This window comes from Onychostruthus taczanowskii, unplaced genomic scaffold (genome assembly GCF_017590055.1).
Source record: "Onychostruthus taczanowskii isolate IOZ18803 unplaced genomic scaffold, ASM1759005v1 scaffold39, whole genome shotgun sequence".
NCBI lineage: Eukaryota > Metazoa > Chordata > Aves > Passeriformes > Passeridae > Onychostruthus > Onychostruthus taczanowskii.
In genome coordinates, this window is record NW_024501348.1 from 3,680,181 (window position 1) to 3,738,308 (window position 58,128).

Here is a 58,128-nt window from a genome sequence, read left to right on the forward strand (position 1 = left end):
TTGGAGTTACTGGTTTAATTTTCCTTTCAAGTTAGCAGTAAATAAAGTCAGTTTTTTCAGAGGAAGTAGCTCATATTCTGTCTTCAACAACATGAAGATTCAGGTGAAGCCTCAACGGCCCTAAGTCCATTAAAAGACGTACATTTTACAATGGGATACACGTCTGAAATGTGTACCAGTTGAAAAAGATGCCGTACAGAGGATGAAAAAATGTAGAAAGCCTAATGAAAAGGGACAGCCTGATTTTACAGTCTGGCAGGAGGATAGCACCGAGATTAGGGGATTAAGCAAAAAGCCGGCGTGCAGAGTTGCGGGTTTTTATATAATGGCTTTAGCAAGTATCCTTTAGGACCCAGTGGCGATGTGCAGCGAGGCAAACTTGGTGAGTAATGGCCAATCATTAAGCGGTGATGAGGGAGAGCGCTGAGTGCGAAGCTGCCCAGAGCCTGTCGGATGCATCGCGCCGGGATCGCAGCGTTCCTGCCGCTGCCCGCTGACCAAGGCAGCGCGCCAGAATCAGAGCTGATTCAATGTTTAAGCCCACTGGAGTGCAGAGTGCCCGGCTCCCATTTCCAGCAAGATGCCTTATTTCACAAAACTCCTTTTATTAATCTTCTGCTTAGTTCTTCTCGTGGAAAGCAGAAAGCACAGGAGGAGGAGGTGGTCAACGCACGTGGATGTGCAGAGGGCAAGGTAAGGGTTGCTAAATCACGTCTGTGTCTTTTCCTGCAGTGTTACAAATACATTACTACAGGGATGTAAAAACATACTCTGTCAATGTCTTCATGTATATTGTGTGTGCAAACAGCTTTACATAATGTTTTTATAACAGTCTCTGCTAGTACAATTAGTTTTATGGGTAAGTGGACAATTCTATGGCTAACCTTGGTTAACTGTGAGTGAGGCAGGTTTTGCAGAGAAGTTGACCGCTTTGGCAAAATTATTCTTAACCATACATGCAAATTTCTGAGGGAATTCAGAGGAGTTGCAGTTAACAGAGATGGCCAAATGTGCATGCTGTTTAATGTTTCAGCACTGCTTCGGGGCAGGTTATCCACCTGCTTGCTGCAATGTCCGTGTTACTTATGTTCACTTGGAATTGCCCATTATCCTCTGACAATTCGAGATGGGGATGTTGGTTAGCACACACTGTGGTAATTGATAACAAACCCTAGAAGTTAGCCAGAGATTGTAAAATTTAAAGTAATTTTAAATAAATACATGGAAGCGTAACAAAATGTATTTTAAGTGAAAGCACCAGCATGAGTTAAAGGTCTTAGTAAAAGTTTATTAGATTTACCGCTGCTGAGATTTGTCTAGAGGTTTACATTAGAAAAGATAATCTTCCAAACCTGCCAGACAGTCCAAAGTATGTTATCCTTTTTTGTGGTTATGTCATCCAGTGGCAGTTATATCTTACAAGACTATTCATTGTTTGAAGGGCTCAAAAATAAAATTGGGTTAATCCATCTTATTAAATGGTTTCACTATGGCTGTAAACTTCCAAATTTTCATTTATTTTTGTGGACTTTTTGGTTTGTCACTCAACACTCTTATAGGGAGTGTTGTTACTTGAATGTTTTGAAAAGAAACATGATAAATTGGAAGCAAAGAAAACATAATATGCTATCAGATTTACACTACTTATTGAAAAAATACAGTGGCATATGCTTTTAGTGACGTAAATGTTAAAAAGCTGAAACAGCCAGGGCCTGATCCTGAAATCGTATAGTCAACTGAAGTTTTACCACTGAAGTTCACAGAATCTCAGTTATTGAATGAGATCTTTCATTGAACTCTGAAAATATTCCAATGTCTATATTCTGAGGAATGTGGGGGATTGAACAGTAGCACTTCCTTGCAAACCTTTCTGTGTAGTAAAGATCACATATTTTGAAGTAATAAAATAGTGTAAATCCTTCTTTAAATATCAATTTGCCCTGAAGTAAAAGTTTCCCTGCTTTAAAAGATTTGTGCTTTATTTGAACTTGGAGAAAAGTTCTACAGTGCCGATATTTTCGTGAGTTGTAACAGAGTCTAAGTCAAAGCACTGCTAAAATTATTTTTATAAATACACTACAAAGAATAACAATACTATTTAGTATTCTGTGGTGTAATGATTTAAATGAACAATTTTCCATCTAGATAGGATCTGAGGTTCTATAGGCCATATATATATACACATACATACATATGATTCCTATGCCATGTAGTTATTAAAAATTGTATGAAATCAGGTTTTAAGGATTGTCAAATGAGAATGACATTTTAAATACAAAGAATTATGCAAGTTGCAACAAAAAGAAGTGTATGGAGTGCCAATATTTTAATTTTCTATTCAATTATATTTCAATCTTTATATTTCAATATTCTTAATAAATTAAGCAGAAAAAAATTTAGTTGTCCCTAAAACAACAATGCATAGTGGACTATTCTAGTAAAAGGAAACTAAAACTAGTTCCTAGGCTGGTTTCCTAATAATGTAAGAGAAATTAAAAGAATTGTCTTTTAAATTATTTCATCACATTTTCTGCTTAGTATTTCTCTTGATGACTTACCATAAGAAACAGAGTAAATTTTACAATGAACTTTTCTTATTAAAGAAAATATTTCCCATACTGGGGAGTCTGCAGTTGCTAAGTTTGATATTTTGTGTCCACTAAGGTGATAAATCAGCCTGATCTGAAGATCTTTATTTGGACTTCAAGAATATCTCTAGGGTTGTGCAGGTGCAGAACTCCTTCAGCGCTGCAGTTTCTCACTCGGACATTGCACAGAGGTTCCGGGGTGCAGAGGTCCTTCCCCACGGAGCTCTGGGCACTTGGGGGGGCTGATCCTGCAGGCTCTGGGACAGCTCTCTGCCACCATTCTGTGGAGAAGCTATTGATCCTATGCCTAAGTGGGGAAGGAACATGGGGAAAGTCAGGTTAGGAAGCCAAATTAAGAGCTGCCAGGTTAAATTGCCTGTGCATCCTTAATTACTCCGGGGTGTTTGTTTTAATACATTGTAATGCATTATTTTTTTCCATGAGTGGTGCCTTGCTCAGCATGCTGAATGGATAATCCTTGCTTGATTAGAAACTGCCTTGCATTTAATTTTCTCTTACTCCTGCATCCCCCCTCACTGATAACCCATCTCTGCTCCTACAGATTGAGGTATAACAAAGAAACAACTGCCTGTGTGCATCACTGCCCTGACTGCTGCCCAAAACTGCCTCATGGTATGCTCTGGAGGGCCCAGGCTTTGCGTAGGAAATTGGTGTGTGACCATCAAGTAGCAGCTCCTCCTTTTATACTTCGATAGTAGTTTTTCACATTTTCCATGGTGTCCAGTCTCTTTATATTGAGAAACTGAAGGATATCAGTGGTACTGGTTTTTATGAAGTTGAGGGTGTTCTTGCTGATGTGCAAGATGTATGAATGGTGCATGAAACTGAGGGCTCCAGAACAGCATTGTTGGTTAAAAAATTTTGCACTTCATTTTGTTTGGAGAATTCAAGTGGTGAATGAATTGCAAAGCAAAATGTTTTGTTGGAGTCGCCTGGGTGACTGCTGGGCAGGGCATGTTTGCTCCAGCCTTATCTGCACACCAGAGAATAAATTTACAGAGAGGAAGAACAGCCTGGTGCTGAAGGAAGCAGTGTAAATGTGGAAAGGTGCAGGTGTGTGCGTCACAGGGTCTGTGTTGCTGTGTTGATAGCTGGAATTTTCCAGAGAGCAGTGTACACAGTTTGGGCTCGTGCTGCCAGGGCATGTCAGACTTGCTGAGGGTAGTACTGGCTGTACTGTGTATTTAGCTGTGCTTGCATCTTCCTCAGAGCATCAGCCTCACCCCGAGTGCCAAGCAAGTGCTGCTGGCATGTCCAGCGCTGAGTTTTTGAAATGGTTTTGGGTACACTTCAGTAGCTCAGCAGTGGCTGCCTCTAAGAAATGGTAAACAAATGCTGGCAATCCTGCTAGATTATCCAGCTGGACAGAATTTCCAAAAGACAAAAAGAAACTCTGAAAATTAGTGATTTTTTTAAAACATTTACTGCTCTATAAAAAATGCTGGTAATGCTTCTGGTAATGTTTATTGCTCTGCATAAATTGAGAACTCACGAGACATTTACCATCTCTGTTGTGCCAGTGAATGCCATGTTTCCAGTGACCTGTGCCCACCCTACTCTGAGTCTGCCTGTTCCTCTCTCCTACCAGCCATGTGAAGCCTCGTGCTTCAACAGCAGAAAATCTGCCTTTGATATAGAAGTGTTTTTGGCCTGTTCTTAGCTAAAGACTTCTTGCCAAGGTTTTTGGAAGTGGTCAATCCTTTGGAGAATCTCATTAGAGATGCCATTTTCAGGGCATGCTACATGCCAGCCTTAGGTTGGGACCCAGAAGCAGAAGGCAATCAGCAGGACACAGCAGCACAAGGCTCAGCACACAAACTTTTTCCAAACAGCATTCCACTGGAGCAAGCAGTCTGGTGATCCCTGCTGAAACTGCTGCTGCCGGCAGCGACTTCCCTCTGTTGCCTTGTGGAGCTGCATTTTTTTCCCATTTTTCAGCTGGATACTGCAGACACATCCTCTAGTCTGTGGTACCTCCCAGCCCTCACAGATCCTCTTTGCACTATGAGCGGTCTCTCAAAAAATTTGGGGTTTGTTAGTGCTTCAGTGATTGAAATGTGATGACCATTTTTTTATAGGTGTATGTCTAGCCTGGAGCTCAAGCCCAGGGCACTGCTGGTGCAGGAGTTGATGTCTATGGAAGCTTTTTTTCCCAACACTGCATCAGCCAGGGCCAAAGAACAATGTGGAAAAAAAAACAGGGAGACAATGTGTAAGACAGCAGTGATTGTGCACACCCTTTGTGTTTGTGTCCATCCTTTTCCAGAATCAGATTTAGTTTTTCTAGAAATCTGACAAGGAAAGTCACGTTCCTTTCCTTCCTGCTCCCAGCATAACCCCACAGATGAGTAAGTGTGAAGCATGTTACATCCGGAGGTAGGGCAACAGAGAACCTCTTTCCTGAGACTCTGGAAGCAATAGAGACTGGGGTGGCCACCCAGCTCAGGCCAGGCCTTCCTTCCTGGGCAGGTGGGGCTCGTAAAGCCCCACTTGAATTGGTGGCCCTGACAGGCACTGGAAAGAGACTTCACCAAAATCAAGGATCATGATGTTCCCAGTTTGTCATAAATTTCTCAACCATATCTGATCCCATATGATCCATGCATATTATGATTAAAGACTCACACATAACACAGTGGGGATAATCAATTTGGAATTCTCATCTAGGAGTGAGCTAATCATTATGGCAGTCATAAACTGTTCTTGCACCTTCTCTTTTCAGTTTAGCTTCTAGGGTTTTGTGTTGCAGCAGTCACACACTTTGTTGGTTAAAAAAACAGGAGGCCTTGTCCTTCCTTGGTGCTGGTGCTGGGTGTGCATCTCCTCAAGCTTGCTGTGGCCACTACACAAAGTGAATGATGCCTTCACCTAATGCATTTTGGGATTTTTTTCCCCCCCAGAGAATGTGTTGAAGAGTTGTAACACTTTCACTTAATATGTAGAAATACTTCTCTGCATCTCAATATGTAATTGGAACCAAGTCCCCATGACCATGGGACCATCTTGTGACTAAAATCCATTCTGAATTCTCCAGGGGAAGGTGCAGAAACTTGCCAGACTCTGGCTGCCAACAGCTGTGCCATGCTCAGGATGGAGACCACGTTCATTTCAGGCTCACCACTTAGCCATTGCCTCATGCCCTACAGCACGAGGACTGTTTCCAACCTGAAAGTTCTTCATTTTGCTCTGGAAAGGTCTGAATGTCTGCATAGACACCTGCTCTTTTTAAATCCTGCTGAGCTGTTATCTGTAATTTCTCATGCCATCAAGAATTAATTCTCTTTGATATATTGGGCAATAGAAAAAGCGTCTATTTTATGCAATTGAGACAATTCTGAGTAAAAGTGACTGAAAAGGAAAATAGATTTTAAAAAAATAGGGCAATAATACAGAGGCCTTTACAGAAGCTCAATGAGCTATCTGTCACCCCTTCTCTTCTCTTTAAACAGAAACAACTCTTCACAGAAGTCAGATTTATCAAATTCATGCCCCTTGAATGAAATATAAGCAGCAATAAAATTATATATGAAAATCATGGCAAAAAAAGACAAAGGGAGATGGGTGGATTTAAATGAATAGTGGTGAATTGCAGAGAATACATAAAGCTGAAAGAAACCCTGACAAATCTATAATCAGAAATGCTAAAGACCATAAGTACATCAGGGAGGATTTATGAGATACTGGTGATCAGATTGTCAGTAAAGGCACCCTGTGGGCAGCAGTGTTCAGAGCACCCTGCAGCTCCACAAGAGCACTGGCAGCTGGTGGCACTTTAGCTGCAGGTAATGAGGTGCTCCCTATGCCAAACAGCAGTGGGGCTGGCATGGGAAACTGCCAGAGAGGCACAGAAGATACAGCACAGCTGATGTATTATAAAGAATTATTTTTTTTTCAAACACACTTGGTCTTGAATTGGATTAAACAGACAAAAGTAGTAATAAATTTTAAAGGCTGTATAGGCTTCCTGTCATTAAAAATATTTCAATACAAAAACATTGTAAATGGATTGAATTGATTTAAAAGGGACTGTCAGAGCTCTTTCTGTAAAATCTGAATTGGCTGTCATAATACCTGAAGGATTGGGCACGAACTGATTATTAAATGATGGCTATTAAATGCAGCCCCTGGCTCAGGATGTGCCTGAAAACCTCTTTTCTTCCTAAGACAGTATCCATGTCCCCAGCCAGCCCTCTAAACCTCTGCAACCACAGACTGCTTGCAGCAGCTCTCCTGTGTGCTCTTTGCTGTTTGATGATTTTTAAATAATTGATCAAAATGTAGCATTTCAGTGAGGCTGAGCCATTGATTTACAAGATAATACTGCCAAGGTTTTCCATACTAATTCCTGGTACAACGCAATCCAATGTTTTATTGGATTTTTGATTAGACTTTTTTACCCCCTTTTTGAGGAGAGAGACTTGATTGAACATTCCCTGGTACTTTGGCTTTTCCCTGATAATTAAAGTCAAGCAGACACAGGAAGATCCCTTTTCCACACTTCCAGCTTTTCAGGCACAGAGGCCGTGCAGCGGATGGTGAAGTGGAACTCTTTGGCAGCAGCCCTAACTTTGCAGCAAAACAAAGCTTCCCCCCCTGCAGCAAGCAGTTAAAAGCCAAGCTTTTGCCTCCAACCATTCCCATTAATGGCTGTGCTTGGTTTTACACCCCTGCTTTTAGGGAACCATAATGCAGCCTTGTCAGGAGGGCGCTTGCTCCGGCCGGCTCCTTCTCACAGCCAGCAGGGAGAGAAGCTCTGGCATCCTAAGTGAAACAGGAGCCCAAAATAACCTGAGGGAGATCCAACTTCCTATGTAGCATGTGCCCCGGGGTACACGGGGTTATATGCCTTCAAAACAGCTATTTGATACAAGTATTTTTAAATTCTGTTTCTTCCTTTTTACCTCCTTATTGTAAGGAAATGGGTTATTGATGTTAGGAGCAGCTCTCAACACCCTTTAGGTTTCATAATTTCTTTATTGAACTGAGTGCTCTGACAGGAAATGATACTTCTGATTTCTGATTTGTGATTTATGCTCTCTTTAGCTCATACTTATTTCTAGATTCATACTTATGAATCTAGAACATCCCTTTCTATACCCACATTTATGAATGGGGTGATTGTTTTGTGGGTTCTGAATTCTTGATGAAAAATTTAAGACTAAGTAGTCTCTATTTTTCCTCCAAGATTTTTTGTTCTTTATTTTCAGTCATATTTTTTCCATACAGGAAAAGGAACCTAAACCTTTTATATAAAGTTCTTTCTATTTATCATAATTATTTTTAGTAAGTTACTGGAAACCAGAAACTAATTGCAGCGGTACTTACAACATCGTCAGCTCTTATGTCCAGAGCAAAGGAATTGAGGAACCTTAATGTTCCAAATCTTCCACTCACACCACTGCAGAACAGTCAGGGATGCTGATCTGGATTTTCTTCCAGAAGTGCATTAAATTTGTTTGTCTGCTGCTTAGTTATCCCCTTATGGGATTTTAGTGACTACCTTGCGCCTTTCTCAGGGGTTTGTTGTCATCCTTGTTCCACTGTTATCATACAATATCTCAAATAAAAAGTTAGAATTTTTCCTACCTTAATGTTCAGAAAAGTGAGGGACTGAAGGCTTCATTAGATAGAACTCCTCTCTTCCTGCTGTTGTGGGGAGGAAGGGGTGGTTTTGTTATTGCTGAAAGCCAGAAGACCCTCTGTCCACACAAACTGCTGGCACCAAATTGGTGAAGTTAATGGGGCAGTTTCCAAGTAGTGTATGACATTGCGTGACCAGCATTGAAAAGATCTTTCTCATGACAATGTTGCCTTGGTACCTGGCCAAATCCTGGCCAGGTAACGTGGGGCATCCAGCTGCTTCCACTGCTGCGGCCGTGGAATGAATGCTGCAGCATTCACTGTACCCAGCTCCCCTGAGAGACGCTGTGCTCTGTGCCTCCCTGGGAGCCGGCGTGTCTGGAGCACAGGGACAACCATGTCCTTGCAGGGGGCAGAGGAGGCAGGGCTGCCTGTGGGGCACAAAGGTCTGAGTTGATGCTGTGGAAAGGCAGCTCTGTGTCTACGTTGTGGTGCTGGCAGTCTCCCCACAGTCCCTGGGATTGTGCCTGCAAAGCTGCTGCTCCAGTGGCTCTGAAATTGGGCTGGCAGTTGTGGCACTTGGGCACAGAGACATTGGAGCAATGCTGTTGCTGTCTTTTGCAGTCACATCTTGAAGAGGAATCGCGACTTGACCAAAGCCTGGAAGGGAAAGACGGATCAGCTTCTCAGAGTCGACGAACACGACTTCACCATGCGGCCGGCCTTTGGAGGTGAGGAAAAAATTGTTTTCTTGATTCCGTGCTAATCTAATTAAGATCAATCTAATTATCCAATTAACAATCTAATTAAAAACCAAGCAAACAAACCTCTGTCCAGATGCATCAGTGTGAAGGGAAAAGACTTGGTGCCAACTCTGAGAGGCCTCGTGTTCGTCCTCCTTGCCCTCTGTGTTCCGTACATTTCCTACATTCCTTCTTGCTGCTATGGTTGGCTCTGTTTTTGGCTGGCATTCCCCAGAGTTCAGGATGGACCCTCCCAGTAAGTGTTTCACTCTGTTGAGAAGAGAAACAAGCTGCAGGTTTTAATGTTCACCTATGGTTGTGAAGTTGCAATGAGCTTTTCAGCTGATGTGATTAAATTGAAAGTAAAGAACTCATTGGGTGCATCACAGCCTACCATTACTAGGAGAAAGCGGAATACTTTTGTCCAGAAAAAAATCTTGTCTCAAACTCTTATAAGCAAATAAAAGAGTGGGAGGGGAGACCTCTGCCAATTTCACTTCTGCCTTTGGTCACACCCAGTTACAGGAATGTGCTTGCCTGACCTTTCTAGACTCACTGCTGCAGAGATAAGAGGGTAGCTGAATAAAACCTGCTGGAATACCAGTATGGCAATCCCTCTTCTGATTACATCAAGAACCAAATCCTTCCAGAGCTAAGGGCAGAGTTTTCTGTAGTTTTCACTGAATGACTAACGCTGCATCCTTTGTCAGTTTGCCATCCAGGGTGAACGGCTACCTCTGCCTGCCCAGTGGGACACAGTGTTGTGCCCTTTGCACCTGGTCCATGGAACAGAGCTTCTCGGACCTGTCTGTTCCTGGTGTGGCTCAAAAGATGTTTCTTGCCCCTCAGTGCAGGTGTGCTGTTCTGAGAGCACAGTGCTGACCTCTGCTCATAATTTATATGTATATATTTTCAAGCTCCAGAGTTCAAATCCTGTCATAACCAGTGTTTCCTGCCCCTGCAATGTTATTTACCAGCAAGTTGTAATCCAACCTAAATATTGGAGTTAACCTTTTTCCTAATCAGCATTGACTTGGTCTGCTACTTCTAGGGTTGAAGAGTTTGCCTTAAATTGCCCTCTGGGTGGAGCATAGGTAGATCTCCCTGGGGCTGGTGGGAACACACTGAGCCCTGGGTGCAGCTGAGGCTCAAGGATGAGGTCTGGGAGCTGGCTGTGGAGGAATTAGGCTTCCTTATGAAACAGCTGTAAAAGCGTGAATTGACCAAAGTGCACATGCCTCCTAAATGCCAGGTATGCCCTCCCCTGCTATAAGGTCAGAGGATGCTGTCTTAGGTTTTCTCATCCCTTTTTTTTATTTTTTAATTTTTTTTTTATTTTTTAGCCAACCTCAATTTTTGGAGCTTGGCTGTTGACTTTTGAGTGCCTGATACAGACAAACTGAACATTCTGATCTGTGCTCTGCAGCTGATCTGTCCTCTGGACAAAAGACCTGCTGGTCTGATGAGTGGGATGATAGAGCTTCTCTGGGAGGATATTTGGACTCCCTACCTTGACTCAGTTGGAGGCAGCTTGGGAACCATGGTGATTTTTTAACTTTTTTCCCCCTAACTGGATGTATGTCCGGGCATCATGCCTGTTTTGGGGGAAAGCTGCAGGGTTTTGTTCTGTTGTGCTCATGGTTTGGCACCCAGTGGAACCACTGCACTGTATTTCTGGAATACAGAATATTTCTGGAAACAGATCTGAATTAAACTATTTTCATCAGTGTTGCAGAGTCCTTGAAGAACACATTTGAGCACAGGTTACACCAAACAGACACATGTAATTACACAGACACTCTTCTAGTGTTAATGGGAACTGCATTTTAGTCTCCCTTTTGCCTTGTTTTCCCATGCTACCTCCTATCATGGCATCAAGATTCTTCTAGAGCCAAAATTTGGAATAACATTTATAAAACTGAGAAATACCCTAAGTGCCTTTGCTGAGAAGATTCCTTTTTTTATAAAGGAGAAACATTATGCATTTTTAAAATTTTTGCTTAAGACCTCCTTAACTTGCAGAGATTCTTGGGACAAAGGTGTGGTATTAGCAAACTGAAATTGCATGTGATGAGGAACAAAGCATGGAAACAGCTTTGTTGAGGCTGCAGCCTTGGAAAGCCCTGAGATAGAGCACAGAGAAAGCAGGTGCTACAGGTTCCTGCTCAGCTGCAGAATTGCACGGTGTGTTTTTAGTGACAGATGATAAGCCTAGTGGAAGAAAACATAAAGGAAAGGGAACAAAAGTTTGGCAAGAGGCAATCCTCATAGTTTTGTCTGTAATGGTATTTGTCAGGCAGTCGCAGTGATTTGCTACGCACCATGAGTCCTTCCAGCTTCTGGCTGTGGCAGTGCCAGTCCAGCTGATGTGGTCTGACCTGGGGAGGATAAAAAGGCTTTTGTACTGCTGAAGTGGAGAGGAGGAGCCTGTGGGATACATGTGGCTGTAACTTGTCACTGCCCTAAGACCCTCTCTGGTCTAATTGAGATTCCAGCTCTATGGCATTGCATTGGGCCTGTGATGTTACCTTGCAGGTGGGAAAGGCACCTCACTTCTGGAAAATTAAAACAATACCATAAGTAAATGGTGAGTGGCCCTAAGACTAAAAGAAACCCAATACTGTTGATGGTTCCCAAATTTGGTGGGCCAGCCTACAATTCCACCTTTAGCTAAAAAGGGGATGGGGTATGAGCTGTTTTATGGTGGCCACAGTGACACTTGGTGGTCTGCAGAGGACAGCCAGCAAGCTGCCAGCACAACACAGCTGTGACCACTGGGCAGAGCAGGCTGGGGTTATGCAAGGTGAAATGGAAAAAATCCCAGTATTAGAGAAAGGTGAAGGGTTTTTCAAGAAAAAGTATCTTTGTAAAGAGCAAGTGAGCAAACAAATGTTGTGTAAGTTGTGTTATTAACAGCCCAATAAGCATGGCTCTCTTGCCTGCCCTCAGCCCATTAGAGACAGGCAATAGGGTACAGAGGCAATGACAGAGTTTTTGCTTTGATGATGGTCAAAGAGCATCCATAAGCTAAAAGAGACTGCGGGGTTTTTGACCCTTAGGGAGTTAGCTCTGTGTCAGTGACCTTGTTCTAGGTAGCAGATGTTCAGGTATTATTTACTATTATTAATATTTAAAGATTATGTAAATGTTTGTTTTGCTGCCTTCCTTAAACACCCATTTTAAGCATTTCATTTATGACATCTCATATTTTACAGGGAGCCTGTGAATAAGCAGCTTTAGTTGATACTTAAAATAGCTGTATCTTCTTTATTGAGGACCAGCCTAATGCTTTACTTCTATTATATTTGCTCACAGCCGAGTAGCCTAACGTCAGCTGGTCCTTGCTGCCCTTTCTGGGCAGTGCTTTTGCCAGAGTGGATGAACTCTGGGATGAATAGAGCACCAGCAGTCACCGAGTGTTAGTGACAAGGGCTGCAATAGAGCTTGCTTCTCTGCTGATGGGCAGCCGTCCCTGAGATGCAGAGGGACGAAGCCCTGCAGTCATGAGGAGGGTGATGAGCATGTCCTGGTGCTGCCTGCCTGGGAGCTGCCCACACCTCAGAGGTCCCACAGTGGTTTGCAGTCTCTCTGGGTGTGCATGAGATAGCTGTCAGTAAAGAAATCTCAAACCCGCTCGTTTCTCGTGTGCATGTTTTTATCTCGAGGCCTTCATCTGCCTCCCTCCTCCAAAGACAGGTGAGTGGACACTGTCTCAGAGAGAAACAGCAAGCCTTTGAAAGCACTGCCAAAGAGAAACATTAAAGAGATGTCACAAAGCTTTAGTCTCAGAGGTGGAGTGGGAAGCTGACTCCAGGCATCTTCATGGCAGCACGCTCTTCCCTCTCTTCCAAAGTCTGCTCCAGCGTTCAGAAATAAAAAACACGTTTGTGCCCAGTTCTGACTGGGGATGACTGACTCACACTTTGAAGATTTCATGCTGCTCACTGGTTGGTGGTTTTTGGTGTGGAGACACACTGGGATGTAACAGGCTTTAATGTTGGACTCCTTCTGAAGTCATTCCTGCACGGACTCGTGGAAGCCTCCTGGGCTCCCTGGAGAGGTTAATCCAAGGCCAGACATCCCATTCAATCTGGGGCAGAGTTTGATACTCAAACTGGAGTTTTTGCAAAATGAAACAAGCCACAAAGTCCTCTTTGTGTCAGAAACAACCCAAAATTCCATTAATTTGGCTGATACTTTTCAGAGACTGTAAAGTGTGATCTGAAAAACTCTGCTGGATTGCAGGCTCTGAGCAAAGTAGCACTGCTTCCTTTTATCAGCCATATCCCCAGCTTTCACATGGATCCATTTAGCTTCCTGTCCAGCATCCTAGAGAGGAGCCTGAGCTTTGAGATCTCTCCAGTGTTAATGTGTTCAAGTCTTTTGTTGCTTATAATTCTCTAGGATGGTCCTTCTATATTTTCTCTTTCTGAAGAAAATGTGAATATTGATAAAACATTGTTTATGACAAAGAAAGCCTGGTTGATGGGGTCTTTTTTGCATCTAATGCTGTAACCAAAGTTAATTGTTCTGTCTACCAGTTCAGTTTGTCATTTACCATCTGAGCTGTTCTTGTTCCCTCACATTCACACCCTCATCATACTCTGCTCCCTCTCAGTACAGAGGGGTTTTTTTTCTTTTTGCTCATCCCTAGTGGCATTTGATGAGGAATGTGGCAAAACACCCTGAGCCTCTGTGGTTCAACTGTTCAGTTGCCAGAGGGACAGGGTTAAAAAGCTAGCAGTTCCTAATTGACTCCATGGGTTAGTGAGATCAAAGCTCTCCTGACATTTCTCTCTGGGTGATCAACAGCCATTTAACTCAATGGCATGTGCTGCAGCCAACATGACCTTCAAGGAAACCCAGGGTTTGTTTCTGTGGTTTAAAGAGGTCATTTCTAGACAGGGCTTCTGCTTTGCTTCAGAAGCTGCATGCACTTCAGTGTTGTTTGCATCAAGTACCTCTACAAAACTGCATCTTAACTTGATGTTTTGTAGAGTGATGGGCAGAGTGAATTTACAATTATCATTGTCACTTATGCTCATTGCCAAGAGCAGCACTTGGTGATCATTGGATTCCTGTTGTTAACTCACAAGCAACTTTTGCACTGTCCTTTCACTCACCCTTCCCTGCTTAGTCCGGCTTCTTGTCTAAACATCCTCCAAAGTGTCTTTGTGTCTCAAAGAATCCTCATTCGCTTTTCTGTGTGCTCTCTCATTGCCTCAGCCCCAGGTGATGATTGAGGAGCAGGGAGAAGGAAAAAGCAGTGATTACTCCTGCTGATTGTGGTAGGAGTTTGCCCAAAAAAGGCAGAGTAAATATTTCTGCTGATAAATTGGTTTTACAGACTCATATTTACATTCTGTATTAAGCAATAAACATTTGAGTCCAGTGTTCAAATAATTTCTCCCTCTTTCTGTTACAATCACTGTTTTATCATCCCAGAAATTTGTGAATAACTGGAGAAAAGACATCCAGCCTTGGACCTCTTCTCTCAAGAACTTTCCAGACCATAGAGCTTAACGTGGAACACCCTTTATTTTGGATTTAATAAGGCTTTGTGTCAGCTCCAGACTGAACCTTAGGCTTTGTCCTTGCAATGAGATAACTGCTGGTTATTCAGTGTTTGATGCAGGAACATGAACAAAGAAAATAACATGGTATTTTATTTTCAAGGGCAGATAGGGAAGGAATAGGAGAGCGGGACAGATATCAGCTTGCCAGTGCTCTTATGTTTATGGGTTTGGTTTTTAGTTGTTTGTTGTTGTTTTTTGGGGGTTTTTAATCTGTGATTAGTGTTCAGAGAAGCATAGAAATCACACTAAATAGACTTTGTGTGGGTGTTGATTTCCTGAATCAAGGCTAAATTAAGAATTCATACACAGAGAGTCTCTCTTGCAGTCTGGAAGTTGTGGGGGGCTGCCCAGCATGTGTTGGGCACACAGCCCTCAGCTTGAGCTGCTTCTCTGTTGATTGTACTGCACATCAAAGTGTCTCTTGTCACCACAGATACAGTGCTTTTTGCTACCTTGTTAAGTACCCAACAAACCCAACAAATGTTTTATTGAGCAACAGAAATTCACAGAAAAATTCTTTCTCTCCGTTGCAAATGATTGCTGGCAATTTTTTTGAAGTGTGCAGTGTGTCTGAAAGTGACATGTAGGTGTTTGTAAGATCTGGGAGTTGCCTCAAAGTGCTGGGTTAGCCATGTTTGATCTTCCTTGCTGGGGGCAACAGCCACTTAAACTGGAATTGGTGGTTCTGAGGAGCCTGGTCCTGCTCCACAGGGCTTGTTCAAGGTTCCTGCTCCCTGCACTGCTGCTGACAAACACCGTGGGCAGAACAAGCTGGATCTGTGCGTGTGGGAAGGGGACAGGACCACCATCAGTGTGCTCTGCTGTAACCAGGTGAGGCTGGCTTATCAGAGCCCTGGCAAACCTGCACTGGGGCTGGTCACAGCTTATCTCATGGGCATGGGCATCAGCCTTTCCCTGCTGAGGCTGAGCTGGTGCCTCTTTCTCCTCCAGCAGAGGCAAACATAAGCTGTGTTCAAAAGCCCTGAAGGTGTGTGGGAGTGTGTACATGCTGCTGCAGGTACAGGAGCACGATGGATGGCAGCTTGCAAAATGTGCTGCTCTCTGGTTAGACTTGTGGTGTTTTCAGAGCTTTGATGTGGTCTCAAGAAAGATGCTACTCCAGCTAAATGTATGTAAACAGGTCCTGCTGTTTGTGGCACTGCGAATATGGGTCTGAGTCCACAAAGGGATTGTGCTGCACCTTACATATTATCTGGCTGCTGATCAGGTTCGAAATCTAGGAGCTGAAGGTCTTTGCAAATCTTCATGAGGGTCACTGTGGTCCTTAGAAAATTAAATTCTGCTGGAAAAGTCTCAGGCATGTCTGCAGAGCTTCTGCTTCCTTTGGCATGGTCTGTCTCACTGACAGTGCCCGGGCTGGAGGCACAGGGTCATCAGTGTGAGCCCTGCGAGTCCCACTGCCACACACCGGGAGCACCAGGCAGCACTGGATCCACCTGGACTGCTCCTCAGCAGTTCCTGCTGAGCTAGCCTGCTGGGTCATGCTTGCTGTGCTTGTCTCAGTAGGCACTTATCACCAGAATTTGGGAAAAGCTGCATGAGGGCATGCTATCAAGATCCCCATCTTGAGCAGGTCCTGGTCTTGAGCAGCAGTCTACAGTGAAGTTTTGATACAGGGTTTCTAGTCATAGAGGAGTGTACATTTATTATAGGATGTTTTCTGCTTATTTGCTCTTTGTGAACTCTCTGATTGCTGGTTTTAAAACTACTGTGGAAAACTAGCAATATCACCGGTGAGTAATATGAATCAAGATGGTGATGGGCTCATGAGAGAGCCCATCAATTAATCATCATTAATCTCATCATTAATCTCTTGAGAGATTAATGTGGTTGATAAAAAAGGAGAAACCTCCCAGGAAAAGCTCATTGCTTGCCATGTCTTCATCTCAGTCCCCTGTCCTTGGGGCTAAATTTGTTCATAAAGGCCCACAATTTAAGATGGGATGGCTCAGTTTTTAAAAACATAGGCAAATGTTTCATCCAAGCTCTGGACTAACTGGCAAAGTGTCAACATTGCAGCATACGCCAAGGGGAAGGTAATTCAGTGTTTCAAAAGGGCCCTTACATGGTTATTCACTAACTCATCCCCCAGCCCCTTCCTGAAGAACCACTGACAGAAATGTACAACATAAGCTCAGAAATGTTTGCATGTCACCTTAGGAGGGCTAATTCAATGCAGATGATATGAAAGAACATTTATTTACATATCTAAATCTCATTCTCTTTCAGGCCCTGCCATTCCTGTTGGGGTGGATGTGCAAGTTGAAAGCTTGGACAGTATTTCTGAGGTTGACATGGTACGTAATCCTCTTCTAAGCTTCAGTTAATTCTAGTCATAAATGGACCTTCTGACTTGAAACCTGTGGGCTTGTAATCATTGGTCAGATGAAAGAAATGGCAGCATCTCCAAAATTCAAAAAGGATGATAATCCGAACCAAAGACTTGATAAAACCAGATGATCAAAGTCTTGCCTCTCTACCTCCACATAAATATTAAAAGCATGAAGAGAAAAAGGACCTTGAATGGGAGAGTAATCAGTGCTGTGAAAGATCTATCACAACTAAAAATATAAGCAGCTGCATATGAAGGATTGAAGCTATATGGTAAAATTCACATAGGCTGTGCTTGCTGCAGGAGTTTTCTTCCTTAGGGAACCATTCAATTCACATGAATGTCACACACGTTTTACTGTTTGGTTTGGGGTTGTTTCATGGGTTTTTTTTTTTTTTTTATTTTTAATTGCAGGAAATGGAATGAAAACACTTGAAAGAGAAGTGGAAAGGGGAACACAGAGGAAAAGAGGAAGCTTCTGGGGTCCTTCCTCTTTCTGCCTTTTCCTCCCTGTTCTTGTGCACCTTTTGTGGTCTAGACAAAACATAAAGACAAAGGAAGAGTTTTAGGTTAAGTGTTTTTTAGTATGGTGCAATTACATCGTCATGCCATTTTGGAGGTGGTGGTTTAGATGACCTTTAAAGGTCTTTTCCAACCCAAAATATTCTATGTTCTATGATTAAAACCACGCAGCTTGCCTGCCTGGATATTGAAAGAGAGGGTTTGGGGCTGTGCATGCAGTGAGGTGTGTGGGAGGGGAGCACGGGGAATGGCTGCCAGGAGAAGAACTGGGGCTCTAATATGTCAGGATAATGTTAAGAGCAGTAAAGAGGCCTAATTAGTGCAAGTAAACAACTCACAGTGCTTTCTGTCAGGATTCAATTAAAATCTTTCCTGTCAGAAGTCTTGGAGGTCAGTTCTCTCCCTTGGCTGTCTATAGTTCCTATTTTCCCAGCTCATGACAAGTACTTTCTACAGCAGTTGCTGACATATATTTGGAGTGGAAGAATGTTCTCCCAGTTGAGCCTTGAGTTATGTTGGTTCTTCCAGCCTGTCCCAGCATGGGTGTTTGCAGGGAGGGGAGTGGGCAGCAAGCTCTCTGCATGGCCAGGGGACTGGGGCTGGCTGTGCCTGCAGCAGGGTGCCCTCCTTGTCTCCTCATTGCAGGCAGGGCTTGTTTCAAACTGCTCTGAAAATCAGGTACCCTGGGCTGGGCAGGCCTTACCTGTCACTGCTTGAGCAGGCACCTGGTGCCCCAAAGACAGACCAGACTGAAGCATCACCAGCCTCAAAACACTGTATCTGCAAGGCTGTGCATGACAGTGAGAGCAGCCAGAGGCTGTCTAAAGGCATGTGGGTTTAAAACCAGTGCCTGTCTGGTTGATGTGGATGGGCTGCTGCTGTGTGCAATGGCAGGACATGCTCTTGAGGCTGCCTGGAGCTTGGAACAAACATGAAATAGGCTGCCAAAATTGAGGTACTTGTGTAGACTCATTGGCTGTGACTCTGGCAGGTACTATCATTCTCCCAGTTTGCTGTAAAACCTTGTTTTCCAAGGGACTTTCCTCTTTGTTGGTGCTGAAATAAACCCCTTTTCTTGCTTGTAAATAGTGTGTGTGCTGGTCAGAAAGGAACAAGCGGTCAGCACACTGCCTCTTTTGAATCATGCCATGACAAAGCCTCCTTAAGTTGGATTTTATACTTAGAAGCTGTTGTCAGCTGCCACTTTGTGTTGGCAGCATTTGGTGCACCATGTTGGCTGCTGGAGAGAGAGGAGAATTGGCCATTGCAGGGGCCACTGTGTTGGCTCTTTGGAGAGAGAAAGGGGCTGAAGGTGAAAGATGAGAAGCTCCAGTCTGGCAGGACAAGGAGAGGGGTGGCCTGGAAAGCAGTGAGTTCCCTCGTGTGCTGTGCCTTCAGACAGTCTCTTCCCCCTCCTCTACAGTGGCTGTAAGCAATGCTGAGGGTGCCTGCCTGGTCCCCATTCCCCTATGCTCTGATGATGGAACTGCCCAGAGGCATTTTGCAGCCACAGCCTTAGGCTGTTCTGGTTTTGCCTGGATAGAGCTAATTTTCTTCTTAGTAGCTGGTACAATGCTGTGTTTTGGATTTAGTATGAGAATGATACTGATAACACAGTGCTTTAGTTGTGGCTCAGCAGTGCTTACCCTGAGTCAAGGACTTTTCAGAGTCTTGTGCTCTGCTCCTGAGGAGGGGCACAAGAAGCCAGGAGGGAGCACGGCCAGGACAGCTGACCTGAACTGGCCAAAGGGATATTCCACACTACAGAACATCATGCCCAGTATATAAACTGGAAGAAGTTGGCTGGGAGGGGCTGATCGCTGCTGGAGGATGTGTTGGGTATCTGTCAGCAACTGTATTGTGCATCACTTGTTTCTCTGGAGTTTTGCCTCTCTATATCTTTTCATTTTCCTTTTCATTATTCTTCTTATTACTATTTATTTCTATTTCTAAACTGTTTTTATCTCAACACAGCTTCTTCTAAGTCTATTCCCCATAAGATTGGCTGGAGGTGGTGGGAGAGAGGAGTGAGCAAGTGTCTGTGTTGTACTGAGCTGCTGGCTGGAGTTAAACCATGAGAATGGTCCTCCTCTCCTGCAGCCCCATGTCCCTCTATCTCATATCATGGCCAGGCAACTGGCAACCCTGAATTGCCAGGTTCTTTTTCACTCCTTTTTTTGACTTCTATGACTTGCACTGACTCCTAAGAAAGCAATTGTGCCTCTTCCTTCGTTCCCTTTTTCCCAGCTCTGGTCGAACTGATGAGCTGGATGTCTGGCCCCTGAGGCTAACTCTCCAAGCGGGGATGCAACCTAAGCTCTGCCAGTGGCAGTGGTTCTTGGAAGTGTTTCTTTGGGACTGTAGATGTAAGGGGAAGGTGGCCAGTGTCCAGTGTCCAGTAGGGAACTGGCAGCATCCCTGGGATGAGCAGTGAGGGAGCCTGGGACCAGTCTGATAAGGTGGGGACTGGCAGGTGGGTGAGCAGAAGTGTCCCCTGGCCATTCTCTGCCATGGTCAGAAAGGTCTGGCCAGCTCTGTACTGTGCTGGGCAGCAAGGTGAGGACTGGCACCAGAGCCTTCTCTGACAAATTAATGAAAAACCTACTGGCAATGCATGGCTGTTGTGAGACAGCCCTTTGAAGCAGAGAGTCAGGGTAACTGATTATCACTGTGTTCTGGTTTAGTCCTTTTGGGGATAAATTCCTTAGTGTTTAGCCTGATCATTAAGCTAACTTTCAGTTTTTCCTCTTGATCATCCTACTGCTACCATAGTCCTGTAAGATAATTTTGCCAGAATTGAAGAATCATTTCTGCATGGCGTTGCTTCTCTTGGGGCATATTTATATCCTGTTTGGGACTGAACATTACTGGGTACTGTAATAAATTCCTTAGTTGGCTATGCTTTTTTTGGCTGAAATTATTTTGTCAGGAAAATCTACTGACAGAGAGCATTGACCTAGGAAATAATCAGGAGTTGAGAGTGGAGAGATCTCATCTATCCAGTGGGAGTGTGTTTTCTTTCTGGTGTGCCCTAGTTGTAGAGTGCAGCACTGACAGAACTCTCTTCCTTTATTGGTTCTCTTCCCTATTTTGAAGGATTTCACTATGACCTTGTACTTAAGGCACTACTGGAAGGATGAGCGTCTCTCGTTTCCCAGCACCAACAACAAGAGCATGACCTTTGATGGCAGGCTGGTGAAGAAGATCTGGGTCCCTGATGTCTTTTTCGTGCATTCCAAGAGGTCCTTCATTCATGATACCACCACAGACAACATCATGCTGCGAGTGTTCCCCGATGGGCATGTCCTCTACAGCATGAGGTAACAGAGCAGCCCTGCTTCCCCTGAGCATCCCTGGGGCTTTGCTGCCAGTTTTGCTCTAGGCTTGACTTTGGTGATCATCAGGATTGCTACTGCCAATCCTGCTACTCTTGCTGCTGATGCAGAGCCCCATTTCCAGAATAAAAGGGGAAAAAATGTGTGTCCAGTACAAAATGCTTTGCAGAAAACTCTGAGAAACCATGCTGTGGGCAGTAACAGGGTAATTCCTTCTGGGGAAGCATGCCCCAAACTCTTTTCAGTCAGTGGAGGGCTTAGTCAAGCAGGAATGTTCATCCCAGGGTCAGTGTGTGATTAAACTGGAAGCTGCTGATATACCAGATGGTGACCTCTATAATTATCCTATTTTCCTTCTTGTTTGTCTAGAATTTTTTTTTTCAGTTGTTCTGCTTTCCTGTTGATGTAAATGTTTAGGTTTACTGAAGCTGAAATGGCAGTATTAAAGACATCCTGGTTTTCTAGATTTGTTGGCTGGAAGAATCCTGAGCAATGCCTCTCATGACCTGGAGGGTTATCTATCTTGCGGGTGTACACGGATCATGACTGTGGGTTTGCAGGATTCTGTAATACACAAGGACATGGAGGCTTAATCCTCTAAACTTCTCTACCTTTTTACAGATTATCAAAAATACCACAAAAATCACCTCTAGCAAGTAAACTACCGCAAAATCACCACTGGCAACTATACCCATGATTAATAAAGTGACTGTATATCCATATCACTCTATTGCAAATTGCTGTCAGCAATCAATAATTTAGCATCTATCAATCATGTGTCAACAGCCAATTATGAACCAGGGTATTTCCTGTTACAGGTTACTTTATATTGGTGGAGCAATTCATCCACAATATGCCCTCAGGTACACTTGGGACAGGTTGCTTGTGTGGGTGCACAGTAGTGGTATCCAGGGATACCACCATCAAGCGATCCAAATCATCCAGCAGATGGAAGGACAAACTGAAACAGCCTCCAAAGTGGGCTCAGAGGGGACCAGTGAGACAACAGTGTTTCATTTCAGAGATGCTCTGAGTCACAGGGTGTGGAGTCAGCCAGGAGTCCTTGGTGGGTGTCCAAGAGCTGGTAGAAAGTTCATGCACTGAATTCAACCTTCTAAGGAGCAGAAAAGTGTGTGCAGCATGGAAAGGTCTCTGAGGAAGGCTTCATTTTGGATACAAATTATGGCATCCTTATATCCAGAGAGTTAAGAGGGTGCAGGATGCTACCACTTTGAATAGGCAATAGATGATGGTAATTTTTATTTTTCACCTGTAACGGCCAAAAGATAATGATGTTTTCTGTTCTCTCAGACCCTTTCTTCTTTCAAGATAATTTCCTACCTTTTCTTACAATAAAATGCCTGTTAAAGCACTTTTTTTTTGGCAGTTATTGATGGTATTTCAGGATGTCTCCAGTTTCTGGGTACCCTATCTGCATGTCAAAGAGGCCAGCTGTGCTTCTCAAGGATTTGTCTTGTTCCCAGGCTGGCAAGCCTTTCTCTGTCCTTATTTTTCATCTGACAGTTTTTTGCTCAGTAGCTTCTCCTTCTAACCAGCCTACCTTTATGACTGCTCACATCAGAATCCCAGCAGATTTAATTTCCTTCAGAAGAATGAAAAAAGAGAAGCAAAGAAAAACACACTGCTAGAGGAGAAAAGTTCAAGAGCCCAAAAAAAAATGGATATTTCCCCAGGACAGAAAACATGCTCAGAGTGTACAGTGACCTTTGAATATTTTGTAGCCAAGGATTTCTGTTCTAGGATCTTTCTGGAACTTATTCACTTTAGCTATGGTAGAATGATTTTCAAAAACTTGGAAAGGTTTTCTGTTAAGTTTGCTTCTGTGGTCTGTTGAGGAGGTGATGTGACTTTCTAATGTTATCCACAAGAGAGAAGTCTGTGAGTTAACCACAGCTGGTTGCACAATTGTTAAATTCATAATTTGATACGTAAAATCCAAGGAGAAAGAAAATCTCCATGGCATTTGGGCCTGGTGGTGTTTAGAACACTCAGAGCAGTATCCAGCTGAAAAAGCATGGGTGTCCAGTGGTGCTGGGAATGCCCTCAGATATCTTGAAATGTCTGCGTGGGATTGGCAGTGGACTGGGGAACATTTCATTCGTGTTTTGAGCCTTGGGCTTTCAAAGCCACCTGAACACTGCACTCTAATTGAGGAATATCATGCTGATGAGCCAAGGTTCTGTTCTGCCCCTGACTAACAAACTGTTATTGACCACAGGCTGTGCCACAGTTCAGGTGATGCTGGAGAAAGAAAATAACACATTTTAATGAGACTGAGCTATACAATGCTTAAATGCTACACACAGTTAGGGGAGGCCATCGTGGCAGGATACCTTCTGGAGCACATCCCCAAAAACATTCTTTAAATTTAGCTCAAATGGCGAGATTTTGCTGTAGTTTATAGTCAAAATGAACAGCATGTACCTTTCAGGGATGATGAGTGCGTAGGTCAGGGTAGGATTTGGACCACAATCCCTGGAACAAGAGAGAAAAAGTCCTTTACCACCATCTGCAATGCATCTAGAAAATGGTCACAACCAACGTAAGTTGGCCTCTGAAACGATGAGTCACAGCTGATTTGCCCCCCTAAATCGGGAGCTCCACGGCAAATCCATCTGCAAGGGAATGTTCACTGACCCACTGGAAAATTTCTTACGTAACGTTGTACACAACTGGACTAGTTTAAAAACTGGAGCCATGATTGCTGAAGCTTTTTAGCTAAGACAAAAACTTATCAGAAGCAAATCTCACTTGTTGAAAACCAGCTGCACGCATTTTACAGCCCCTGCCCCAGAAAAACACCCCTCAGATTAAAAGGGTTTATTGAGAGATGTAAGAAACTGCTTTTGCCTTAATAATACATGCACTGAAGGAATTTTTTGGCTTGCAACAAGGATGGTCATATTCCTCAGGCTTGGGTCATTCTGGGGGTGACTATGGAGGGAACTGAGCAGTGAGGAAAATGTGGAAACTTTAATTAAACTGCATGTAAGGGAATATCCAAATGTAAATCTTGAAGTTACTTTACATTGTAGTCTTGTAGACAAATAGTTGGATATAAAACACAGTGATAATATCTGTACTGACATTAGTATTACAGTAGCATCCAAAATAATGCTTTAGTTCCTTGATATTGAAATTGCATTTTTGGAGTTTCTGTGTATAATCCATCTAGCTTGAACATGGAGAATTAGTAGGCATTTTCCTGTGGATTTTTTGCAAACATGATGCAATATTTCTGGCTTAAAAGCTGCAGAATAATTACCTGTGATAATATTCTCTCTTGATTGCTCCTCATAGAAACCAGCTTTTCTCATTTTTGATTTCTAGGGTCACAGTGACAGCAATGTGCAACATGGACTTCAGCCACTTCCCCCTGGACTCTCAGACATGTTCTCTGGAGCTGGAAAGCTGTACGTTGGATCCGTGTTTCTAGCTAGATGTTCTCCATGGCTGGCTGCACAAACATTTCACTGAACACGTTACTGTCTATTAATACTGTCAGAATACTGTCTATTTTAGAGCCTGAAAAAATAATTTATCAGAGTTACCAGGAGTTCTGTTGACTCAACATTATTGCATATCTCATCCTTGTGCTGCAGGACAAACATCCTATGACATAATACTGATCCTGCAAACATTCAGCTTCTTTGGTGGAGAAAGCAATGTGAACAGTAGAATTTTTTGTAGACTTTCTCCAGTGTATGGCAGGACTAACATGTGGCTGTTTTGAGGTCCTCTCAGCTATTTAACTGAATTTTCCTCTGCAAAAAACAGAATCAGAGGATAATTTTCACTGACATTGAGGTCAGCTGCTCCAATACCCTGCTGAGAGCAGGGAGTTCTTCATGATGGGCTGCTTGGGGCTGTGTCCATTTGGGTTTTGAGCAAGGCAATTCAGGCTCCACAACATTTCTCTGCAACATGGTCAAATATTTGACAGCCCTGATCCTGAAAATGTTTCCTTTTATCTGCTTGGGAACAATCCTTTGCTGAGACTTGCAGCCTTTGCCTCTTGTCCTTTCATTCTCCATTTTGTCAAACCATCTGGGAAAAGGCTGCTGCCACCTTCTCCATGAGGGTCAGCAGTGCAGCAGCTGGACCCCACCACAGACTGCTCTTCTCCCAGATGAACAAGCCCTGTTTCCCAAGCTCTTGTCCCTGAGCCATGTGCTCCCGTCCCTGATGATCTTGATAACCCTCTTCTCATTTCCCGTTCCTGTTACTTAGTGAACAATATGTTCTTCCTTTATAATTTTAACATATTTCTTTTGCTTCTCACCTGTCCCTTTTGCTTTTATCATTCTAAGATAAATTGAAGTGTCCACACTTCCTCCTTCCTCTAAATTAAGGTGTTTTACCCATGATTATTTCCTGAGCTATTATCTCTTTCTAGTCTGTGATGCTCAGAAGAGTGCCATTCTAACTGTCATTTCAATGTGAAGTAAAAAGAGGATTTGTTTTTTTGAATCTCGGATCCAGACTTTTGTTGTTGTCACGGTATATTATATGACAAGATCTTTTGAACTCCTTTGTTATTGGCAAACTTATTTGTGGCATTAGTTCGTGCCAAAGACTGGAGGCATTAACTTTTGTTGAACCTCTAAGCTAAAGTCTCATCACATTGTATTTCTTCTTTCCCTAAGATGCTTACACTGATGAAGATCTGATGCTGTATTGGAAAAATGGAAATGAATCTCTGAAAACTGATGAAAAAATTTCTTTGTCTCAGTTTTTGATACAAAAATTCCACACCACATCAAGACTGGCTTTCTACAGTAGCACAGGTATTAACCTTTTCTGATGTCATACATGTATGTTAATGCAGTTAATACTGTATTAACTGCTTTTGAGAGGGGCCTTGGCATGATGTCACTGAAGTGTAGTCTCCACAGTCTGTTTGAAAACTCATTTTCTTGTTTTACTAGTCTTAGAAATAAAAGAACCAAAGAAAGGTCTCTCTGTACCTGCGGTCCAGGCTGTTCTCACTGATTCTGGCTTTCCCCCTCTCTCAAAGGCTGGTACAATCGCCTCTATATAAACTTCACATTACGCAGACACATCTTCTTCTTCCTGCTCCAAACCTACTTCCCTGCCACTCTCATGGTCATGCTGTCCTGGGTGTCCTTCTGGATCGACCGACGAGCTGTTCCTGCCAGGGTCTCTTTGGGTGAGCCACTGCAACAAGCCATGGCTGTGTGAAAAGCATTGAATGTGAAGGCTTTGGCAGGAAAGGGGACTGTTCATTTTGATGGTTGAAGACATTGTGCAAGCAAATGGTGGTTTTATCTGATTATTAATACAATGTATAACTTGCATATAACTTTGTCTTAAGTCCTTCATCATTTAGCAGTCTTCCTCACTTATATGTAGCTCAGGACAGAAAGTGGTGCAGTCTTAAAAATGAAGATGTAACACAGAATGGTACAGCTAGGAAACAGGAGTCCTTGTCACCACTGGTCTTAGCAGACCTGATCTTAGGATTAGGTGTGTAAAAATATGTTATAACAGCATTGTGTTTAAACCCTGCAGTTTAAGGAGGGAGTTAAATGCTGTTTGTTAAATGCAAAATGTTGACTGCTCCATTGCTCCTCAAAACTCAACCCATCATGAACACAAAAATGTAGGCAGGGGAACAATTCTGCATTAGCAGAAGAGATACTTTACACATATTTATCTCATACTGAACATCTTTCAGAGCATCATGTAGGCCATAATTTCTGTTTTTGTAGAGACAAAACAGAACATGTGGACTGTATAATTCAATAACATTTCTTTCTCTTGGTTCTTTCCAGGAATAACCACTGTGCTGACCATGTCCACGATCATCACTGGGGTAAACGCCTCCATGCCTCGTGTTTCCTACATCAAAGCAGTGGACATTTACCTGTGGGTCAGTTTTGTGTTTGTCTTCCTCTCGGTGCTGGAATACGCAGCTGTGAATTACCTGACAACGGTGCAAGAGCGGAAGGAGAGGAAACTGCGGGAGAGGGTGAGAAACACTTTTGTTGGCCACTTATTCCTTTTTTTTTCCCCCTTACAGCTGATCTGGTCTTTCTATTGACTGTCTGTTCATGGGAAAACATTGATAACCATGTGTGTAATTGGGTCTGTTTAAGCCACTTCACCTCAGGCTGAATAGCGACACAGAAAAACAGGATTGGATCTCATGGATCTTCATAGAAACATCAGAGGAGAGAGTGTGATCTGAACTGGGAAAGAGTGCAGCCTGGAAATGTGAGGGAATGGCAGGAGGGGAAAGTATAAAATCTGATACTTCGCTGCAGCTGCCACAATTCTTGTTTAGTATGCTAAAGGTCTTATTTGGTGCAAATTAGTTTCCTCCCTCTGTAGGCAACATTACTCTGGAAACTGGATTTAACAGATGTAATAGTGGAGGTGTTCCCCATCCCCAAGCACAAACAGCAGTCAATTTGTGCTTGTACTTCTTAATGTGCTATAAATGATCTTATCCTATGTCCCTGGAGTGTCTCAAGACCTGATACATCCTGACCACCTTGGCCCTGCTATGAGCAGGACACAGGACTAGAGATGCCCTGAAGTGCATTCCAGCCTGAGGTATCTTACAGACCTCTAGGCCCTTCTTTGTGGTTAACAAAGCACCATTGCCTTTTGAACACTAAGGATTGGAACCAAATCTTTTCAGTCACTTTTTTTTTCAGTCACAGTTTTTCAGTTTTTTCATTTCTTTGTGCTCAGTTTTTTCCATACACCCAGGACATCACCATGTTTTACAGTTTCTTTCTTCCTGGTAGGAACTCACCACAGTAGTCTACTGGTAATACTGGTAACCTACTATCTTTGATTCCTTGAGAAATTTGTATAAGCTTGTTGGAAATGCCAGTGCAGACATCATCTTTCATACAATTTAAGATATTTCCCTCTATGAACAACTCTTGGTTTTGCATGTCCTTCTCTTTCCCTTCCTTTTCTCTCTATGACTTTCTTGAAGAGCAGCACAAGCCCCATAACAGCCCCAGCACCTTTTGCAGTTGGCATACTGTAAAAAATGTAATTAGATGAATTTAAAAAACTAGTTGGATAAATTTACCAGACTTCTGGGATGAAATTTTGCCTCTCTTCAAGGCCTTCTCAACAGCATTATGATTCTGGAAAGCTGCTTAAACAGATCCTGAGTGTCTTAATTTATGTATGGCCCTCCTAGTCCCCACCTGGGCCCAGCAGTTCTCTGCAGCCCAAGGCAGAGATGCTCTGTGCAAGCACAGAGACTCCAGTGTGTCTGACTTGCTGCATGTGAGCAGTGGTCTGTGACATATTAGCCAGCCCTGCTCAGGCATCCCATGCCCAAAGAATATGGCATCTTGGCAGGTCATGGAAAGCAACAAGAAACATCCTTGTCAAGTTTGACTTGCCTAGAACAAACCTGTGGGGTTTATTTTTAACTATACTGGAGGGATGAAATGAACTTAAGAGGGTTTTTAATTTTCTGCTAAGTTTTCTGGAATGTTTTGTCACATCTAGTGATGGTGTAACTTGTTATTTATATCATAAATCTGACCTCTATTGAGTCTTGTACACTGAATTCTATATTCAGCAAATGCCTTTTTACTGCACAAGAGAAAATATTGTGCCCACTCTTCAACGTGTGACAATATTATTCTTCAGTAGGGGAAACAGCAACAGAAATAATAAATAGTATTATTTGAGGAAGAAGCATTATTTGAGACATTTCTCACAGTAAATGTAGATCTTGTCAGCCAGTGCTGCTCCCTTATGAAAGACCCCAAAAGTTTTAGTATGAACATGTAAGGCTGCCCAGAAGAGAGCTCTATGTTATGCCTACATTAAGAAATTAAATGTGCCAGGGACAAAGAGGTGCAGCATCCAAAACTACACCTTCTCTACCTGAAGATCACAGGAGCTGCTGGGAAATGCCTGTGGCAAAAGGTCTGTGGCCCCATGCTTGCTCCCTATCCATACCTGGGAACTTTTCAGTGCTTGCTGGGCTGACAGAGGCCAGAGACCTTTCTGACGCTTTAATAGTACTGTCAGCTGCTTTCCCATGTCCAAGGAGGCTCTTTGGCAGTCTTTGAATTATTATTGTATTGTAGACACAGGCTAAAAGTCCTGCAGGGTGAAATTACGTAGTGCACCACTGCGGTTACGTGCCCATGTGAGGACGAGTGTAATTTTAGGCTCTGTGGAGGTGGGCTTCTAGCACGTCAGGCTCTCTTGTCCGTAGAGGTGGCTGTCATCGCACGTTCATGAAGCCATGGGAACTCTAATTGGACCTAGGGGCTGACAGTAAATCTGCAGAATTTCTGTGCTGCAGCAATGAGCTTGTTATTGTAACTGCTGTCCCTCACACACAGCCACCATCTTCTGGACCTGTCAGTTCATGATAAAGAGCCTGATGTGTAATTCTTCCCTGTGTTTTTTTTTGTTTGGTATTACTCTGGTTTGGGCTGCCATAGAGTCAGTTTCTTTTCAGTAGCTGGTACAGTGCTGTGTTTTAAATTCAGTGTGAGAATAATGTTGTAACACACTGATGTTGTTGCTAAATTGTGTTTATCCTGAGTCAAGGATGTTTTTGTGTCTCATGCTCTGCCAGTGAGGAGGTAAACTACAAAGGCTGGGAGGGAACATGACCAGGACAGGTGACACAAAGGTGCCAAAGGGATATTCCACACCATAGAACACATTTCAGTTATTGAACTATTCTTATCTCAATCTACAAGTTTTACATTTGATTCTCCTCCACAACCCTCCGGAGTTCAGTGGGGAAGGTGGGTTGAGCGAGCAACTGCATGATGCTTATTTGTCAGCTGCAGTTAAATCACAGTAGTCCTTTTTGGGGAGCTGCACTCTGGTTTTTTTCTGTTTTGGTTTGGTTTTGTTAGTTTTGGGCTGTTGGTTTTTCAAAGTATGCCTGCTTAGAATAAAATATGTCTAAAACCCAATTGATATTCAGTTGTACTCATGGAGTGATAAAAAAAAGTAAAGTAAGAAGGCTATGAACTTGTCATGTTTTTCTGAACATAACCTCCTGATACCAAATCTTTTGGTTATGCCAAGAACACAGAAAACAATCCTTAAGTTGGTTTTAAGGTTTTCAAGAAGCAATGTGATCTGTTGTTTAAATAATTTGAAGGAAAACCTTGACTGCAAGGTTTTGCAATGGCATCCTGAATATTACATATTTATTTTATATAAATTTTTACATATATATGTATTCAGATATATACATTTGTTTTAGCTGAACATATCCTTGAAAACAAGCTCTTGGAAAACCCACACATCAAAGTTGGTGGAGTATTATTGGGTAAGGAAATTGGTCTGTGGGAAATCAGAGACAGGAACTCCTAACAGAAAGGATGTTTTGGAGTCCATTTTCATTGCATTTTCATTGCAAATACATAGTCCATATTGCTGGGACAGGAAAACTGAAGGTTTTGAATGGTCAAAAACTGCATTTCCTGTTCAAAATTCTCTCTGTATGCATTGGATTTTTTTAGACTTCTGGGTTGCATGCTGGTGCTGCTGAAGTCAATACAAGTTTTGCTATTAGCTCAAACAGAGCTGGGATTTGACATCATGCCTTTAGCTGGCCCTCTGTTTGATTTAAAATCAGATTTATGAAAAAAGCATGTGTATCTGTAAAACCAGAACTTGGCCCTTTTCTTCCTGTACATGTACTGAATAAGCCATTTCCACAGATTAAACTGCATCTTGTCCATGAATATTTATAAACACAAAGAATGAATAATAAGGAATCTTAAGACAGCAAGGCTGAACAACAGCTGCCTAAGAAAACATTTTGCTTAGACTATATGTCTGCTAAAACATTTTTTCTAATATTTTCTGAAGCTGTTTGTCCAAGCAGTGGAGATAAACCCTGTTTCTTCCTTTTGAAAACATGCAAAAAAAAAAAAAAAAAAAAAAAAAAAAAAAAAAATTTTTGCTCAAAGAGAAACTTAAAATATCTCAATCAAAATTTTGAACTCAACTGTTTACAAGCTGTCTGTTAAGAGAAAGGCATAATTTTGGTTGCTTACATGTGTTTCCAATATTCAGCAATATTTCTTTTTTATGTCTCTAGTTTTCGTGTTCGTGTGGAATACCTCACTCAAAAACTATGATGCTGGATGGAAACTACAGTGAATCTGATGCCAACAGCCTGGCAGGGTATACAAGAAACCAGATGGTACCAGAAGAGGAAAAACCAGAAAAGATGGTTGTGCATTTAGCTATGAGCAATGAATCTAATTCATCAAGGAAGAGAGGCCTGAAGGGCCACGTGGGCTTGCGCATCATCCAGAACACTCATGCAATTGATAAATATTCAAGGTTAATATTCCCAGGCACCTATATATTTTTTAATTTGATATATTGGTCTGTCTTTAGCTAAGCATGCTGGCACTTCTGAATCAGAAGATGTCTACAAAACACTCTTTTGTTGGTACTTTTTTTTGTCTAATCTGGACGCAAAGCTAGAAACCTGATTATTGTATTGCTTCTTTGAAGTGTAAATGGGAGGCCACATCCCCCAGGAGGCAATTCCATGTGCAGGTCTCATGGAGGAACTTGCTGTCCTGGTTGGTTTCCAGCCCACACCCCTGCTCCCGTGTGCTTTATGACACATGCCATTTCTCATACTTGAAAATACGTGTCCACCATACAGCCAGAAGGTGCTGGATGCTCCTTTGGGGCTGGCCACACTGGTGGTGCCTGCTGTGCAATGGACAACCAAAGACAACGCTCTTGTGAGCCGTAAGGAATTAAATAAATGCAACTTGTGCGGGGAGGTCTCGACAGCGCTTCTCCCTTTACTTTTGAGAAAATTATTTTGCTTTTTCTTTGGTGTATAAACATAAGTTTTTCCATTGTTTTGTGAAGAACACCTCCTTTAAGGGTACAGATTCTGCTTTCTGTCTGGACAGGACCTTCATCAGTACCATTAGGACAGCTGGCTGGCCAGGATCAGCTGGGCTGGTTACAGAGCACAGGTGGTATCTTTGTGTCAGAGGAGTTTTTTTCTAGATTACAAAGTGCAGCCCACAGACAAACTGTATATCCCAATGTGCCTCTCCCAGTCAACACAATGCCCTTCTGTTCAGGCATTTGGGATCAAAAGGGATACATGTCTGCCAGAACCTCTCTGCAGAAACAGAGGCATGTCAGAGATTAAATGGCCAAGGATAATACTGTGGGTCTAAGGTCGATGTAAGTCCTTTGAAGCTGCTGCACAGCATTGTAACATGCTTATGTGCTTGGCAGTTCTTTTCCTATCCTATGATATCTCCCTTTCCTCTGCTAACAACACTGACAGCAAAACCCAAATGTAGAAACACGATAGCAACAAGACAGTGATGCTCAGGTTTGTGTGCTCCTTATTTTAAGAAAATACCATGAATTTTTGGCTGTTGTGGAGATTATGTACATCAAAACACTGGTTTATCAAGCTGAAGCTGAGCAGTGGGGGCAGAGCTTGAAGTGTGAAGAGCCAGGACTGAGGTTAGAATAAAGAAAAAGCAAACAAAAATACTGATGTAATCATAATTATTTGTCAGCACATGAAATTTTCTGCTTACATAGCAGGAATTCTTACATCCTAAATTTCAAGGGATGTAGAAAGTAGCAGAGAAATGTCAACTCTTGGCTGTCAACAATACCCTTGTTTTGCCTTGTGCCCCATAAATATAATTGCCTAAGTCAAACTGATGACGGCACCGATTTAGTGGAAATAAAATTGATGAGAGAAGCTAAAATGAACAACTATGTTCCCCTTTAATCAGCCATGTTAATAACTGACAAGAATGGAGTTCTGTCTGGTCATAAAAGTAAGAAACCACAGCCCTAAAATTGCTGGCAAAAAGAGGAATGATGGTGTCTAAGGGGCAGGATTGCGTAGCCTGCCACTTGTCTCCTGAGCCACCAGGAGAGTGCATTTGCCACTCATTGCTCATGGAGATGAAACTTGGATACTTCTCACATTGACAGGTGGAGATCACTACAAGGAAGACACAAAAATATTAAAGAAATAGACCACTGAGAGGTTAAAGCCTGGGCATAACAGTGCATTCTTCAGCATTAGTTGTTTTGAGTGTAAAACAGGAGCCAATGTCCCAGCTGGCAGCAGGACAGCTGCAGCAAAGGGACCTTTGCTGGGGAAAGACAGCACAGCTACACCATGAAGCTGCCAGAGAGTTCAGGGAGTGAGAAACTTGGCTCCTGTGCCCCCCTGTTTTGCCAGGCTTTTGTCATTTAACCTCACAGTGCCTAAGCTCCTCCATCTAGAAAGTGAGGAGCATGAGGATTCACCTACCTCACAAGGTGCCGAGGGGCTCAGCAGGCTTGGGTAGCACGTGTGTGGGGCATGCCTGTGATTTCTGAGCAGGTCACCCAGTGGCAATCCAATTTTGTATTAGTTACCAGTGAGTTCTTCACATGCATCCTCTGAACCAGGCCAGCTGGAAGGAAGCAGGTATCTCTCGCCTGCCTTATGATGCTGTTACAGCTCCCCTGCATTGCAATGATATTAAACCAAGTGTAGGCAAAGAGCCCAAAAGTGAGCACTGTTGATGAATAATGTCTCCTGGCATGCAAAACCCAGGTAGCCTTAGTGCTTTGCTTTACCATTTCTTTTTACTACACCTCCTGTTCCCTTAGAAGTTAGGTGATGGCAGAGATGTCCTTTAGGTCCTATCATCTTTGTACAGCATTCCCAATAGTTTTAATATCTAATAGGCATCTTTTGGAGAGGATACCTTACTGTTATTTTATTTGCATGTGTACATAACTGATGGAAATTGATGTCTGCTTTTGTCAGCTTATGAAACCATCAAAGAGGGTATTTTTCCACTAAATCGAAAAAAAATTCCTCCTCCATCTTAGGCATTAAGTAAGCTCATCATTAATTGAAACAGCAAATTAAAAGTATAGATGCAAATAAAGCCAAGTCTTCTCCTTCAGTCAGCATTATGAATTGTATTTTTCTGTCTGTTCAGAGGGCAGTGGCTAGGCGTGAAGTTAGAACAGATATTTGAAGCGTGGTATTGACAATATTTTTCACCTTTGATTTCCCCTGGATTACAAGGGACTCCATGAGCATTGTCTAACTTCCAGTTGCCAGATCCCAAAACCAGTGTTTTGAGAGAGAGTGCCTGGAGCTGGGCTCTGAATGCTGTTTGATGGATACAACCCAATTCTCTGAAGCACTGAGCAGATGGACAATGAACCTACTGAAGGAGAGGATTTTCGGAAGTGCACAGGAGATTTGGGCAAATTGAGGTCACTGATGAAGATGCCTTCTCTGGACAACTTGGTCCAATTGCAAAGAGAGAAAATGTCAGCTCTGCTCATTCTAGGTCTGGCTCCATTGTAATTTTACTTCTAACCAAATCATGTCTTTGAGAAAAAGTAACTATATAGATATGTGCACAGATGTATAATGTGTGTGCAAGCATAATGTATAACAAAGGAAGACACTGGGATGTATACCCATGTTAAATAGTGTCCATATGTGAAATTGTAACATATTGTATGTAAATAACCATTTATTATGCCCAGAAAACTTACTGTGTTGAATGGAATAAGGGCTCTTATTGTCAGTCAAGGGCCAAGAAATGAGGTATTGGCAAAAATATGGGTTCTCTTACATTATTTTTCTGAAAAAAGGAGGTGTTGAGAAGGATACAAGCAATGCTGATGCTAAACTTGCTCAGTGGGTACTACCCACTATGCTGATTGTTGTAATCAGACCTGGTAATAAAATAACAGATGGAAAGGGTGGAAAAGAGTCAGTTTCATGGTGTGAACTTTAAAATGTGATTTTAATTCTGTTTGGAAATCTGTTACCTATAAGCTGATACCCAGGGGCAAAGGATTTGAATAAACACCTCATTTGTAATTGATTTCAAGTAAAAAACATTTCAAAAGGTGGAAGAACTGTAGTGGAAGCATGTGAGTACTTTGAAGTATGCAAAGCTCTTTGAGAAATGGAGCTGTTAATCACAGTTATAAGCTATGGAGACCTTTTGTGAAAACTGCAACCCACAACTGAAGAAAGTTTAATAATTGCTTTACAGTTAATGGCGCATTTTCAAAAGAGCAAGTGGCAGGTAGGTATCTCAATCTCCATCTGACTACAAATGAGAACTTGTCATTTAATTCCTGCTTTGTGCCTTTGAAAACATTGTCTCCACACTTCCCAATGGAAGATAAAACTGCTCCAAGGTCCCAGTTGCCAGATCTCAGCTATTATCCCTAATGCAGACTTATGGAACTAAAATAAATGTGCATGGCTGAGGCTGATGCCTGAACCACTGAATAATGGGTTTTGTCTGTCAGATTTCCACAGTGGAGAGATTACAGCAAGGTACAGCCTAACTGAAATGTAAAAGAGCAGGAAAATTTATTTAAAAAGCAGCAAGAATTTAGCACTATTAAAATTAAAATGTAATCCAGTCTCACGTTAAGCTGATTAATTTCTTTGCACAAATGACATTTGAAATAATGTATCAGGGTCATTACTTTCCTGGTCAGAGGAATTATCATTTCAGATGAGAGAGAAGTGAAATTGCGCACAAGCACGGAAAAGGTGCCGCTCTTGGCATCCTGCTCTTGTGGAAGGGCAGGAGCGATGGCCAGGGTGAGCAGGGCCTGCTGTGGAGGCAAGGGTGAGGGGAACCAACTTTCCCAAGATACTCAGTGCCTGGGAATCACACATCACCATGTGGCACTCCTTGATTTGGGCACAAAAATGTTATCCTCTATCGAAGCAAGGGTGCCCCAGACAAAGGGAGAGAATGATGCATCTGACTCCAGCTTATCAGAAGGCTAATTAATTACTTTATTATACTATATACATTGCATCTAAACTGAATCTGCCACGCACTCACTCTGCACAGAGCTGCACAGACTGCACTCATCTCGTGACTCTCATGACTGTCTCGTGACAGTCCAACACACACTCTTGGCACTGACAGGCCAGGGAAACAAAACATCCTCACTCTGGATAAACAATCTCCATATTGCATTCTACTTTGGCACAACACAGGCACAGCAAGAGATAAGCATTGTGTTTTCCCTTTCTCTGAGGTTCAGAGAATGTGAATCTCAGAAATCCTTGGGAAGAATCCTTGGGAATCCTTGAAAATTGCTTTTCTCTGTGAAGAGAAATGTGGCAACAATCCTCTGCCAGAAGGGGTGGGACCCCAGCAGCAGTAAGGCAGTCATGAGAGGTGGTGTGGTGCAGGTGGTGTGGCCATTTTGGCCAGAGGTTTGGACTCAGTTCTGGCTGTGTGTGTCATCAGCTGGTCCTTGGCTAGGGTTTCACACAGGAGCCCACCTCTCAGCTCATCCTGCAGCACTCAAGAGATGGGGATGGCATGGCATGGAATGTGTGCCCCAGCCCTCCCTTTGCAAGGCAGCCAAAGATAAGGACAGTCCTGCACTGCCCACACACCCAGAGCTAGAAGCTAAGCCCTTAACAGATAATTTGACACCAGATTTTTAATATTTCCTCCCTTTGAGAAAATGCTGAAGACTCTTTTTGGCCAGTTGTCCAAATTTGACTACTTTCACAAGTATTTTAGCGGTCCCTGAGTACGTATTTGTGCACTTGCAACCATAGAAATTAGCTTAGGAGAAATGCCTGGCAACTCAACCCATGCAAAATGCATATAAATGATGTGGAAAAAGAGAAGGAAAGATTTTACTACTCTACTTGTCATGCAGATTTATAGAAGAAAATTGTGTGTTTAGCTTAGAGGGAATTCAGAGCAGGAAATGAAAGGACAAGTTAATTGTAACGACAGTTTGAATTACTTGAACAAATATATTTTGGGAAACGGGACAGAACATTAGAGCTGTAAAACTCTCTAGCCTCCTGGCTCTTTCCATTTTATCTGGATTTTTAATAGGGTCCAAATTAATTTCACCCATGAAATTTTAAACCTTTCTTATTAAGGTGCATAATGACCACATTTTTATTGCTACAGATGGCAGGAGACCTTCAGTGCTCTGCACAGACTGTAATTGCAGCAGCATCCAAGTAAAAATACTGCTCATTTTGCATCTAGAGTTTCAGAAGAGCTGTCATTCCACAAAACAGGAAAGGCAGAGTTCTTCACCTGTTGGGCAGGGACACAAGATGCTCTCCAAGGAGCTGCCCAGGAGAAAGATCCTATCATTTGCACCAGATAGAGGCCTTGACATTTAACACATATTGCTGGGTGCTCTGGTGTGCTGCTGGGGGCGACTTTGTAAGACTCTCTGAAGAGGAAAGGAAAGGAAACTCCTGCTTGGCCAGACATGGAGGCACTAACCACCTAGGCAGTCATCACCTTAACCACAGCCCCCATCCATGATGGCACCATAGGTGCAAACTGCCACCCTGGGGAAGGGGACAAAGGATGTTTCCTCAGGGCTTGGTCCAAGTGCTGTGCAATTTCTTTATGGGGTCACTGTCCCCTTGCCCCGAATGTCTCTGAGGTGCTCCCAGGGTGGCACACTGAAAGAGTTTCTCTTACTCTGAGGCTGAGGTGGGAGCTCTCTCTGTGTGTTCCATCCATGAGGGAAGTTGGTGCTCAGTCTGAAAGGTGATGTCTGTTTGCAGGACCTTCCTGTCAGATTCCTGCCACATCAGACCTTCCTTTCATCCCAGTGTTGACCTAGGAGAGGAAGAGGAGGAGGAGGAGCTCTTGCTTCAAATCGTTCCTTTGTTTTGGAGAAGGGCTAGTGTATGAACAGAAACCAAATGAAATGGGAGGCCCTGCTGATTACTTGAGGTCAAATGATCTGTCCCAGGCTCTTGGGCACTGTGTGCCCTAAATGACAGAGAAGATGCAATTCAATTTTGAACTGAGCTGCTAAATGGAAATGGCATTTGCTGAGCTGCCATGAGCCTTCACCACTGCTCACACAGAGTAAGGTTGGTGCAGGAGCTCTGTGTCTGTAGTTCTGTACGTCATTAACCTGTCCAGGAATGCCTGGAGCTGTCTGGTGGTGATGGTACCAGCAGTGATGCTGCCCAGGAACAATGCTGCCCATCAGCTTCCCCTTCCCCATGCTCAGTCTCCCATGGAAGGGCTCTCCCCTTCTCTTAGCCACCCTCCTGCAGATGCAGCTATACAGTGCTTAGCAGAACACGGCTTCCTTTTAAAAAGAAGCAAAAGTAAGGAAAGACGCAAGAAGAGGAAAAAAGTCCTCCCCGTCAAATGAAAGTAAGTACTTTTGTGACTGTGTCAAAGGCAGTATTTTGCCAAGCCATTAGCTGCTCCTCAGTTCTCCAGCTTTTCTTTAGTCACAGCTGTAACATTTATGCTTTCTTCTCCTCAGTTCTCTGGCAGCTGATGTAAATATTACAGAATGTCAGTATTCTTCCCACTTCTCAGCTGGTGACAAAAGTCACGAAAATAAGTGACTAACAGCACCAGTGCAAAATCTTTTTTGCTGGTGCTCTGCCAAGGGAAGGAACTATTGAGGCTGATTCACAAATACAAACTCTGTAAGGTTTCCTTACTTTGTGAATCCAATTAGTTGGAGCGATTTAATCGGGAAGAGGTAAAACAGCCTTGTAAAAATAACAAAAAAAATTTTTTTTTTTTGATTTCACAGAGGAGGAAGGAGCCTCAGAAAGAAGTCCTAGTCTTACTTTCACTTCAGGTCTCAATCAAGGCTGTGTGGATGCACAACACACAATGGTGAGAGGAGTCATGGCCTGGCTGGATGGTGGGTGTAGGTGCAGGAGGCAGCCCACAGGCGGACAACCAGTGCACCCAGGACTGGAGCAGCCACCCAGGATGAACCTTAGACCCAGAATTCATTCCTCAATCACTCTATCCTACGCTGCTAAGCTGCCACCTAAACTATAAAACGCTCACAGTTGCTTCCAGGCACATCCATTTCCAGGACGGAGGCTGCCCCAAAGCTTTGTGGCCAGTCCAAGGCATGTGTCTGGGCCCTGGTTCAGCCTGTGTGGAGCAGAATGCCTCAGTGTTAATCTCTCATGAGCCTCCAGGCTGTCTAGACTCAGCACTGTGGTGTTAAACTGCCCTGGTGTCACTTCCCAGCTGCCTCCCTGAACCTGGGAGGTTCAACACCTCAAGCACCTCACCCATCTCCCAGCCCAGCCTCCACCTTCTGCTGTCTGTAGAGCAGCTCATGGAGTCAAAGGCTTCATGTGCACTTGCTGCTAAACAGACACTCCTACAGCTGTCTCCTGGTGTCTACCCTGATCCTTGTTTCTGCTCCCCATAAGGCTGTGACAGGAGATCAGGAGTCACCCAGAAACAAGCTGAAGAGAGAAAGAGGCTGAAAAATGTTTGTCAATGATCAGGAAGAGCAAGGAGGCTGAGGCTGCTGAGCTGGGTTCCCTGAGTGATTGGGTAGGGAACATACCCTTGGCACTAGGGCTCAGTGTGTGCCAGGTCTCAGGCACAGCACAGAGAGGCTCAACACAGCTCCAGCACCAACACCTTTTCGGCCAAGGAATGATAGTCCTGGGGCATGTCCCCACCACCAGGACAAGGCTGCCTTGCCAAGTGCTGCCACTACAGTCAGTCCAAACAGGGCTGGGGGGAGCCAGGCAGCCAAGGCTCCTGTGCCTGAAGGCATCATTGGCCACATTTAAACCATTTCTGGCAGGTGCTTGTGCAGACTGCTCTTTAAAACCTGCAATGCCACAGCCTCCCCAGGGAGCTTCTACCAGTGGTTAACCAGCCTTAAAATTAGGAAGTGTTCACTGGTAACCCAGCTGAATCTCCCTTGCTGGATATGTTAAGTCCTGTGGGTATGAAGCTTACTTACAGTTTATGTACTTAAATTTGTGCAGGTACACCTCATGTTTCCCCTGGTCTTCACTTCCCAAGACTAAGTGGCCTCCTCTTTGTCTTTGAGATCATCCTCAGAGTTCCTCAGTTTGTTTACAGAAAAATCTCACAACAGCCTTACTTCAATCACAGAATGGTTTGGGTTGGAAGGGATCTTAAAGACCATGTTGTTCCAACTCCTCTGCCATGGGCAGGGACCTTCCACTAGACCAGGTCACTCAAGTTCCCTCCAGCCTGGCCTTGAACATCTACAGGGCTGGGGCATCCACAATTTCTCTGGGCAACCTGCTCCAGTGACTCACCAGCATCACAGTAAAGAATTTCTTCCTAATGTCTAATCTAAACCTACCATCTCTCCATTTAAAACTATTTCCCCTTGTCCTATTGCCATCAAGATATACAAGCCCTGCTTGCATCCACCATTTCCTTCTGCAGAAGAGCAGCATGATTTGAGATTGGAATTTTGCTTTTTTCTTGGTTGGTTTTTTTTTGTTTTTTTTTTTTTTTTTTTTTTTTTTTTTTTTGTGTGTGTGTGTATATGTTTTTCATCTATTTCATTAAACATTTAAGTATACTGCAGAGAGGTGGTAACTCTTTAATGAACAACAGTCCTGGCATTTCCATAACACCTGTTAAGACTACCTGGCAGCCCAGAAGGAAATTATTTTGCACATCTTAAAAACTCCCACCAGGCAGAATAAACCAATGACCTGACCATCAATGAACTCATGCATTCCATAAATGCATAGAAAGGCTTTTCCATGCCTACAGCACTTCTGCAAACTGTGGTTCCTGCCATGGAGGCAAATAGTGCCCCCAAGTAAAATCCAAAGCAGGTCTTTTTACAGACAGATCTCTTTTATCAGCTGGACTGCTGGTGAGCTAGGTTACATCCTGCAGCCAGGCAGCAGGGAGGCAGGAGGATGGCTGAGGCCCTGCCCTGCCCTGCCCGGCTGCCCTCGCTCCCCTGCACCAGCACACGCGTGGGCAGACAGGAGGAAAGCTGGGCCACGTGAATGCCTGGGATATGGATAAGTGCATTTTCATATTACATCTAATGTAATAAGTCAGTTAAATGCCCCTAGTCCAGAAAGGGCAGCATGTTAATAAAGGGTCGTTACCAGCAGCTGACAGTTGGTTAGCACAGATTAATTCTTAATGAAGAAAAAAACTCTTTATGTAATGTAATGCTTCTGGCTGGGGATCAAGGGTTACAATCATCCACCCACAGCAGACCTTTAAATCCGGCTTTGTTCCTCTGTGGGAAAAATAGACAAAAAAAACCAAACCCTGCTATTTTTTAAAGGTTATGATTCAGCCAACGTCACTCAGATTCTAATTCCAGGAGCGCTGAGCTTGTTTCCTAAAGAGTACAATATGTTACACCATGGCCTGGTGATGCAGATGTGGCAGGGGAGGTGGTGTGAGGCAGGAGAAGGGCACTGTGTGGATCTTGTGCCCCGGGGATGCAGAAGATGTGTGGGGGCACACCAAGGTTCTCGCAGCTGGAGGGATGGTGCCAACCCCCTGACCTCAGCCACGGGGGTTTGGGGCTGTCCGATGGGTTTGTGTCAAAGGAGTCTCCCTGGGAAGGTGCAGCTGAACCGGGCTGTGAAATGGGCTGTGAAAAGCAGGAGGTCAAAGGCAGCGTGGGCAGCAGGGGTTTTGGCAGGGGACAGCGCAGCCACTCTGATCCAGGCAGCCCATGCTGGGGTGGATGCGCACACAGAGACTTCACCCTCACAGCCATCAGGAGGCTCCCAGGACCTTTATTTCCACTTGCAAGGAAGCAAGGCACTCCACTGACTCACGGATTTTCCTCTCCCTCCCTTAAGATATTCCCTGAGATGACGCCTTAGGTGCTGGCTCCTGGGCTACTCCACAGGTGTCACCTTCTCTCCAAGCTGTACCAGTGTCACCCTTGCAGAGGGAACTTGCAGAGATACTTGCATCCACCCCTGCAGAGGGTCTGGGATATTCTGCCAAAGTCATAGGACCAAAAGCTAAACTCAATGAAAAGCTAAATCCCCTGGAATACTAAGAAATAGTGTCAATAATTACAAGTTAAAAAGCAAAATCACTATCGTCTACCCTGTGACCTAAGGACATGGATACAATAATACTGCTTCACATGCAGGAAGGTAATTTGTATTTGTGAGGTCTTTTTTTTTACTACATCTAGTTTTATTCATTATCTGATAAGAATCTTCCTACTAATTTACTGATGTTCTGAGGTATTTTACAATAATATCTTAACGCAAGAATTATTCCATTTTACTTGAGCATCTTATCTTTTATGGAACACTGATTTACACAAAATAAATGTGCATGAAGCAGGAGAAGCTCCACAGCTTGTGACACATGAACAGAAGAAGGCAAAGGAGACCCATATCTCCTGAGCAGCAGGGATGCTCAGCAGGTAAAATGGGATCTCTCAGATCCTGGGGTTTTCTTTCATCTCTTTTCCGTTTCACCTTGCGTTCCTGCAGTGATGCTGAGCTGAGGAAAGCAGATTAAATCTGTAATAAGTGAGAGAACAAAGTAAGCTCTGTGCAGGCAAAGGACTTCAAACAGGGAGAAAGGCTGGTGGCAGAGATACCATCACAGGCAGACACTTCAAAAGAGGCGCAGCAGGTGATTGAATGTGCAGCTGAGCAGCGCGGCTGGAGCGAGGTACGCATCAGCGAGGCTGAACTCTGCAGGTTTCTATTTAAACAGCTCCTTGGAGATTTTGTTATTTATGTACACTGGTGTTAAGGGGACCTGGAAGAGTCCTGTTCTCATGTCTGGGAGCATGATGCTGCCCCTGAGGCCATGTCCCCAGCTGCCGAGGATGGGAGGACAGTGGCACCACCAACTGTACTTCCAGTGCAACAGCCCAGCCAGCAGCACCCCCAAACTGCTCTGCAGCTTAAACTACACACTGTGCAGATCAGAGGGGTGAAAGAAATGCCATGGGGCTGCTGCCCAGGGAATACATGGCCAGAAGTCCCTAACAACCAAAGGTCTGTCAGCTGACAGTACCTGGGTGTGCAAAGGAAGCTTCCCAGCAGGCTGCCTTGGGTACTAATGTGAGCAGATAAAGTGGTCAACAGCCTCTCTCTGAGTCTTTTTCACATGCTGTTTTTTACCAGTAATGTCCAAGAGCATCTTTGTGTTTCTCAGCACAAAGCAAAATCCAACTATGTTTTACTCATGGACAACTCTGCATATGCTATGATGGAAATTACAGGCCACATTTATAGCCAAGAGAAAATTTGTGACACCAATACAAAGTGAGCAATGAGATGAAAACATCAAATTATTGACATCAGAGATTAAACAGCCCCATTAGATCATCTTAATCATCTCTCAAAAATGCTGAATGTTTTCTAATACTTTGTCTGGGCTATGAAAGAAGTTACTGTTAAAGGGATGCCAGTCTGAAGATAGTTAATGGCTTTTTTGGCTCTGGCACACTGGACAATGTCTTTAATGTCAAATGGAGAGATAAGCTCTCATAAAGAGCTACAGAAACCATGTGCAAAAAGCATGTACAAATTAATAACAACCTCCAGCATTAGAAAAAGACAAAAAAACCCAGACAACCTATTTTAGAAATCTCAACATAATCTTGAGTTTTGTAATTTTAAAGAAAGAAGGCTTAAAGAAAAGTTCACCAGCATTTTCTGTCTTGAAACATGCTGCTTTAGATATGTCTGCTCTGTATTTTTTTGGGTTTATTTACTTGCTTTGCCCAGCCCTTGCTCAGAAGCTGGGGAAATGAAGGAAGTCAACAGAAGGAAAAGGTTTGAAAAGCTTTCACTGAAAAAACTTGAAAAGAAATATTTTATTGTAGAAGGGAAGATTGTTTATCTTTTTTTTTTTTTTTTATGTTGGAGAAACAGCATTCTCAGAGTTCAACTCTGGGTGGTAGCAGAGGACACCCAGCACTGACCAGTGATAACAGTCATGGAGAGGGCATGGTGTGTTCCCATACCTGTATTGCTTTATGTGTCCAGTACAAACGTCATCCATTGTTCTCCTACATACCACAGACTGAATTTCTGGAGAAGATTCCTGATTTTCCTGGACTGTTTCTGGGTTGACATCAGCATGCTGTGTTGCAAAGCCATAAACTTGCTACTACCCATGCTAATAGTCTGCTTTTTGGGTCCTTGCCCGGAGCATCTCAAACCACTATCTCCCCTTCTATTAGGTCTGGATTTCTCTCTGAAATAATGACATTATTTTCCTTTAAACATAAACCATTCAAATGCTATTAGTATCAAACCTCTGACAACAATTTCACAGTTGCCAAAGATAGAGTAGGAAGGATTTAGCCTAAGAAATCAGAGCCCATTTTCTGGTGCCTGAGAGTTCAATGAAGGAAAGAAAAACTGCCATTTAAACCAAAGCCATTAATGCTAGGCAGCTTTCCATAGTTAGAGAGTGATGCCTTTTGAAGAGGGAGTGAGGAAGAGGGGATTGATATATTTTATTTTGGGGGTTTTTTTGCGTCTTTGGGTGAGTTTTACCACCCATAGTGGTAGTGTGGACTATAGCAGTCTGAATCTTATTTCACACTTCCCCCACCCTGGGCAGTGAGCATCCTTTTCCAATCCTCTGCCTCGCCCCAGAGGCTATCAGCAAGATGTATTTCCTTCCAGACACACACACAACACCCGTTTATAGTCTCTTTCATGCTGAGGTAAACTCCCAAACTGCAAAAACCAAACTGCAGGACACAGACCTTCCCTCTGACCCACCCTGGCCCCGGGCTTCACAGTGTGCTCACTCCTGCGAGATCCCCATCTGCTGGGATGGGATCGGGCAGCTCGGACAAGCGGCTGCGGAGCTGCTTGTGGCCAGCAGGTGGAAGCCTGCCTGCACCGATGCTGCCTGCCTGCACAGCTGCTGCCTGCCTGCGCTGCTGCTGCCTGCCTGCGCTGCTGCTTCCTGCCTGCACCGATGCTGCCTGCCTGCACAGCTGCTGCCTGCCTGCACCGCTGCTGCCTGCCTGCACCGCTGCTGCCTGCCCTCCCGGCTGCTGCCTGCCTGCACCGATGCTGCCTGCCTGCACCGCTGCTGCCTGCCTGCACCGATGCTGCCTGCCTGCACCGCTGCTGCCTGCCTGCACCGATGCTGCCTGCCTGCACCGCTGCTGCCTGCCTGCACCACTGCTGCCTGCCTGCGCCGCTGCTGCCTGCCTGCGCCGATGCTGCCTGCCTGCACCGATGCTGCCTGCCTGTTTTTGTGCTCCAGCACTCAGCACCACAGCCTCAGCCACTGCCTACTCTGTCACTCTGTCCCCACTGCTTCCCATGTCCCTGCCAGCCCCACTGCCCACGTTATGCTCCAAGAGGCAGAGACCTAGTCTCGGTTGGTGTAGCTTCCTAATGCAGCTGCCTATTGCAGTGTTTGAGGCTCTGACAAAGAAAAAATACCAAGCTGGTATTCCAGATGGAAAAGCACATGAAAAAATAGAATGAATGACAGCAAAATTTCCTCCTTTCTTTTCCTTAACCTTCATGTCTCTGGACGCCAATAGAAAGAAAAATTGCAGGTGATTCTGTTTCCTTGGCTGCCATTCCAGGATTTGATCTGTCTGTGCTGTGCTGGGTGTAAGGCCCACTCCATCCTGCCTGATCCCCGAGGTCAGTCCCCAGGGGGGACACAAGCAAATGGCACTGGTGGCAGAAGTGGGGCAGCTCTGATGTGGACACAAGTCCTGGGGATAGGCAGCTGCTCAGGGCCGTGCCGTCCTGCTGCTGCTGCAAGTTGTTCACTTCTGCTTACTCTGGCTTGGATGTGCCATGGAATGTGAGCAAGAGGTTGAACTAGGGAATGTGCTGGCTGTGAGAGGTTAAAGAGGATAAATGTGTGGAAGAAGAAATATGTGCAGAAATCAATGATGTGAGAAACCAAAATGATCATGGCAAAAGCTGTATTAATTGTTTGTGTTTTTGACAAGGCTTTCCTCTTCTATGGTCTATCTAATACTTTTTAAACTCTGCTGTCTGCTAGCGTGCATGCAACAAGAGTGTACATCCAGTTTTCTCTATTTTATCTGGAAATAAAACCAAGTAAGGTAAGGACTGCCTCTTCCATCTATTCCACCTCAGTGAGCTGCTGAGACCTTTCTGATAGACCTTTTGTGCCTCAGTCCCCCTGGTGATCTGCCTTGTGCTTGCTCATATAGTTCAGTGACTCTTTTCAATGGCCTCCACATGATGGCTTTAGTAGTACATGCATGGATTCATACAATTGTCACTGACCTGGTTTGGAAGGGGGAAAGAAGAAACCATGGTGAAATGATGTAGAAAAGGTTAAAAAATAAAAAAGCTGTCTTTTTCTGTAGCACAGTTCACCCAACATGTTACAAGCCCAACATTGCACACCTTCGTTTTCAATATCTGGCACTCTGTTTTTCCCATGCAACTTCTGCTTCACAGCAGGTCAAGGCATCTCTGACCCTGCTGAGTTAGCTTGTTCATCAATGACTTGAGTGGAGGTGCAGAGGCCCCCTCAGCAAGTTCACTGATGACACAAAGCTGGAGGAGTGGCTGAAACCCCAAAGAGCTGTGCAGCCCTTCAGAACTGTTTAGAGGGATGGGCAGAGAGGAACCTTCTGAAATTAATCCGAGGTAAATGCAGGGTCCTGCACATAGAGAAGGATAACCCTGTGCATGGGTACAGGCTGGGGGCTGATCTGCTTTCTGTGAGGTGTGATGTGAGGTGTGCTGTGAGGTGCTTTCTGTTCTCAGTGGTGCTCGGCGGAAGGCAAGTGGCAATAGTGACAAGCTTCAGCAAGATACAAGGAGGAAGCTGTTTAGGGAGGCTGTGGAAGCTTCACCCTTGGAGGTGTGAAAAATTCAACTGTACAGGATCCTGAGAAGGCTGGTCTAGTTGGATCTCTCAGGCTGAAGTACCACCAAAACTTTTTAGCAGATTGTACAGAAAAATAGGCCTGTTCACTAGTGTATGGTCATTGGAAAAGAAACATTAACATCAGGACTTCCTCTTAAGGCTCAGTTCATATTGAACAATAAACACTAAATTCAAATATTCTTGCAAACCAAAAGGAAAAATGAAACCCATGGCATGGGATAAATACATCATCTCCAGAGAGTGGTTGTGTTAATAATAAACTTGAATCCCAGATAATTTCTTGCTATAGCAAGAAACCAGAAACCAAGGCTGATGTTTTCACATCCAATGAACTAAAATTGCTTTAGGACTCGTGAAAAGAGCCTATCAAAAGTTTCAATTACATCTCAAGAGATCAATGATAATTTGTGATGCAAAAGGAACCTCAAAATTATTCCAGTCAAAGATTTTAAATTATATGAAGACCAAAATTAATAAAAACTCTATTCGAAACATAAATCTATTATGCCACTAAGACTTGACAAATAATAGTTGCTACTGACCATGCAGCCTGAGAAATGACAGGATTAAAAGTCATGAACTCCCTCGTTCTGCAGAGGGATAAGCAGGATGCTCTGACACTAAAGAATCTTTACATACTAAGCTTGGTTATTTGCCAGTGGCAGTGATTTCTATGCTACGCAATCTTCTGTGGATTCCTGTACACTTGCAGTCAATGTCTGCAGAACAAGACCTCTTAATAGCATTTTATTTCAGTTAAATATTGCAATCAGACTAATGGTCTACTAATTATAGTCCTGTCTCTTCCCATATAACACCATATGGTATCTGCAGACAAGAGGCAGAAGCTAATCTGGTGGAGAAACACAAAGCATTTCAGCCCACTATTTCTATAAAGACACTGACAACACCAGTAAGACAAATTGAACAAATCAATATTTTGCTACATTGAGATCCTGTGAGACAATAACAAAGTCAATTGTTTCAACTACAATAAAATTTTTTAAATGTGCAAATAGTAGCTGTATTCCATACTAAAAATTTTGACAGGAATTCACTGGTTGGGAAAATGATCTAAAATAACTCCAGTTCATCTCTGTAAATATGGAGGACAGAGCAACTAAGCATTAGTGGGGTTATGCTTGTGAGTAATGGGCTAAAGGGAGACACCATGAGAAATGTCTGCGGAGGCATTTCTGTTTCATTACAGATGTGAAGACCTGGAAGGGCTGCAGGAGTCTGAGATCCAGAGGCAGTGAACAGCACCAGCCATGCTGGTGAAGCTGTGTCAGGCAGGTTTGTTTGTGATAACCACCTAGCAGCTTTTAGAGATTGCCATTGAAGCCAGAATTTCATGTGACAGATTTATGGCTCCTGTTTGTTGTTCTCTTCCTGGAGTGTTTCAGTGGAGCTCAGTTTGGTTTTTACTGCTGCTTTGAGGCATTGTTGTTACAGTGATGAAGATCAGTAGCAGAAGAAAAGGACCCAACCAGTAATTTTCCAAATGACCATGTATAATTCACAGTGCTTCAGTATATCCAAATGCCAGCTAATGTTTTTTCCACACAGAAGATCAAGGAATGTTGTTGTTAGGGTAGCCCCAATCTGCAGTCACGATCCAGTGGTAGTGCAAAACTGAAATATCGCCGAATTGACAGAGCTGGAGATTCTGCAGCATATTCACAGAGGAAAACAAAAGCTACTGGATTTCTTTGTGCCAAAACTAAAAGGTTGCAGTATCTCCAGTGAGGGGAAATATGTAGGAAGCCATTGTGATGGGTTGCCCATGGGCATTCCATATACAAGGCTCCATCAGAATGAAGCAAGACTAGAAAGGTGAGACCTGCTGCCACTGATCACATCTTTGCCTCTACAGCCACAAATGAACTGTGTCAGTCCTGTGTGCCATGGCCAGACACCATTTGGCACTGGCAGGTAGGTCCACCAGATGGACACCCATGAAAGGGGGTGACTCCAAGAAGGAACTAAAAGACAATCAATGTGTGCCTCAGATTACGTCTATCGAGGCAGATTGATTGACTTTTTTGTCTTTATTTTTAAAAAATGCAAACTGTTATAGCCTATTATTTGTTTAGGAAAGTCTTTTTGGCCAATTTTGTAAAACTTCAGTGTTACAACATCCTGTCCTCTGAAGTTACTTCACTGCCAAGTTCAGCAAAGGTTGCCACATGCAAACACATTTGAGTTTAAAAAGCACTGTTCAAATTTATCACTTTTCTGGTGCCAATAGTTGATGGTTCTCAGCTTGGCTCACTGAATATCTGATGATCTAATCATCTCTTTGTTATGGCCCTAGTATTGGACTTCTCCAAATTGATCCCTGCCTGAGAACTAGTCCAAATCCTTCAGAAAATCATTTTATCTTCAGTCAATAAATATATGCAGAGTGAAACAAACTTCATTACTATTGTAAAAAGAAAAAATCTATTTCAAATTTTTGTTTTGTGGTCTTCCAGGCACTGTATCTTGTAACAAAATTAATAAAGGTATTTTAATAAATCTTTAGCTTGATGGATAGAGGAGAACTCACTTTCAAGATTTGCCCAGTTTGCATCAGCACATAAAGAGGAAATATAACCTTCATGCTTCATACTCTTAAAATATTAATCTTTTTAAGTGCTAAAGCTAGCAATTTTTGTCCATGCTATTTATTTAATATCCTTTTTTTAACTCTCCATTGGTGCCCAGATTTTTTTTGGTGCCCTCCTTATCCTAAAATTATGAGCCACATTCTTGACTGTTCAATACAGTCTAGTATCTACAAAGAGGACAGTTTTGTAGTAAGCTGTGTTCAAATGCCACTAGTTCCTGGGCCTTTCCCTATGATATTCCATTTACTCCTTGTCAGTGGTCTTTCACTTTTTGGTCTGCTTCATGCCATTGCACACTTATTCAGGAAGCAGTCTGCATTTAATTCCTGCTTTTTGTCAAGAACAACATAGGATAAAGAACCAGCATCTTTGGGGAGATAATTGCATTACCTGGTGAAGACTTGCCATTTGCAGTCATATTCAATATGGGGGAGTTTATCCAGTTTTAAAATATTTTAATATTTTCCTTATTTTATCTTGGTACTGCATTGTAACAGTTCCTTAATAAAAATGCCATGTGGTGCACCATTAAACGCCTCACAGAAGCATATCACACAGCTCCATTTCCTCTGGCAAACACATTTTAAATTAATCAAAAAAGGATTAACTTGGAAAGATCTATTTTTCTTTAAAGCCATGCTTATTGACATTAATCAAATTACTAACTCTTCATTTATTGAGTGCCATATCAGCCTTTCCAATATTTTGTCAGGCTGAGGGCTGTAATTAGTCCAGTTGTTCCTTTAATCCCCTCTGAATATTGGCAGGACAACTCTTATTAAGCATTGCTGCCTTTGCTGAATTGCTATTGACAGTTCTGCAGATGTTACTCATACCTGTGTCAGCTTTTGCCTTGAGATGGCCCTGCTGAAATCTCAGTGTTTGTGTGTAAGAATTTCAGACTCATCACCTTTCTTTTTCTTCCATTTTGTTGCTGTTTTTTGACATGTAGAACAATTTTTTCGTTGATAGGCAGAGGTCCTTAGCATGTTGATGATGAAATTCCCCATGGGGTGCTGCAAATGAACTGTGAGAACAGTAGAGGAAGATGGGAAACCCTTTTTAAGCTAGCATTGTATTGTAAGAATTGTACTTGTTGCAGAAAAAGCAGAATGACATGGGCTGGATAGAGGGACTAAGGACCAGAATCTAGTAGCTGGAATGAAATTAGTCTGCAATGTCCAGGGTATAACTTTGATCCAGTCTTTGATCTATGCTTTCAAATCTTTTAGTACTGGATCTTCCAACAGAAGTCCCTTAAGGGAGCCGTCCCTGCTAGTAAATGAGTGTTGTGTACTGCGGGGATTGGGACACACTGGGGAGCATCAGGGGAACCCTTGGCATCCATAGTATCCCAAGTCTGCCTCCCCTAGTGTATCTGCTAGTAGCAGGCAAAAATCCTTTACACCAGGCTTCACTAGGCATGTATGTAGTTTCAATATTTTAATTCAACCCTGTTAAACTGCTAACAGCACAGTATACTTCTAAAAGCATATTTTTATCTCTCATTTATCTTATATTCTTCTTTTGGTATTTTTATTTCAGTTTTAGTAGCAGAACCTCCATGCAAAAGGTCAGGTTCCCCATGGCCAAGAACACACAAAGCTGCCTAATCCAGCTAAGGCAGCTCCGGGGAATTGCAGGAGGGGCAGAAACAAAAGGACACAGCTCAGCACGCAACGTGCATAATCTCTCAGAGTGCAGGGCAACTTGCAAACTCAAATATGTGTACACGGGCACAGAGACACATCACGTGGGGAGCTGTTGCCACATTCTCTTCATAGAGAAGAGCAAGGCACAATTCTTCCCAGGAATATTTCTGGCTTTCACATTCTCTCTGAACATCAGAGAAAGGGAAAACACAATTCTTATCACTTGCTGTGCCTGTGTTGTGCCAAAGTAGAATGCAGTACGGAGACTGTTGTGAGGTGAGGTGTTTTGTTTCCTTGGCCTATTAGGGCCAAGAGAGTGTGTGTGTTGGACTGTCATGGGACAGTCACAGGAGAATCAGGAGATGAGTGCAGCGCTGTGTAGTTGTGAGCAGAGTGAGTGCAAGGCAGATTCACTTTAGATGCAATGTATATAGTATAGTAGAATAAAGTAATTAATTAGCCTTCTGATAAGCTGGAATCAGATGCATCATTCTCTCTCCCTCACCAATGTCGGGGTTGCCCTTGCTTCGATAGGGAGCAAAGACAAAAATGTGTCTTTGTGGTGGAGAAAAACATCCCTGAGGGAAGAGCTCTAATGAAGGGAGAGTGGTACTAAAGACACGCCTCGCTGGGGTGTTGTGGCATTGCTATTCATTTCAGCAGTGAGGAACAGCAGCTCGGTGCATTAGCCCCCAAGCAGTGCAATTCACTCAGGCATATTGTTTGCTGTAGCCATTCAGGTTTCTGCTCAGTGCAGGCTTGGCCTATTTCCCTTTTCTTTCATGCAGTGCACAATCCATTTAGGGATTTATAGCGGCTTAGAGGCCCATGTACGCTGCCTTGTCTCTATCTGATTTTTATTCTGCGATAAGAAGGCTTGGGGTCATGGGTTCACTGGCACTTGCTCCTCCTTGCCATTCAAGTTGCACAGAAATCTAATTATTCATTAGTGTTCATGATTTCTTGAAGGTCTCCTGATGTCCTCATTGCTGCTTGGAGAAGTTCCAGGATTTAACACAGAAAGCATGTAAATCTGCTCTGATGTGAAGTTATAAGCAAGGGGTGCAAGAGACACCAGAGAGGAGCAGGGGCATGAAAAGAAAGTGATAACAAAGTGCAAAGGCTATTTGTGGTGAAAACCTTGGCCAGCATAAAGTGACATGATTCCCATCCTGGTCCACACTTATGCCAAATCATATAATGATCTTTAACACTGAAAACTAAAATCTTCCTGTTTGGACATTTTCTCTGCCCTACTCTGACCAGTAGCTCCTGACCTCTGCTCTCCACAATCACAGCACATCTAGCTACAGCCTGAAAAGGATGTATTTGCCTCTTGTGCCTCCAGAGGAAACACTGTTTTCTTTCCCTTTCTGTGTCGGCTTCTTTAGTTTTAACCATTCCAGCGTAAATGCATATCTTCACACTTCTCTCATACTCTCTACTTCCTGGGGAGTTTGATTTCGAGTCATACAAAGAGCAGAGCTATGAGAGCTAGGAATGCTAGGAATAGCCACCAGCTCTGCTGACACCACCATAGTGAAACTCAGTGGAAATGCCACTTATCCCTAGGTTGATCAAACCCTATTCCTTCCTCATCTGTACCAACATCCTCCTTGGATATGGTCTTGCAACCCAACAAACGTGAGGGATCCAGCTGACATATTTCACCTTACACAAAGTGACATGGATGTCCTGTGAATATTACAAAGAATGGAAGTATTCTTTTTAAACAGGACACCAGTAATGGATGCAGAAACCCCACTAACTTCATATTAATCCTGATTTTTAAAGTGTGTTACAACATCCATGACAGAAGACACTAAAGAAGTAAAAAACTATTCTCTGACCATTGTGTCCTGGAGCACAGAGTACCATTTCTGAAAGAAACAGAGATGCAGAGGGGAAATAACTTTCCAGAAGCGAAGCAGAACTTGATCTGTTACACAGGAGCTCTTGTGCTCCTCCAGCTCCCACAAACATAAATCACGACAGAGATACAGCGCCACAGTTGTCCATCAATAGCTCTTAAAGGCAGACTCCTGCTGGGAAGATGTTAGAACATCTAAATGCTCTTTTATGCGTGTCTGCTATAGCTTAACTATAGCTCCAAGAATATTTACATGGAGTGTGCTGTGTGTTCCTGCACTTTTTGAAGTGTTGTGTAGTTAGTTAGATGAGAGAAGGTTGGGTCGTGATTTGACTGGAGTTATTGTTGTGCCAGACACTTTCGTTGCATTATGCCTTGCCCTGAATGCTCTGAAAGTATTCCTGGGTTCCTGTGGTGTCTGGTGGCTTGTGTGACTGTTCTCCAGACTGGATTTCTGCTCCTGACAAGTTCCTATTGTATATTGTTGACTCAAAGGCAAAACAGTGTGTCTCAATTTATTCTTCTGACTTCTTCTGTTCTCATTTTGAAGATGGATAGGTTATAAATAGAACTGGATAAATAGTTTACTCTTCTGGAATCAAATGGAAAAAGTGTATCTTTAACAAATTATAATAATTTGGTTGCACCAAATTGAATGAAAAGTTTATTTTTGTGACATTTCTTATCACATTTTGTTAATGAAAATCCAGGAAATTCAGGATTAAAGTCCTGAACAGTCTGGGAAACCTGCACTTACTGCCTCAGTAACTAAGCAGAAACCCAAGACCCTGTTGAACTCCTCTGAGGAACATAGTGATCAAAGTGATAAAATCCTCAAGCCAGGAAAGCATCACCAGCTGGCAGGAGCTGAGCAGGACTGAGCTGAGCAGGAGCTGGGGGTGGCATTCCTGAGGGGAGATCAAGCTGCTCTAAGTGAGGGCAGCTGCTGGGGACTGCCCTCCAACTTCAAACCTTTTTCATTGCTACTTACTCAAGAACTCTGATTTCTTTCACCTTTCCTTTTCAGAATAATTAGTTTCATCTGTCTGAGATGCTTTTATATTTTTGTTGTGGATTATCAGTTGCATTCAGCTCCTGCTCTAAGCCTGGTGTCTGGCTTCAAGCACAAAAGCATTCCAGGAAAGATGGCTTCTGCTATAAAAAGGAAATAACTGGCCTTTCCTACTGCAAAACTCAACATTGCTCAGTTGACTTCATGGCTACAGTCCATCCCCACTTCTTGGTCTGTTCTGGCTTTGAGGGTTTTGACACAATCATTTCACATTCAAATGGCTGTCTCTTATCCATAGAACTTGTATTAAAGTTAGGAAAGTCAACATTATTGTTGCTTTTCCATTTCAAAATTTGCTCTGAGATCTTGTAAGCATCAAATGCAGGTGGAAAGTTAGTACTCATTCTATTACTAGTTGAGTATCTGGAAAGCAGAGTGCGTGTTAGATTTTGTATTTTTGAACATTCATTTGATGGGTCAACAAGAAAAAAAATGCCAAGGGATTACCAAATCAAATAAAGCTAAATAATAAATCAAAATGCAAATATTTTTTGACGCATATCTCTTGGATATTCCCACCAAATCTAACAGCTGATAAGATAAATAGTAAAGTCATTTGAAGAGACTGCAATCAGCTGACAGCTAGCCCACAAAATGTAGAAACAGATGAACTTGTTAAAAATACTGTTCACTGCAAATTATTCAATCTTTTCATATTTGGTATCCAGAGGGATACCTGCTGAATGAAAATAGTGCTACATCTTTAATCTCTAGAAATTCTCATGGAGAAAGCAGGCAAAATCAATTGTCCATCTGCACAAGATCAATATTAAGCAAAATTGGAGGACAAACTTTTTGAAAGTTCTTTTATTCAATTTTTCTGTTTTATATTTCATATACAAGGCACCTGGCCATCTCTCTTCTTGTTCCTGGATGTTTGAATTTTTGCATTTTTTCTAATTCTGATATGGAACTTTACATCATTTTTCCTCTGGGAAAACCAGAAAGAAATAGTGCTGGAGGTGACCTTGGGAAGTAATGTAGTCTAACCTTTGGTCCTAAGACAAGACCCAGTATAGCTGTATTAATTATTTCTAATTATGGCAATTGCAAACTCTTTCCATGTAATCTGCTATAATGCTTCCTTGTCCCTATTGTTAGAAAATATTCCTAGTATCAAATCTAGTATATAACCTCATTTTTACCTCATTTTTCCCTTACTAATCTCCCAGTTACCTTTTTGTTCTGTATCTCATGGCCATTTGGAGCAGAGTATTTTTCTGTTTGAAGTGACTTTACACACCTGGAAGCATACACTGTGCCATTCCTACCCTTTCCAGGCCTCCCTTTTTTGGGTTACCCCCCAGGTGGTTTGCAGCTTCCTTGCAGGTCATTTGCAAAACATATTTGTTACACCTTGCAGGCCAGGGGCAAGTCATGGATGGCTGCTCTTGAGGTACAGCAAGGTAAACTGAGCTAAAGCTTGCAAATGTTTTGCATCACTCCTGCAGGCATTTCAGCAAGACCATGCTTCTCGGTCTTGCTTATGGGAGTGCTGTGTGAGATGGTGTTGAAAGCTTATCTAAATCTGCTGCTTCTCCTCCTGCTCTGAAGCCTGTTGGCCTGTCAGGGAAAGAAGTTTCTTCCACATTTTTATTCTTCAAGAGCCCACATCTATTCTTCATCTAGACATTTTCTTTAAGGAATTTAGAAGTTGTCTGATGATTTGTTCTGGGATTTTTCTATGAATTGCTCATATTTGAACTTTTCTATGAACAACAATCTAAAAAAAGGTAAACTGAACATGTTTTTGGCCTTCTTGATATATTCCTTTGGCAAATTCCATCTGTTATTGAGAGAATAATTGTTTCCCTCCTCTCATGTGTACCAAGGCACCTCCAGCTAAGTGAATTCATAGCTATCCATTGCTTGTCAATCCCCATTGCTCCTCTGGTGCATAAGACATGGACTAGCATGTTTTAAATACATATAAAGCAAAAATACGTTTACATAGGTTATTGAGACTGAGAAGAGTATATCTAACACCCCCACTGGTGAAAATAACAGTTATTAAAATGCTTTTTATTCTCCTTGAGAAGAATACGTGAGTCAGTGTAAATGGAATGCAGGTGATTTTCAAAGTTAAATAAGTACAACTCGTTGAACAGTAGCATTGATCAATCATCACAACAAACTGCTGGTGACTGATTGCCCATCTCTTGAAGCCTGAGTGAATCTGTGTAGAAAATGTTTTATCCCCACAAATCATGAAGTTGAATCTTTGTTGATTGAATGAACTGTTAGTGCCTCTCATGGATCCAAAGGCAGTGTAAATGCTCACCAAAGTCAGTGAAGCCACAGCATCTTAGGCCAAGTAGAGATCTGCTCCCCGGGGTTTGTAGAAAGAGATGGGTGACCTGTCAGACTGCTCTGAAATAGAAATCCATGGGTAACAGGCAGAGGAAGAAGAGCCTTGTCAGCAAAGGGGTGGGACAAGGCTGGTGGTGTCAGCAGGACGCAGGTGAGGTCCCCATGAGAAGGCACAAGCAGGAACCAGAGCTGTGAGGCCTTGGGGGGAGACACAGAGGAGAAGGAGCGTGAACACGGAGCTCAGGGTTGTGAGAGAGGGTGTGAGCTGCAAGGTGATGGGCAGTGGGGCTGGCTGACCAGACCTATTTCTGCCCACCCCATTTTATTTTCTTTACCACAGGTGAGGATCTTGCCAGCCACATGAAATCTGACACACCAGGCCCCCAAGTTCTCCTGCAGCTTGGTGAGTGTTTGCTGCTCAATTTCGGCAGGATAGCTCCAACATCCCTGTGCAGAGGGCACAGCCATCTCCCCCATTCTGTCCTTCCCTGTTCCTCTGAGCACTGGATACTTTCCAGACATGGTGCTCAGCAGAGCACAAGGTGTGAAAGCACCAACCACTGTGGCCAAAGTACCACTGGATACTAAAGTAATGTAGAAGAAAACACAGGATCAAATGTTATTTGTAGAGCCAAATAATTTTTTTTTCCTGTAAATTGATATATGTTTATTAATACTTTTCATTTATTGCAATGCTTGTAACAAACATTACTGCTACACAGATAAGTTTTGTGATTAAAGAATCACCAACGATATCTACCTGAACAAATGCACTACTTCACTTAACAAGGTAGAAATATATATATGTGCCACAGGTATTTGAACAGGGTTCAATTTAAACCAATTAATAAAATAGCCTATTTGGACTAAAAATAATTGTTGTCTGAGAATACGTGAATTCAACAGTGCTAGAAAATCCCTGCCATCTGACGTAGAAGGATTTATAGGTTTAGTGGAAATTGCTTTCCCCACTGTCCAGATTAAATACTGCAGGATGATTTTTTGTATGAGTAAACATCCTTCCAATAACGATCAGACCGATAATGTCTTAAAAAGAGAAACAGGATCTACATTTAGATTTTCTTTTTCTTGTATGGACTATTTCTGGATACAGGACCTTCAGGTAACATGTTGACTGTCCATAAAATGCATTTTAGCATCTTCCTCCTGCTGTGGTGTTGGATTTTATCCACTGAATGCAGAAACCACCGACAAGGAAAAGAAATACATGAGGTATACAAAAAAGGCAGGTGAGTCTCATATTTTTATATTCAAGTAGCCACAGTTTGGATAAATGTAATGTTTTGGGTGATGATAAAATGACTAACAGATAATTTGAGCTTGCATTTGCGGACTGTGATCTCTCAGGCAAAAATATATTCTGTCGTTTATTTTGCCAATGAGTAAGTTTTAGTGCATTTTTCTACAGTCAAAATCACTGCTTCCTTAAACAAATAGGTTTCTGAAGTGCCTCAAAGTTTGAAAGGGTACAAAAAGGAGGCATTTATATTTATGGTAGTTAAAATGTGATAGAATATTTACATGAAAGTGAAAATGAAATTTAGGTCCATGAGAATAGTTGTATTCACTAAAGATTAGATGGACTTGAGATCTCAGATGAAAACATTCAGAATTTGGGGTTTTTTTCCCATGTAATTTGTTTTATAGACCTTTTAAAAGGAAAAAAATAGTCTCTCAGCAAGGCAATGGTCAGTTATCAGATGAAACAGAAAGAGCATTCAGTATATAGTATTAATATGCTGAAATTATTTAAAACATTGTCTATTCTTTGTCTCTCTATCTCTATCTTACAAAAAGACTATGTGATATTTTGCTCTCACTATCTTGTAGACAGCCATTTTAGGAGGATTTGAATTGAGGAAGGGTTTTTGCTACAACTGAGTTCTGATTATTTATATCCTATTTGGGAAATATTTGGAACTTTGTGTGAAGATTTTTATGCTCAGGCACAAAATAAGTTACACCTGGAACAATTTTTTTCTTTTAATGTAAGAATATAGATGACACATTTAATTTTGTTTAAATGCTGTGTACTGTTGCTTGTGACAGACTGAACCTGTGTTGTTCTCTGCTTTACCATAGCGCTGTTCTGTAAAGACTCCGTATCATCATCAGTACTGTAAAGTGTATAGGGGTGGAAATGCAGGAATGTCACAGTCCCAAGGAA

At 42.9% G+C, this 58,128-nt stretch overlaps 1 protein-coding gene across 1 annotated transcript; it reads left to right on the forward strand.

Moving 5' to 3' along the window:
- The first annotated feature begins 547 nt into the window (after positions 1–547).
- On the forward strand, positions 548–31,129 carry LOC121340003 (gamma-aminobutyric acid receptor subunit rho-2). The gene is made up of 9 exons (XM_041412344.1): positions 548–693; positions 8,814–8,920; positions 16,759–16,826; positions 20,480–20,703; positions 24,070–24,152; positions 25,386–25,526; positions 25,757–25,909; positions 26,535–26,731; positions 30,821–31,129. Exons 1-9 carry the CDS (start codon positions 581–583, stop codon positions 31,127–31,129), a joined length of 1,395 nt encoding a protein of 464 aa, XP_041268278.1. The 5' UTR covers positions 548–580.
- Positions 31,130–58,128: the final 26,999 nt, after the last annotated feature.

Coding starts and splice junctions, on each gene's coding strand:
- LOC121340003 (XM_041412344.1), top strand. CDS start 581: ATGCCTTATTTCACAAAACTCCTTTTATTAATCTTCTGCTTAGTTCTT. Junction 20,704..24,069: donor CATGTCCTCTACAGCATGAG/GTAACAGAGCAG, acceptor TTTGATTTCTAG/GGTCACAGTGACAGCAATGT. Junction 26,732..30,820: donor AGAGGAAACTGCGGGAGAGG/GTGAGAAACACT, acceptor TTATGTCTCTAG/TTTTCGTGTTCGTGTGGAAT.